Below are 60,948 nucleotides of genomic sequence, written 5' to 3'. Positions count from 1 at the left end.
ACATAGTAAGTTACATTGAGCTGTGCCCTCAGCCCTGGGATTGTGGAATGGGCTCTGATATATGGATTTCTCTCTCTCTCTCTCTCTCTCTCTCTCTCTCTCTCTCTCTCTCTCTCTCCCTCCCTCCCTCCCTCCCTCCCTTCTCTCCCTCCCTCCCTCCCTCCTTCCCTTTCTTCCTTTCTTCCTGCCTTTCCTTTTTTTTTTTTTTTTTTTTTTTTTTTTTTTTTTTTTTTTTTTTTTTTTTCCCAAGACAGGGTTTTACTGTGTAGCTTTGGAGCCTGTTCTGGAACTTGCTTTGTAGACCAGGCTACCCTTGAACTCACAGATATCCACCTGCCTCTGCCTCCTGAGTGCTGGAATTAAAGGCATGCGCCACCACCCCCCAGCTAATTTTCTTTTCTGTGTTATAATTTAATCCTGAACCTCTGCTAAAGTTATCTAACCCAAGAACCAGATATACCCTATCCATAATTTGTAGGAATTACATGCCTCAGATTTGCCAGTGGCCTCCTGACAGGCTGAGCCCATGGGAGGCACTGGGGGCACAGTGGAGAAGCCAGGTACTTCTCATTCACTGGGACCCCATTTGGGTGGCACCCTAGCAGTGGCTGTATTGCCTCTGGGATTCTTTCAACTTTGTTTTTCCAGCTCTGTCATGTGACCAGCCCTGGCACTGCCCTAATTGTCTTCTACACTGTGATAACGTCATGGCTGAACACACCTCAGGAAGGGAAGATTTATTTACCTTACAGGTTACAGTCCGTCGTTGAGGAAAGCCAAGGCAGGAACTCACACAGGTCAGGAGTCTGGAGGCAGGAGCTGACAGAGGCCATGGAGGAGAGCTGCTTACTGGCTTGCCCTCCATGCCTTGCTTTTCTTACAGACCCAGGTCCATCCTGCTGTCCAGGAGTGGCACTGCCCACACTGAGCTGGGCCCTCTCATGCCAACTGTTAATGAAGAAATGGTTCTTCAGGACAATCTGATGGAGTTATTTCCCTCTTCTTAAACGACCTTACTTTATGTCAAGTTGACAAAAGCAAGCAAACAAACAATAACAACAAATACCCAAAACCACAAAACCCCAAAACAACTGAGCAGCACAGGTACCGCAGTCCTGTGGTACTCTTCTGTGGGGATGCTGGCTGCGTCCCAGTTCTAACTGGACCCATAGTCTTTTGCCCCTTGGGAACCAACCCTTCGTAGTAAAGTCCCTTGGGAATGGACTCTGGTGGAGAAGGGGGCTTTAATGATTTAGGGACAAGCTGGAGTGGGAAGATTATATCCAGAGGGCTGGGCCACAAAGCACCAAGAAGAGGCTCATGGTGTGAGGAGACAGAGGTGGACCAAGGCAACTGGCCATTAAGACAAGCAGCAGCCACACCAGATCTGTGGAGCAGGAAGGCTTTCCTTGGGGTTCCTGGGGTGCAGGAGAGGAAGGAACCTTCTTGTGAAGATGTATTGCTGTGATCATTGTAATAAAAAGCTGACTGGCCAATAGCTAGGCAGGAGAGAACAGGTGGGACTTCCGGCAGAGAGACCTCTGGGAGAAGAAAGGTGGAATCGCCAGCCAACCTGGTTTTTATTGATAAGATTAATTAGACTTAATTAATTAGTAGATTAATTAATTTACTCTTCAATGGACAGTACAGAGATGAGGTAATGAGCCTTGTGAAAGAACATAGATTTAAAAATGTGGGTTAATTTAAGTTAAAAAAACTAGTTAGGAACAAGCTAAGCTAAGGCTGAGTTTTTATAATTTATAATAAATCTGTATGTCATTATTTACAGGCTGGCAATCCTGACAAGAAAGTATAACTACAGAACCTGATGAGGTCCCCTAGCTGTGATTGTCTAGGTCACACAGGAATGAAGGGGACATGTCCTAGTTAGCACCAGCTGTGGGCTTGCCATAGCCTAGATTCATCTGAGGGAGTCACAGTTGAAGGACTGTCCAGATCAGATTGGCCTGCAGCCATGTCTGTGAAAGATTGTTTCGGTTGATGATTGATATAGGAGAGCCCCAGCCCACTGTGGGTGGTACCATTCCTAGGCAGGTGGGCCTGGGCTGTATGTGAAAGCTAGCTGAGAATGAGCCAGCACTCAGCACTCAATCAGGACTTCAGTCATGGACTGTGACCTGGAAGTGTAAGCTGAAATAAATGCTTTCTTCCCCAGTTTTTTAAAAATTAAATTAAATTAATTAATTTATTTATTTATATTTTATGTATGAGTGCTCTGCATGTATCCCTACACACCAGAAGAGGGCATCAGATCCTGTTATAGATGGTTGTGAGCTACCATGTGGTTGCTAGGAATTGAACTCAGGTCCTCTGGAAGAGCAGCCAGTGTTCTTAACCACTGAGCTATCTCCCCAGGTTGTTTTTGGTCATGGTGTTCATCACAGTAATGGAAGGCAAACTAGAACAGAAAATAAGATGATTAAGAATTTGGGGACTGGCAAAATGATTCTGCAGGTAAAGGCACTTGCTGCCTAGCCAGACAGTCTGAGTTGGATTCCTGGGACTTACAGGGTGGAAGGAAAGAACCAACTCCTCCAAATTGTCTACTGAACTCATACTCAGGTGCCACACCATACACAGCCCCCACAAACAAACAAACAAATAATGTAATTTAAAAATAAACTGGAAACATTATTTTGTGTGTGTGAAAGAGATACAGAAAAAGACAGAGAAACACACACAGAGAGACACAGAGACAGACAGACAGACAGACACAGCAAAGACAGACACACTGACACAGACACACAGACACAGACAGACAGACACACACACACACACACACACACACACACACACACACACACAGAGCCCACAAGAGAAAGAGGGCACTCTATGTCTCTAGCTTTGGTTAAATGAATAACAATGTTTCCATCCAAGGTAAGACGTGGTGATTAATCTTGATTGTCCACTTGATTGGATTCAGACTCACTGTAATGGCTGGATAAGAATGGCCCCCATAGGCTCATCTATTTGAATGCTTAGTCACCAGGGAGTGGAACTCTTTGATAGGATTAGGTTTAGGAGGTGTGGCCTGGTTGGAGGAAGTGTGTGATTGGAGTGGGCTTTGAGCTTTCAAAAACCCATGCCAGGCCCAGACTCTGACTCACTCTCTCTCTCTCTCTCTCTCTCTCTCTCTCTCTCTCTCTCTCTCTCTCTCTCTCTCTGCTTGTGGATCAGGATGTAGCTCTCAGCTACTTTTCCAGTGCCATGCTCGCTATTATGATAATAATGAACTAACCCTCTGAAACTGTAAACCAGCCCCCAATTAAATGCTTTCTTTTGTGAAAGCTGCCTTGATCTTGGTGTCTATTCACAATAGTGATAGACAGTGATTGGTCTATAGCTCACCATGGAAACAAGACTCTGGACACATCTGTGAGGGAGTGTCTAGATTAATTGAGATGGAAAGATGCACCCTAAGTTTGGGCAGTATCATTTTGCAGTTTGGGGGTCCCACTGAGTGAAAAATGGAAAGTGAGTTGGCCCCATCTTTCATTGTTCTCTGCTTCCAGAATGCGGATACAATGTAACTAGTCACCCACACTCCTACCACTATGCCTTCCCTGCCACAATGGACTGACTACACTGTCAAACCCGAGGCACAGTAAGTCCTTCCTTCCTTAGGTAGCTTTTGTCAGGTCTGTGGTTTGAGCCACGGGTAAAGTAACCGATACACAAAACAAACACAGACTTTGCAATAACAATGGTGGAAACATCATGTCCTGGTAAAGATTCACTGAGCACTCTGAAATGAGAAACAGCACAGATAACCCACAGAGAGCACCAGCCTGGTAAAACTCATCCCACCATCAACAGAGATGAAGCCTTGAAGGGTATGAAAACGTGAATGGAACCATCTCTGGGTGGTAGAATTTAGAAGCCATTTTATTCTCTTCCTGTGGCACAACTGCATTTTTTAAGATTATTATTGGAGTATATTAGTTACTTTCCTGTTGCTGTGATAAACACCATGACCAGAAGCAACTTACTAAAGAAAGAGTTTATTTTTGTTCACAGTTTATGGTGGTTTGAAAAAAATGGTCCCCGAAGGGAGTTGCTCTAATAGGAGGTGCAGCCTTGTTAGAGTGAAGCTGTCATCCCCTCTTATAACAGGACTGACCCTAACAGGGCTAATTGGTTTTTGTTGTTGTTTTTCCCAGGGCCAGTTTGCTAAGATCTCTGCCCCATATTACCCCACCATCCTATGTTGTCTCATGTCTGGCTTCAACCAGACCCTCAGGAAGTACGTCCGGTCTGGTAGCCAATCAGGGTCCCACCTGGCCACAAGCAGGAACTGTTCTTGCTATTTTCAGTCAAACAGACCCCTGACACAGCAAACAGACCCCAGACACTATGACCTCCATTGCTGACCAGATGTCGTGAGTTAATCATAAGATGATATTCCTGTACCAATAATGGTCTATACCCAATCACTTCAAAGTACACTTAACCACAGATGGAATTCCCCTAGCTGTGCTTAAAAGGAGCCTGTGAGCTTCTCTTGGGGTCATCTTGGCTGACCCCTGCACACTGGAATTTTTACCCTTGAGAAATAAATGCTCTTGTTGATTGCATACGTGAATGGTAGTCTTTTGTGGGATGACTCTCGGAACCTAACAGGAGTAGGTGTGGTCTTGTTGGAGAAAGTGTGTCACTGTGAAGGTGGGCTTTGAGGTCTTGTATATCCTCAAGCTACACCCAGTGATACAGGTTACTTCCTGTTACCTGTGAGTCAAGTCTTGATCCACAAGGAGAGCGCGAGAGAGAGAGAGAGACAGAGACAGAGACAGAGACAGAGAAAGTGAGTCTGGGCCTGGCATGGGTTTTTGAAAGCCCAAAGCCTACCTCTCAGCTCCTTCTCCAATACCAAGTCTACCTGCATGCCACCATGTTTATAATAACTAAACCTCTGAAACTGTAAGCCACCCCAATTAAATGTGTCTCCTTTATAAGAGTTACTGTGGTCATGGTGTCTCTTCACAGCAATAAAACCCTAACTATGACACAGTTCCAGAGGTATAAGAGTCCATCACAGTGGGGAGGCACAGCACAAGCAGCAGGTACAACAGCAGGAGCAGGAAGCTGAGGACTCACATCTTGACTGTGAACATGAAGCAGAGAGGGCAAACTGGAAGTATGATTAGGCTATGAACTCTTTTTTTTGGGGGGGTGAGGGTTGAGACAGGGTTTCTCTGTGTAGCCCTGGCTGTCCTGGAACTCGCTCTGTAGACAAGGCTGGCCTCGAACTCACAAGATCTACCTGCATGTGCCACCACTGCCCAGCAGAGGTTAAGAACTTTTAGAGCCCACCCCCAGTGATGTACTTCCTCCAGTAAGGTCACACCGCTTAAACCCCCCTACCACCTAATAGTGCCGCCAATTGGGGAACAAGTGTTCAAATGAGTCTGTGGGGGGCATTTCTCACTCAGATCACTACAAGGGGCCATATTAACTTCTGCAAGGAAAAGACACGGTTGCTGGACAAACAGGTAGCGAAGATGGGCCTTTGCCGCGCTGAGCCTTCCTGGAAATGCTATTTCCTCTTCCTTAGCCAAATTCTCACCTCTTCAAAGCCACCTGGGATTGTTTCTCCTCCCAAAATGTGCACGTGATTGGCAATTCCAGCTCATCATAATCTCCAAAAAACCCGTTCAGAGAGATTGCTCAGTGGTTAAAAGCTTTGTTGCCTTTACAGAGGACCTGGGTTCAGTTCTCTGCACCCACATGATGGCTCATGGAACCATGACCACAGCAACACTTATAAAGGAGAACATTTAATTGGGGTGGCTTACAGTTTCAGAGGTTTAGTTATTATAATCATGGTGCAATATGGTGGCGTGCAGGTAGACATGGTGTTGGAGAAGGAACTGAGAGGTAGGCTTTGGGCTTTCAAAAACCCATGCCAGGCCCAGTCTCTCTCTCTCTGTCTCCCTGGAACTCATTCCAGGGGAATCTGATGCCCTCTTCTGGCCTCTGCTGGAACTGCAGGCACATGGTGCACATATATACATAGCAGGCAAACACCCACACACATAAAATAAATCTTTGAAAAATCCTCCCAGAACTGTAGTCTATCCATACTTGGCACTGTCCAGTGTAACTTGCCAATGTGATATAGTTATGATTGAAGAAAGATGCTTGGGTTGGGGTGGTGGAGAGATACAAGAACCATTTACAAACATTTGGAGGCTGCTGCATGCAGGAGAACCTACACTCTTTCTGCATAACGAGTTTTAGAGAGAAGTGAAGGTGTTGAGGGGAGACGTGCTCTCTCACTGATGGAGCTAGCTCTCCCTACCAAACCAGTGTAGGTTGTGCTGGCGAGTTTGGTAAACATCTCTCACTGTAGAGTGTAAAGTGAGGTTTGGCCTTGTATGAGGTCCCTAGATTCCTGGGTGTCTAGAAGCAGGTAGCTCTTTAATTCCTGGTGAGGAAGTGTCCCGAGAGCAACGAGCACCCTTTGGCTGAATTCCAGAGGGGCACGCATCTAACATCAGCTAGCAGGGCTGGCCATGCAGCATCAGATTCTCCTCGCTGATTTCAGCTCAGGCCATGAGGAAAAGGTCTTGTTTTGTGTCTGATGTCTCTGTCACTCCTTCCTTTAGCTTTCCTCTGGACTTCAGCACGAGATGTTACCATTGCCTAGAACATCCTTCCCATCCCCTTTCCCTTGTTCATTTTTTCAAATCTTCCTCCTGGAAAGCTACACTGTGTGAGCTTCCTGTCTGCTGTAAGTTTTTTTTTTTTTTTTTTTTTTTCGAGACAGGGTTTCTCTGTGTAGCTTTGCGCCTTTTCCTGGAACTCACTTGGTAGCCCAGGCTGGCCTCGAACTCACAGAGATCCGCCTGGCTCTGCCTCCCAAGTGCTGGGATTAAAGGTGTGTGCCACCACCGCCCGGCCTGCTGTAAATTAAGTGCCGTAGACTGAGCCCAGAGAGCATGCCACTGTTTTCTGCTCCCTTAGTGCTGACTTAGAGTCAAGACCTGAAACGTGCTGTCCTTCACTTTTGCATGTGGGCTGACACACAGAGCAGATACTGGGTTGTATTTGTTGGTTGACTGAGTGTGCCAGAGGAGCTGGCCCATGGCTAGTCCCCTTTGAAACGTGACCTCTAAGCTATAGAAGAAGCTGATTATAGAGATGGCAGGTCCTTATCATCCCAGTACTTGGGAGGCTGAGGCAACAGGAGAGCTTGAATTTGAAGCCAATTTGGACTATCTAGTAAGTTCCAAGACAGACGGGGCTATATAATAAAACTGTGTTTCAAAAACAAAACAACAAAGAGAAAACATGTAAAAAATATGTCATAAAAGTACAAATGCTCAGAAATATGAATTGTTTCTATCCCTTCTCTCAGCTCCCAGAGGCATCAGAACTTCCTCTTCTGAAACAAGACATGAGAAGGAGTAGGATGTTTGTGGTGGTCTCTGTGGGTAGCATTACTGAGCCTGGGGCACTCCCAGAGAGGAGGAATAGGCACAAAGCTTGGCACTCTTCCTGGGGCATCCAGAAGCCATCGATTCTGACTCATGGCCATCTGAGCACAAGTCTGGGCTGCATGCATCACGAGCATCCAAATAAACATCCCAGCTTAGAAGCCTGGGGCTAGTTCCTGCTTCTGCCTCTAGGTGACCACTGCAGGCCTCCGTGTCTACATTTGTGGGGAAGGCTTGGTCCAGAAGCCTTTGGGGCTTGAATAGCATCGTTTCAATGTTGTGTTGGGGTCAGAAACCACTTGAGGACCTGGAATCCTTTTCTTGACTGCTGTCACTCATTCTTTCTGTCTGTCTGTCTGTCTGTCTCTGTCTCTCTGTCTCTGTCTCTGTCTCTGTCTCTCTCTCTCTCTCTCTCTCTCTCTCACACACACACACACACACACACACACACGATTTTTAAAAAGTTAAAACATAAGCCGGGCCATGGGGACCAAGCCAGTGAGCAGCACCCCTCCATGGCCTCTGCATCAGCTCCTGCCTCCGGGTCCTGCCCTGTTTGGGTTCCTGTCCTGACTTCCCTCAGTGATGGACTGTGACCTGGAAGTGTAAGTCAAATAAACCCTTTTCTCCCAAGTTGCTTTGGTCATGGTGTTTCATCACAGCAACAGTAATACTAACCAGGTTACCCAGTTACAAAATGAGGAACCAAGAGCATGGTGATATACATTCACTCCGGAGGTCAAGTTGGTAGGTTTCTGAGACCAAGTTCAGGGGATCATTCACACCAAGTGCTGCTGATCAGGCCTCCAGTGGGCTTATTACTTAGCACCCAGCTTCTTCAATTCTTCCCACTTATGACCCTTTTCCTCCTGAGAAATCTTTACATAACCCTGAGTATATACATACATAAAATAACAAATTAAATGTTTACTGATAGACAATCATAGAGACATTTTTTTTTTTTTTTTTTTTTTAAAGATTTATTTATTATGTATACAGTGTTCTGTCTACACATATCCCTGCAGGCCAGAAGAGGGCACCAGATCTCATTACAGATGGTTGTGAGCCACCATGTGGTTGCTGGGAATTGAACTCATGACCTCTGGAAGAACAGCCAGTGCTCTTAACCGCTGAGCCATCTCTCCAGCCCAATAGAGACATTTTTAAAGCAATTCTTTGTATGTAGACCTTTACCATTCATTAGTATACAAAGGCAAATTTGCATACTAATGAGGTGAATGTGCTTGCTTATTTTTATAGAAATAATTAAATCTTGGCTGAGTGTTTGCTACTGCAGGGCCCAGGGCACCTTTAAGGTTTGCCAGGGTTGCTTATAATTTTATAGTCATCAATGCTGAGAACGTAGCCTTTCATAAACACATACGACAAAATGGCAGACCATTTTTTAGGGCCATTTGAGGAAGTTTTGGAAATTGTGTCCTAATCCCAAGACAAAAGCTCTTTAACAATTTTTTTTTATGATTTTTTTTTTAAATGAAGCTCAAGCCAGCAATTCAAACACTAATCTTTAAAACCAAGCAGTCTGGGGCTGGAGAGATGGCTCAGTGCTGAAGAGCGCTTGTTGCTCTTGGGGAGGACCTGAGTTCAGTTCCCAACACTCATGTTGGGCAGCTCACAACTGCCTAGAACTCTGACTCCAGGGGATCCAATGTACTTTTCTGCCTCTGTGGGCACCTGCACTTATATGCATATATCCACCCCTACAAATTACATATAAGTAAAATCAAATCAAATTAATCTTAATATCAAGTATTTCAACACAATACAACCCAGAGATGTGCTGATTTCATACCCACTGAGGAATGATGATAGAAAAATACTGAAAGTCTTTGTTTCTCATAATTAAGCCAGGGCTGGAGAGATGGCTCAGTGGTTAAGAGCACTGGCTGCTCTTACAGAAGACCCAGGTTCAGTTCCCAGCACCCACATGAAGGCTCACAACCATCTTTAACTCCAGTCACAGGTAGTCAGGTGCCTTCCTGGCCTCTGTGGGCTCTGCATGCATGTGGTACAAAGACATACGTCAGGCACTTCTACACGTAAAATAAAAATATGTAAGATATCATAATTAAGCCATTATGTTTCTACAAGAGTAGAAACTAGTGCCCAGTAAGAACCCTGTTCTCTGGGACCAGCGAGAGGGCTGTGCAGGTGAAGGCACTAGACACCAAGCTTGACAGCCTAAGTTCGAGTCCTGGACCCATGTGGTGGAAGGAGAGAACTGACTCCCTCCAATTGTCCTTTGACCCCCACACTTCTGTCACAGCTACACAAATAAATAAAATTAAAAAATAAAACCCACACTCTGTAACTTATATCTGACCTGATGTGTTTCAGGTAGTGACCACTGGCATCGTGTGGCATGACATCATGTGTGGTGCCAGGTGCCAAGGCAGTGACACACGCAGCGCAGGTGAACATTGCTGTAAACACCCCACAGTTTAAGATGCTGAAATATCGAAGAGGGGGAACTTGGCCTAAGGTTCAGAGGTGGGAATGTGGGACCCCAGAGCCCTGTGGGAATTTGGCTTCCCAGAGGAACTGAGGCTGGAATATTATCAGATAATACTCAGGGAGGCCACCCCCATCTGCTGACGATTTTATGCACCAGGACAGGGGCTGGCCCATGCTTCTCTCCTCTAGAGTTCACGTAAAGCAGTGAGGGGGAAACACTTAGACACTCCTGACTCTGCACTTTATGCAAACTGCTCTTCACACTTGGAGTGCCTGTCAACTCATGCTCAGGAGCCTGCTTCCTGGGCTGGACCGGGTCCCAAAGTGTCTTTGTGCAGTGACTCATAGGGCTGACTCACTCAGATATACACGGAACTGTGGGTCTGTGTTCTTTAAAGCAGATGAGATCACTTTGTACACTCGGAAATGAACCCAGGGAGGATGGCAGCGGGGTCATCGATGGAGCCACAGGTCAGACAGGCAATGCGATGTTACAGGTCACTGTCTGGGAACTAAGGTCCTGACTTGTCTGGTGCCACCCCAACCTGTGCTGTGATCACTGAGCCCCCGTCCCAACCCCCAATGCCCAGAGTACGTGTGTGTGACAAAGGTCGCTCACCTATATGAAGCAGGACTTGGGGATCTCTGTCTGTCTCACATGTAAGTCAGCCCCAGAGAACTGGCCTCCCACTCAGTCACCTATTCACTTACTTTGGCATGTGTGTGTGGTGTGTGTGCCTGTATGCCCATTTACATGCATTCACTTGTATGTGTGTATGAGTGAAGGTCTGAAGTTGACGTCAGGTGCCATCCTCGATCTGTTTATTGAAGCAGGGTCTCTCATTCAGCACAGAGCTCACTGACTCAGTTAGTGTCGCTGGCCAGCTTGCCCAGGGAATCCTCCATCTCCACCTCCTGAGTGCAGAGGGGCCTCCACGTCTGCCGGGCTTCTAATGTGGGTGCTGGGACCCACACTCTGGTCCTCATGCTACTGTGGCCAGTGCCTTACCCACTGAGCCCTCTCTCCATTCCCTCAGTTTGCAAGAATCCTTTGCATGTATGTTCACTAGTCTGGAAGTCAGACTGGAGTCATGTTGTTTTGTTGTCAACAAAATGAATGAGCAAGTCAACAACCTGGAAGAAAAAGTCAGCAAGAAAATTGAAATCTGGGGTGAAAATAGAAATGAGTCAAATAATAATAAACCAGTGGGAAGCACTGAGACATTGGGTGAAGCAGAAGGGAAATGTCAGGGTTGGTGGTGTTGACTTTCCTGGGAGCTGGATGGGCTACGTCTGCATATAATATATCCTCTTCCGTTGTTTTTACCAGGAAACACTTGAATCACTCACCTGACACTTGACCTAGTTCAGTAGATCATCTGCTGTGGAGCGAGGAGCTCCTGGGGGGAGCCCAGCTGTCTTGCATTTCCTCAGGCTTGTGTTTCTGCGTTGGGAGTTTTGCGTCGGATGCTTTGGATAGCCCAGTTTGGGGGAGGATCTCACTGAGCTGTCTCTTTTCGGAGGCTCAATCCCCAGCATCTCTTGGCAAGGGGAAAACAAACTGTCGGAAGAACAGCAGCATTGCCAAGCCGTGTGAAACATAGAAACAGGCTTAAAGCTGGTGACAGCCCACCAGTGACGTCGCCAGTGCCTGTGGGAAACTGTAGAGTGCTGCAGAGTCAAAGGTCCACGGGGGTTAGCACAGGTGAGATCAACGTGGAGGCAGGGACTGGAGAGAAAGAGAAGACAAAGGGTTAAATGAACCTGAGGAGGAAGGAGAAGGCGTTTGCAGGAAAGAGCAGAGGGTGTGAGGTTGGAAACAGAGGTTGGAAACAGTAGGAGAAAAGGGAGGAGACAAGAAGATCGTTCAGTAAATGAGGATGTTCAAAATAAAATTAGGTAAGCACAAGAAGGGGCATAAAAATAATAGCTAAAACACTAAAAAGAGCAACAGGGGCTGGAGAGACGGCTCAGTGGTTCAGAATGCTTACTGCTCTTGTGGAGGGCCTGAGTTCGGTTCCCAGCACCCACTCAGTGGCTCACATCTTCCTGCGACTCTAGTTCTAGGGGGTCTGACGCCTTTTCTGATCTCCCTGGGCTGATACACACACGGTGCAGAGATACACATTCAGATACATACACATATTTGTTTGTTTGTTTTGAGACCGAGTCTTTCTGTGTAGTCCTGGCTGTCCCAGAACTCACTCTGTAGACCAGGCTGGCCTCAAATTCACAGAGATCCACCTGCCTCTGCCTCCCTGGTTTTGGGATTAGAGGTCTGCACCATCACGTCTGGCCTTTTTTGTTTGTTTGTTTGTTTGTTTTTTGCTTTTTGAGACAGGGTTTGTCTGTGTAGTTTTGGTGCCTGTCCTGGATCTTGCTCTGTAGACCAGACTGGCCTCAAATTCACAGAGATCCCCTGGCTCTGCCTCCCACTGCTGCGATTAAAGGCATGTGCCACCACCGCCTGGCTGGCTTTCTTTTTTTAATTATTTAAATTTTAAAAAGATTAAGAAGGTAAAATAAAATAAACATGGGGGAAAAGGGAGGAACTAAGGGGAAAATATTGCTGCCAATGGGGGGAAAAAGTGAATAAACAAAATTAGATGCACACATGAAGGGGAATATCAATAAACAACGTTTCATTTTTATATATGCTAAAGTCAAAGTCCTACTGAACTTCAGGGGGCAAAAAAGAATTACAAGGGGGAAATCAAGAATTAAAAGATGATGTGCTGGATCAGTGTCTTAGTCAGGGTTCCTCTTGCTGTGATGAAACACCATGAGCAAAAGCAAGTTGGGTTGGCTTACTTATCTGGAGCCATAGTCTATTAAGGGAAACCAAGACAGGAACTCAAACCCTGTGGGAACCTGGAGGCAGGAGCTGATGCAGAGGCCATAGAGGGGTGCTTCTTACTGGCTTGCTCCTCATGACTTGCCCACTCTGCTTTCTTACAGAACCCAGGACTGCCAGTCAGGGATGGCTGCATCTATAATGGACTGCGCTCTCCCCCATCGATCACTAATTTAAAAAAATGCCCTACACCTGGACCTTATGGCCACATTTTCTCAGTTGAGGTTTCTTTCTTTCAGATGACTCTAACTTGTGTCAAGATGACATAAAACTAGCCAGCATAGTCAGTTTCTCTCTGGGCTTTCATGATCAAAAGTGCCAGGGAGGGTCAGCTGAATTTTTGGGCTCTTTCTCTTTTTGTTGTTATTTGAAATGTGTGGGAGGCCAGCTCCCACCTTTTAAAAAAGTTCCTATGAGGAGGAGAGAGGGATAAGAAACTCTTAGATAGAAAGGTAACAAGAGGAGAAAGACAGAAACACAGGATAGCTTCAGGAGGGCCTGGATCAAAACCCACTGGCCCCTTCTGTTTATTCAAAAGGGCTTTTTATAACAATGTCAAGGGATGGGGCAAAAGACTCCCCCCCTTGTAAGATCAATGCACACTGCACAGCCAAGTGTAGACCCTTCCAAACACCTGGTAACCATGCCCGTGGTCCAATCATCCCCTTATGCAGCCCTGCAGGGTAAAGTAAGCTCACATTCTGAGACCCTGAGTAAATTCTCACTAGGAAACATCTGTGGATCTCTACAGAAATGTCTTTCTTTTCTTTCTTTTTCTTTCTCTCTCTCTCTCTCTCTCTCTCTCTCTCTCTCTCTCTCTCTTTAAACATAGAATAACTTTTATTTATTCTTTGGCAATTTCACACATGTAAACAATGTGTCTTGATCATATGCATCCCCTCCACATTCACCTTGTTCCCCAGGTCCTCCCAACTGTTCCTCTACCTCCTTCATGTCATCTCCTTTTTCTTCTTTTTTTAAAAAAGTAATTTATTTAATTTTATTTTATGTGCACTTGTGTAAGGGTGTCAGAGCCCCTGGAACTGGAGTTATAGACAGGTGTGAGCTGCCATGTGGGTGCTGGGAATTGAACCTGGGTCCTCTGGAAGGGCAGCCAGTGCTCTTATCCACTGAGCCATCTCTCCATCCTGTCATGTCCTAATTTTTCTGCTAATAACTCAGTTGTAGCTCGCTGCCTGCTGGGGTGGTGACCGGTCTTACCGCCTTCATCGTGTGCAGGCAACCGTAGCTTTTTTGGGTGACTTTGTGAGCACAATGGCCATGTCGGGTCCTAAAGACAGCATCGTGCAACGCTCCTCCCCACCCTCCGGCTCCTAACGTTCTTTCTGCCTCTCTTTGTAGATGTTCCCTGAGCCGGGGTGGAGAGGTGGGGGGTGGGGAGGTGGGGGGTGGCGGGTTTGGGTTTTGACACAGGTGTCTCATTTAGGACTTAGTGCTCAAGAGACGCGTAGTCTCAGCACATTGAACAGTTCAGTGGACTCTTACTTTTCTTGTGGTTTATATTGTTGCCGAGTCTGACCTGGACTGAGGTCCACTGGTGCCGACCTCATATCTGTGCATCCACGGGTCCGTGTTTTTGCTGTCTCCCAAGTGTGTTGGGAGTGTGAGAAGCTGAGGTTGGCCTGGGCAAAGGACCTGTCTTTGTATTTTCAAAGCTTCCTTTAAACCCACCACTGTAGAGGAATGCTGCCATGGAAATCATGTACATCCCCAGAACTTCAGAGTTCTTGGGCTAGAGAAGGGAGAGACAAATTAACGTGCCCAGGGCCCAGAATCTGATGCATCCACTGGTCTCAATATCAGAGCTATCAAACTCGTGGTAATTCTCAGTTGATATGATTTGTTCCCAGCGGTAGGGTGAGGTTCTCTGTAGGTTTCCTAGCCTGAGCCCCATCAGCATCCAGTCCTCCTTCCTTGCACAGCTCGCTCTCTCCCCCAGGAGCCATGGCGGGTCAGGTTGATGCTCCTGGATCTGTGGGTTATCTTAAATAATAAGGATTCTTTTCAGAGTCGGCAGAGAGAAGAGCTGAGATGGATTTCAGGTGTAATGCCTCGGGTAATCTGGGATAGGAGATTCAACAGCAACTCATAGAGCGCAGGGCATCCCATAATTTTATAGACTTGAGATGGGCGGGGTCTCTGAGTTTAGCAGTTTGAAGGTACTGGATAGGATATAAGGTAGAAACTCAGGAGTTAATCCCGTCATTCTAGCCCACCTTTGGGATGCTTCAGATTAGGAGTTGAGCAGTTTAGGGAAGGTACCAGTTAGGACATAGGCTGTCCCTCTCCCGGGGTGGGGATGCTCTGTTCTCTAGCATGTTCTCTATAATCCCTGATCTCAGGTGCCTGGAGTAGATCTGTTTTTGTTTTGTTGTTTGTTTTAATAATAGATTCTCTCTGAGGATGGTGTGGCCAATGGGATTTCCTTCTACTGCTGATTCATAGGCCACACCAATCACTGTCTCATTTGACACTGCTAAACCGGTAGCTGGATTTGTGGCTTGTGAGGGTTGTGGGCATGCCCAGCTCTCAGGTAGCTTGCTTTAGAAGTGGCTTGTTCCCCCTCTCCTGGCCAGAGACGGCATGGCTGAGGCTATGTTCAGCTCACTTCTCCCTGTCACCCTGCTGTTTTGCCAACTCTTTCCCATATCACTTCCGGTGACTTTCAGAAGCTCTTCCTCTATTTCTTTGTTTGGGATAATTTCTTTTTCCCTTTGTCAGCCATATTACCTAGGGTCTCATTATTTCTTTCATTTATTTATTCAGTGTCAAGTGTCCACCCTGGGCCTTGATGTAGTGTCCATTTCATCCCTTCTTTGTGACAACAGGGTCGAAAGGGGGTGGTTGAGAATCCTCGGGCAGTCCTGCCATCCCACCACTGTCCAGAAGGTGGCAGCACACAGGCCCAGGTGCTCAGAATGGAATCTAGCAGTTAGGGTCGAAGTGGTTTGAGGGTCATCAGAAGAGGAGGATCTGCCCTGCTTTCTGGAATGATCTCATTGCACAACAGTTGAGCGGGCCACAGATGCCCACATCTGCCCACAAGCTGCGCTGTTCACTGCTTGTGCCTGTGAATTGGAAAGCCATTGGTTAAAAGTGACAGCTGGCACTTCCCTAAAACTGGGACGCAAGGAGGTTAAGAGTACCAACTGCTCCTCCAGAGGACCCAGGTTCAACTCCCAGCACCCACACGGCAGCTCCAGTTCCAGGGGATGTGATACCCTCTGCTGGTCTCTGTGGCTTCTCACTCCAATGACCCCATTCTTGCTGTTGCCTAAGCATCCCACCACTCAGAGCAGGAATCATATACTCTAGGAAGCACATACTCATTATAGAGGAGGGAGGGGTCATAGCACCTGCTCCTGGCCTCACTGGTCAGCTATGCCCATGTCTGGGGTCTGATCGGCAGCAGCCTACGGTGACACCTGCAGGTGCAATGCCACGAAATCACTGTGTCCCCAGGAGTGTCACTGGAGGCTGGGCACCCTCCCTAGCAGAGAGCTGCTGCAGTTAGGTTAAGGTTGTGAGGCTGGCCCACTGGCACTGTTCCATGTCTTTCTGTGAACCGCGGTCTCCACTGGGTGAGCTCCCAGGGCAGTGAGCAAACTCCAGCCCCATTGTAGCGCAGGTGGCCCTGAGGACCCAGCGCCACGGCTGGTACTCACCCTGCTCACGCCATGTGTGTGGATCCCAACGTGCATGAGAGGCTGGACCTGGTGGTACAGGCTTGTCACTTCAACTACTTGGGAAGCTGAGGCAGGAAGATACAAGAACAAGACCAGCCTAGGTAGTAGGGTGAACTCAAGACCAGCACAGCCAACTGAGAGAGACCCTGTCTCAAAAACAAGAAGGGGCCAGAGGCACTCGCTATGCAAACCTGCAGACCTCAGTTCAATCCCTGAGGCCCACATGATGGAGTCCGCCATACCCCACAGCCGGGGATACAGCTCCGTGGTACAATACCTACCTAGCACCTGTCAGACCTGTGGGGCAGCTACCCACCAACCCCACAGTTCCCTAGAGTTTTCTTGAGTGGGAGCAGCAGGAAATATTAGATAGAGAATTTAGATTGTGGAGATAAACAGAAAATACAGGATAGCCTCGAGAGGGCCTGGAACCTACTCCAACGGGCCTTGACTGTCTCTGCCCTAGGGTATTTATAGAAATGCCAAGGGGTGGAGCAAAAGACCTCCCCCCAGCACCGCCAAGTGCAGACCATCTTAGACACCTGCACTCAGGCCCATGGTCCAATCATCTTCTCTATGCAGACCTGCTGGGTAAAGCCACTAGGAACCTGAAAATGGGCTCCCACAAAGACCCTAGGTTCAAAACCAAACACAACCTCCATGTAGCATGAATGTCGCTCAGTGGCTGAGTCCTTCAGCTCCTGTCCTTGGCAGAGGATCACATCTGGTGGGCCAGGAACCCACATCAGACGCTCCCCAGAGGCGTGAAGGCCTCATCTCCAGCTTCAGGGACTTGTTTAATTTTGTACCTCGACTGACTGACTGCCCTTCACCCCATCTCAGTTCCCCACTTCCTTATGGTGTCATCTGGAGTCTGTATCCCCCAGACCTCTTTCTCCGGGTCTCCTTTCGAGGATTCTCCCTGTATTCCAAATAGCTGAGTGTATATTAGTTTCCACCAATTACAGCATTTTCTCTAAAAATAGATCTCTTTATTTAAGGTTCTGGGTATTATACCAACAGATATATTAAAGTATTATTTAAATAGGATATAAAACACAGTGCAAAATTCGATAAAAATACAAATACGTAAGAAAGGTGTATAGCCTTCGAGGGCCGAAGCCACACACCAAGGCAGTCACTTTGACCTCGATGTCCTTGCGGTCCCCAGTCACCGTGTCCAGGGCTATCACGCAAGTTAAGTGCTGAGCACACATTATGAACGTTTGTGTTGATCCTCACGCCCTTTCTGGGGCTTTCCACAGGCTTTTTGTCAATGACCTAAGAGCTGAAAGGAGCTGGAATTTAGAATGACTAAAAGGCTCAGGCTAGACCAGAAAGTAAGCTTTGGGAACTGTTCATTTAAACAATAAAATGGAAGCAGAGTTGGTTGGGCTCTGGTTTCAGAGAGCCCCTGACTAGAAGGTGTGACGGTGACAAGGAAGGAATGGGGTGACCTAGAGGGGAGACAGGTTGGAAGGTAGGTGTTCTTGTCACTTTGACTTAGGGGGTCTCTGGTGAGAGATGCCTGGGGTCTCCCCAGAGTCTGAACAGACAGAGGGTTTTAGTGCATAGACAGTTAAGTGACATGGGTGGCCCCATGCCACACATACCTGAAAACCCCCGAATCCTCACCATACCCGTGTGACAGCTGCACAAGAGGGAACTGAGGCACAGAGATTGAGGGTGGCTTGCTCAGATGACTCTGGTAAATGGCAGAGCCAGGATTTGAACTGAGATCTGGTTCATTCAATGCTATACATGACTATGGACAAGGGTGTGTCCATCTTTGGGGTCCACAGACACCTGGCTTCACCTGTTCCATTTTGTCCAAGGATGATTTTCCATAAGGTCTGTCATCCCTGGACAATGGGCAGGCTGGAACTCGACTAATCTCTGACCACAGCTCCAAACCTCTCACAGGTTACCTGCAGCAGCTGGGTCACAGGAAATGGCGACATCTTACAGCTCAATCCAAATGACAAAGAGCCTGTGAGTAATCCACAAATAGTGGCCAGGACCTTGATTACCTCAGGAAGGGACAAGTGCCTCTTGAGACCTGGAGGTGTCTCTGGTCCCTGGGAAGTGCAGTAGAGGTAGCAATACCAGACTGGATGGGCCACCAGGGCCAGCTCACCTGGCCATATAACCTCCCAGCATCCCATCCCTGACCTCTGTCCTCTGCAGGCTTGAAGTATCGCAGCAGCTGGCGATGCTGCCCTTGGGTTCTGATTCCCACTCTTCCTCCTCTTCCTCCTCTTCTTCCTCCCCCTCCTCTTCCTCCCCCTTCTCTTCCTCAGGGTGGCTGTCCCAGGAGAAAGTCAGTGTCTGAAGAGAAACTGGGGGTTCCCCAGGAACCAGATCTCTCTTTGGGGATAAGGAATCCCAAATTCTCCACCTGGAGAGGTCATCTTTCAGCAGCTCTTCCAAGGTGCCCAAGTCCTCAGAAAATTCCAGGCATGGAAACGCCTCCTGGTGCTCATCCCCACCAGGCTCTTGGTCTGGCTCCTTCTTGTCCAAACAGCTGGAAGATCCAGTTTCATCCTTAAGTGAGGAGTCCACTGTGCTGGGCCAGCTCCTGTCTGAAGAGTCCCAGGTGGATAAGTTTTCACTCGCCCCTGAATCTACCCCAGACTCATCTGTCTCCGAGTGCCCCATAACCTGGAGCTTCTCCTTCATGAAGAGGGGCGGTTCCAGGTAGGGCTGGATGCTGTCACTGTCATCTGTGTCCTCTTCTTCATCCTCGGTGCTGTCCTTTTCTGGTCCTTCCCATAGTGTGCCTGGGCCTCTGACTTGAGGGACTGGTCTGATCCTTATGGTCAGTTCTTTCTGGGGACAGAGGATCAGGTCATCTGGGAACTCAGGTCCACTGGGCTGAAAGGTTGCCATCGGAGATCTGTATTCAGAGAAGTCCTGATGTAGGGAGGGAAGGGGAGAGAAAGTGATTTGGGTTTCTTGAAACAGGACTGGCTGAATCTGGGGCCCCCGGCAATAGTCCAGATGGGTTCAAGTGGAAGTTGGTTTCTTTGGGAGGCGTTTCCAGAAAACACCAGGACCAAGCACAGTTGGGGAAGGAGTGTTGCTGTGAGGGGGGCAGTTCTCTAGCAAAAACCTTAATTGTTCTGAGGAGCCATTGCACAGACGCACCTCAGAGCTACCCCACCGATGGGGAAGGCACCTGGGCTATTAAGGGAGATACAAATGGTGTGGGGAATGCCATTAAGTGTGAGAAATCCTGCTGGTGTGGGAGATCTGCTGACTGCCATGAATAGGCAGCCTCAGGGCTGGGCCAATGCACTGCTCACTACTCTCTGCTATGACACAGGGACACAGGGCATTCTGTCTTCAAAGCCTGTCACTCCCTGAGTATTTAGAGAGTCCTACCTGGTTCAGCTCTCCTCTGACTTCTCTAGGCCTCTCCCTTCCCCCAGCTAGCTCCTGGATTCTGACAGAGTATCTTGCACCCCAATATTGGCCTGGTGATGCTCGGCCTAGGTCAAGTTGTAAACTAAGCATTTAGAGTCTCAAACGATGCCCCCATCTGTACTACCTCCCACCCTACACACTTCTGACCCTCTCTCCTGGGTCTCAGGGCTGGGTGCTTCTCTTTGCACCCAATAAATCCTTAGCAGAGGTGGAGTGATTCCCCAGAAAGGGGCTTAAGTATCTCTTCCTGGTGGGCAGATTTGCTGTTGGATTTGGGGTTAAATGAACTCACTGACAGAGGTGGGAATTTAGATACTGAGACAAGATGGCCAACGTTACACTCTGGGCCAGTTCGATATTCTGTGTGAAGCATTCGAAACTCAGCCCCACTTTCTGTTTCTCAACACCTCACTTCTGCATACCCCTCCATGCCCTCTATACACCCCAGATGTGCCATACCATTGCTTGAGGCCTCTTCACCCACTGAAACCAGGGGTCCCCTTCCAGTTTCTTCCAGATCACAGCTGCTACAGCAGTGGCTAGCAGTAGAGGCAAGAGTAAGGGCAGCGCCAGGACAGCCCAGCTGATCCCTAGGGAGGAGAGAACACAGAAACTGCAGACAGATCAATGGTCCAGTCCCTCCGTGTGCCAGGTGCTTCCAGTGACCATCCTCCTCATGCCTCAGGAGGATAAGCCCTTTCTGGTGGAAGCCAAGGCTCAGAGAGGTTATGTAAACTACCCAAAGACATACAGTCAGTGTGGCAGAGCTGGGATTTCCATAAGTGAACACATCTCTCAGTTTCTACTTTCAACAATCCTATCACGAGACTTTTGAAGTTCTAGAGGGAAGTCCCTACTCTAGTGCCATTTTGCACTCACCTGGGGCCTCAAGGGAGATGCAGCTGGGCTCAGAGAAGTGGCTATACTTGTGGGCAATGAGGGTGTAGATGGTTCTGGCACTGAGGCAGTGACGTCCGCTAGCACCTTGCTGGAGAGGGATCTGCATGGGTTGGCCACGTGGAGTGGCAGGAAACAGGGTCTGTTTGGAGAAGCAAGCAGCAATGAGCATGTGCCCAGCTGATGGGTACATGTAGTGGGGTGGCCAGGTGAGATAGGGCAGGACCCAGGAGCTTTCATTTCCTTTCTTAAAGTGCAAGCATGGGGTTGGAGAGATGGCTCAGCAGTTAAGAGCATTGGCTGTTCTTCCAGCGGTCCCGAGTTCAATTCCCAGCACACACATGGGGGCTCACTACTGTCTATAACTGTAGTCTCATGAGATCAGGTACCCTCTTCTGGTGTGCAAATGAGCATTCCATTTGGACAGAACACCCACACACATAAATAAAAAAAAAAGAAAGTGCAAGCACCAAGGGTAATTTCTATTTTCTGGTTTCTTCTCAGCTGAATTTCCTTGTATAGACCATTGGGGTTCAAAATCAGCCTGCTACTCGGGGCCACTCCTATGTAGCTCACCATGGTCTGCAGGGACCCACATTTCCACTGGGGATAAGGGCTATTCAATCACTGTAGGTTCAGAAGCTGCCCCAGTTGCCCAGTGCAGTTCAAGGCAGGGGCGGGTGGCTTGTGAGAAGGGAGATATGCCCTGAATACAAAATGCCTATCAGTTTCCAGAGACAGAGGAGAAAAAGAAGGCAAAACAGCAATATTAATTCCGTGTTGACATGGCAACATGCTATGGGATAAAAGGCAGGCAGATCTGTTGCAGAATATTAGTTAAAGATGAGTTACACTCGTTTATGTTGAGGAACATTTGTTTAATGATGCAAAGATGTGTTGCATTCTTTTATGTTGCATTTGTTTAACTCTGTGAAGCTGTGTTACTGTGCCTGTCTAAAACACCTGATTGGTCAAATAAAGAGCTGAATGGCCAATAGCTAGGCAGGAGAAAGGATAGGCGGGGCTGGCAGGCAAAGAGAATAAATAGGAGGAGAAATCTGGGAGAAAAAAGATTGAGGTACAAAAGAAAGGAGGACTCCAGGGGCCAGCCACCCAGCTATACAACAAGCCACAGAGTAAGAAGAAAGGTATATAGGAATACAAAAAGGTAAAAGCCCAGAGGGATAAGGTAGATGGGATAGTTTAAGTTAAGAAAAGCTGGCTAGAAACAAGCCAATCTAAGGCCAGGCATTCATAAAAAAGAGTTAAGTCTCCACATATTTATTTGGAGCTGGGTGGCGGGCACCCCAAAAGAGCCAAAGAGTTAAAACAACCAACTACACGGATCTTTGTGAGTTTGAGGCCAGCCTGATCTACATAGTTGAGTTCCAGGATAGCCAGGGTTATGCAGAGACCCTGTCTGGAAACACAAAAGTCAAGCCAGGCATGGTTGTGCATGCCTGTACTATCAACACTTAGGAGGTGGAGGCAGGAGGGCCAGGGGTTCAAGGTCATCCTTGGCTACATAGCAAGTTCAAGGCCAGCCTGGACTATAGGAAATCCTATCTCAACCACCTCCCCTCTCTCAAACCTACCTACCTGTTTCCTTTAACTTAATGAGGAACATTTTAAATGACTTGGGGCCAGTCACTCGCTGTCAAGCTTAATGACCTGAGCTCAATCCCTAAGAACCAGGAAGTGGAAAGAGAGAACCAACTTCACAAAGCTAACCTCTGACCTCCAGACACATGCTGTGGCATACACGCCTGCTCTGCCCCCACAGAGTCACTCACACAAAATAACTATATGCAATAAAAAAATTTTAAATGACATACATGGCTCATAGTATATTCCTGTTGGGCAATGCTAGGTAGGATGTTGTTTTAATTGACTTACAAAAATTATACATATTTAATCCAAGCATGGTGGCATGTACCTGTAATCCCAGTATTCATTCAGGAGGTTGAGGCAGGAGGATGGAATTTGGGCTAACCTGGACTATGTAATGAGATCCAGATTTGAACAAATTGTATATGTTGATGGGGTATGGGGTGATGTTTTACTATCCATGAGATTCTGGAAGGCAGAAACCACCTTATGTTCGCATCCCTAGGATCACAGATGTGAATGTTAGAAGAGTGAATAAGAGCCAGGGTCATTGAGCCATGGCTTTGCCAATTCTACCCCACTGCCTAATTTCACAAGTAAAAACCCAGCAACACACACTTACTTCCTGCTGTGGGATGGTTTGTATGTCAAGCGTGTTGCTGATTAGTCAATAAATAAAACACTGATTGGCCAGTGGCCAGGCAGGAAGTATAGACGGGACAAGGAGGAGAATAAAGCTGGGAAGTGGAAGGCTGAGTCAGAGAGACACTGCCAGCCGCCACGATGACAAACAGCATGTGAAGATGCTGGTAAGCCACGAGCCATGTGGCAAGGTATAGATTAATGGAAATGGATTAATTTAAGATATAAGAACAATTAGCAAGAAGCCTGGTACGGCCATACAGTTTGTAAGCAATATAAGTCTCTGTGTTTACTTAGTTGGGTCTGAGTGGCTGTGGGACTGGCAGGTGAGAGAGATTTGTCCTGACTGTGGGCCAGGCAGGAAAACTCTAGCTACAACTTCCATATTGTCTACAAGTGGCGACGTTTGAATTACAGCTGTGGAGCCCAGACTCTGAGGCCACAGTGGCAAACATTGACTCTCTGGTCCTGTATAGAAAAAGGTTTTCTAATCTGTTGTAAATGAACGTTCAGGCCTCTTCCCGGTATGTGCTGGAAACAGGTCTGAAGCTGGATGTGCAAAGAACAATTCATGGCCATCTCTGGGGGCCTCTGCTTTGCCTGCAGCTCACCTGGATTTTTCTGGGCTTCCTATAACAAATCCGGTGACTTGGAGAATCAATCTCCTTCAGTCAAACTTTTATGGGTGTGGGGGAGGGAGAGCTGGGGAGAGACTCAGTCAATAAGGTGCTTTCTGCGCAAGCATGAGGACCTGAGTTTGATCCCCGGCACCCATATAAAACTCTGGACATGTCTGTAATCCCAGAGCTATTGAGGCAGAGACAGGATCATCTCTGGACTTGCTGGCCAGTTAGCCTAGCTTAATCTGGAGTGCCTGGTTCACCGAGAGACCCTGTCTCAAAAAATAAGGTGGGGCATTAATGCTAGCATTCAGATCTTTGTGAGTCTGGTCTACATAACAAGTTCCAGGCCAGCCAAGGCTACATGGTGAACCCCTGTCTGAAAAAAAAAAGAGTGGAAAGTGACTGATGGAGATACCTTGGGGCTGCCATATGAACACACACTTGTGGATATGCACTAGCACACTCAAGTGTACATTCTTGGGCTTGTGCCCCACCCCGCTCGGAGGCAAGGCCCACAACTTCCAAGATGAGGTTGAAAACTATGGTGCAGTTGAGGCCTGTCCCATGAAGGGCAAAGTGCCCTGTGCTTGATCTCCTGGGTAGAACGTTCCTGTCACACAGGCCATGGGTGTTGCACACCGTCAAGGGCTGACTGGAGTCAGGGAGCCTTGGGAGGCTTCCTGGAGGAAAGTGTAGGAAGCAGTGTGAGACGTGAGGTGGGGACCCCACTCAGGACAGCACAGGCTCCCCTACCTTGCGTCCCACGCCCTCCTTCCAGAATTCCACCTCGTACTTCAGGTCCAGCGAAGGCATGCAGGGTGGCAGCTGGTAGGTGGCGTTGACCCTTAGGATCTTCTCCATCTGGGTGAGCACAAGGGTGGGTGGGGCTGGCTCCACTGTCAGAAACAGAATAGAACCCGTCAAAACCCTCTGGGGGCCCAGTCTCCATCCTCCTGTCTGTCCTGCCCAGACAGCAGTCACATTAGCATTTTTTCAAATATCTACTGTGCTTCAAGCTCCTCACAGCCCTATAACTTGTCAGAATACACTACTATTAGTGGGTGGGTACTGGATGGGCGTCGGGATCCTTCTGACTTTAGATAAGTCTGGGTAAGGAGGGGTGATCACGGGGGTGGGGTGGGGATGGGGGCCGTGAACACCAAACAGTAACCTCACAAAACTTAGCTCTGTCTCTTGCTGTCCCAGAAAGATGAAAGGTGGGGGGCGGGAAGGTGGATTAGTTAAAGATGTCCAGGGAAAGCAAGCCAGCGCAATGTGCCTAGACATAACACTAGATGTCCCATGGGGCTGCTCTTCAAGCAGCCACAGGAAATCTGTAATTCCTGAGACTCTTCTATCCACAGAAACATTGCCATCTGGTCTTTAATGTATGAAACCAAAGAAAGCCGTTGACTTCATGTCTGCTCACAAGATGGAGTCTGGCAAACCCCATGGCTGTGGGTACTTGGGGCCCACAGTGGAGAAGGAAGCCTGTCTTGGAAGCGGAAGCTGGAGGTCAAAGGTCTTCTCTGGGAGTCAGGGAGAATTGCCCCAGACTGTCAACCTGAATGGCATTTGTTTACCTGGCTGGATTTTACAGCTGCTTTGGACCAATGCCCCCATTTCCCTGTCTCCTCCATTTTTTATTAGTGTTACCTTCCTCTCCCACATTTTATATAGGGAACAGAGATTGTATACCTTGGCCTTGCCAACTCGGAGGTGGAGAGGAACCATGCCCATAAGTCGTACTGAGTGGATTGCATCCAAGCCATCATCTGACGCTCTGGTTCAGACACTACCCGGGAGACCTTGGAATTTTAGTTAATGTTGTAATAAGAGGCAACTTTGGGGACCTTGATATGGCGTGAATGAATTCTGCATTTGCAAATGATGTGAATTTGGGGGCCAAGAGGAAAGCTCATGGCAGGCAGGTCCACCCTGATCCCCGGATGCAGCCAGTCTGCGGTGTCATTATTGAGTGGCAAAAGGAATTTCAGTCAAGGTTCAGAGCCTTAAAATGGTGAGTTTATCCTCGGGCCATGCAGATAGGCCCAGAGCCTTCCTGCTGTTGGCAACAGAAAAGCCAGAGAAGAGGGGGCGGGTATGGCAGATATGACTGGCACACAATTGTGCCACCTCCAGCTAGAAGAGGGTGTGGTGGGAGCGTGAGGAGAAAGGCAGGCATTTAGTAGCTTCCTCCTAGCTGGTGAGCAGTGAGGGACCGGGACCTCAGCCTGGCAACCAGAATGAGCTCAGAAGCTCTGCCTTGGGCGTCTATGGTGAGACCCGGGCAGAGCTCCCTGGACCTCTGACCCAGAGAAGCCAGTCTGGCCTACATGGCAAGTTCCGGGTCAGTCACTATCTGGAAAACAAAGGTAGGATTGTGCCTGATGAATTGTGTCACTAGAGGTCACCCTATGATGCCTACATGCATACATGCCTACATGCACACATGCCTACATGCACACATGCCTACATGCATACACACATGAACACATATTCAGACATATTAATACATACACAAGCACATACAAGATGTTGTGCTGGACAGTGTTCTTAGAAGGGATAACTGCTCACTCAGTATTTTCATTAAAAGGACCTACCTTCAATATTTATCTTGTATGTATGTATGTATGTATGTATGTGTGTATGTGCACGCCTGTGTGTGTGTATGTAGCGAAGGAGGCCAGAAGATGGCGTCAAGTCCCCTAGAACTGGAGTTACAGTCTGTTGTGAGCCACCTGTGGTACTGGGAACCAAACTCTGGTCCTCTGCAAGAACAGCAAATGCTTCTTCAGCTTCGGGACTCACCGTCAAAAAGGTACTCGAGGTACCCGGACTCCGCCTGTGGGGACCTGCCCCATGCAGAAGCCGCCTGCACTCGACCTCTGAACTTGTTGTACAGATCCTGTCTCTTGAGGCACATCAGGGGGCACACCAGAGCCCCGATGCCTGCACACTGCTCCACTTTCCGCCAACGTTGCAAGCTGGAGTAGCTGAGGGGAGACAGAAGAGGGTGGGCCATGGACTCACCAAACATACATCCCACCCTTCAGCCAGATGCCGCTGTTACATCCGCCTGTCCATCTGCTCAGCCGGGCAGCCACTGGCAGACGAGTGTGGATGGGAATCCTGTCTCTGCCATGGACATCTCTGGGTCCTTCCACAGGGCACTGGCCCTCGGTCCCAGTCTACAAACCGGCAGTGATTCCTCACAAGGCTATGGTGGAGCCCCTATCACTAATGTTAGTGGGTACTTTCTGTGTGGTGATTTGCTCAGGCATCTGTAGACCACCAGCTACAGGCCAGGGGCCACGCTGGGCTGAGTGACTGTCAGAGGCAAACACATAAGGCTTCGTATGACAGCAACATCCTCAGAACACAGGGGTCAAAAAGTGACTTATGCCCAGGCATTATTCCAGGTACCAGTGACTCAATAAGGCCTGGCAGATGAGGTCCCGCTTCCCCAAAGTTCACAGCTGATGGAAAGGAACAGCAGAAAATCACCACACCCGCAAGGTAAATCCAGGTACAGTAGTAACAGCAGTAGGTACAGTGATAACATGTTAAAAACACAGCGACTGACACCAAAGGGCAGCTCAGAAGAGACCAGGGAGACGGTGCTCCCCAGTGAGGAGGAAGAGGAGACCAGGTGATGGAGAGAGAGCAAGAGACAGAAAAAAGGCCTGAGACGGTGTGCTGGGTAGTTCTTGTCAACTCAGTACAAGGCAGGATCATCCAGGAAGAGGGAACTTGACTGAGAAAATGCCTCCATCAGATTGGCCTGTAGGCAAGTCTGTGGGGCATTTTTTTGACCAATGATTGATGTAGGAGGGCAAAGCCCACTGTGGGCGGTACCACTCCTGAGCAAGTGGTCCTGGGCTGTATAAGGAAGCAGACCGAGCCAGGCGGTGGTGGCGCAAGCCTTTAATCCCAGCACTCGGGAGACAGAGGCAGGTGGATCTCTGTGAGTTCAACAAGGTCAGCCTGGGCTACAGATTGAGTTCCAGGAAAGGTGCAAAGCTACACAGAGAAACACTGTCTCAAAAAACAAAACAAAATAAAACAAACAAACAAAAAAACCCACCCCACACTCCCCCCCAAAAAAAGAACAAGAAAGAAAGCAGATGGAGCAAACCATGAAGGGCAAGCCAGTAAGCAGCACTCCTCCATGGTCTCGGCTTCTGTTCCTGCCTCCAGGTTTCTGTCCTGCTTTGAGTTCCTGTCCTGACTGACTTCCCTCCGTGACCAACTGTGACCTGGACAGGCAAGCCAAATCAACCCTTTCCTTCTGAAGTGGCTTTCGGTCACGGTGTTTACCGCAGCAATGGAAAGTGAACTAGAACACATGGGGAGGAGTTAGGTACAACCAGAGAGACGCAAGGGCAGAGCACTAAAGTCCAGTGGGTAAGGGATGGTGAGGCCCAGGTAGATGGGGGACGAGGGGGACAGGGAGGTGGCAGGTCAGGGGCAGTCCAGGTCTGGGTTAGAAATGTGAATTTATCCCAAGCATGATGGGGTCTGCTGTGGTTTGCCCATGTTCCTCCAAATGAATGTTGGAGTTTAAACCCCAAAGTGATGCCTTCTGGGTATTAAATCATGAGGACAATATGGCTAGTAAGGATGGCCTTCTAAACATGGCTTCAGAGAGCTGCTGGACACTCTGCCTCTTTCCCACGTGAGGACACAGGGTTGGCATCTCTGCCATGTAAGGATGCAGTGAGCAGGCCTGATCTTAGAAGTGTCCCTCTCCAGGGACCAGGTCTGCTAGTGACTTGCCCTTGGGCTCCTTAGCTTCCAGAAATATGGAGTTAGATAGTTACTGTCTCTAACTTACACAGACCAAGGTACTTTGCTAGGACACCGTGAACAGGCTGAGGCACACTGAAGTGATCTAACCTATTTTTAAAAGGTTGGGTATGGTGATATTTTATTTGTATTAAAATGTTATTTGTATGTTAATAAATAAAGTTGCCTGGGGGTCAGAGCTATTAGCAAGCCATAGGAAAGCAGGGCAGTGGTGGCGTACGCTTGTAATCCCAGCACTTGGTAGGCAGAGCTAGGTAAGTCTCTGTGTGTTCAGGGATACAGCCAGCATTGGATACACATGCCTTTAATCTCAATACCAATCATAGAAAACCTGGAGGCCTTTACAGACAGGCCGTGATGAGCGGTCATGTGGTTGGGTTTACAACCAATGAGAAGGCAGAACAGGAACTCTATATAAAGACTTTAACACAGGGGTAGCTCTGGTTCGGAGAGGTAGGACCACCGCAGGAGGAAGGGTAAGGTTTTAGCTCTTAGCTCTGACCTCTTGGCTTTCTTCTTTGCATTGGTTCTGTGTTTCTTATTTAATAAGACGGTTGGTTACATCTACAGTCACCCTTGGAGCTGGCAGGACAGTCCCACAGGTAAAGGTGCTTGCCAGGTAACACTGACCACATGAGTTTGATCCCCAGAACTCATGTAAAGATGGAAGGGAGTAGAGGCTGGGTATGGTGGTTCATGCCTTGGATCCCAGCATGCACACAGACCGATCTCTGTGAGTTTGAGGCCAACCTGGTCTACATAGAGAGTGTCAAGCCAGCCAGGGTTAAATAGTGAAGCCTTGTCTCAAAAATAAATAAATTAATGAATAAATTAAACAAAACAATGTGCACACACACACACACAATGGAAAGAAAACTGACTCTACAAAAGTTGTCCTCTGACCTCCACACATGCACTGTGACATGCACACGCGTGTGCACGCACATAATAACAATACATTAAAATGCCTTTTCAAAGGTGACCCTGAAAGCCGAGTCGGAGGCAGCAGCAGTGCCAGAAAGAGCAGGGGTGGAGAAAGTGAGCAGGGGTGGAGAAAGAGAGAGCGGGGGTGGAGAAAGAGAGAGCAGGGGTGGAGAAAGAGAGAGCAGGGGTGGAGAGAGAGAGCAGGGGTGGAGAAAGTGAGCAGGGGTGGAGAAAGGGAGCAGGGGTGGAGAAAGGGAGCAGGGGTGGAGAAAGAGAGAGCGGGGGTGGAGAAAGAGAGAGCAGGGGTGGAGAGAGAGAGAGCAGGGGTGGAGAAAGGAAGCAGGGGTGGAGAAAGAGAGAGCGGGGGTGGAGAAAGAGAGAGCGGGGGTGGAGAAAGAGAGAGCAGGGGTGGAGAAAGAGAGCAGGGGTGGAGAGAGAGAGCAGGGGTGGAGAAAGTGAGCAGGGGTGGAGAAAGTGAGCAGGGGTGGAGAAAGTGAGAGCAGGGGTGGAGAAAGAGAGCAGGGGTGGAGAGAGAGATCAGGGGTGGAGAAAGTGAGCAGGGGTGGAGAAAGTGAGCAGGGGTGGAGAAAGTGAGCAGGGGTGGAGAAAGAGAGAGCAGGGGTGGAGAGAGAGAGAGCGGGGGTGGAGAAAGAGAGAGCGGGGGTGGAGAAAGTGAGCAGGGGTGGAGAAAGGGAGCAGGGGTGGAGAAAGAGAGAGCGGGGGTGGAGAAAGAGAGAGCAGGGGTGGAGAAAGAGAGCAGGGGTGGAGAGAGAGAGCAGGGGTGGAGAAAGTGAGCAGGGGTGGAGAAAGTGAGCAGGGGTGGAGAAAGAGAGAGCAGGGGTGGAGAAAGAGAGAGCGGGGGTGGAGAGAGAGAGAGCGGGGGTGGAGAAAGAGAGAGCAGGGGTGGAGAAAGAGAGCAGGGGTGGAGAGAGAGAGCAGGGGTGGAGAAAGTGAGCAGGGGTGGAGAAAGTGAGCAGGGGTGGAGAAAGAGAGGGCGGGGGTGGAGAAAGAGAGAGCAGGGGTGGAGAGAGAGAGAGCGGGGGTGGAGAAAGAGAGAGCAGGGGTGGAGAAAGAGAGCAGGGGTGGAGAGAGAGAGCAGGGGTGGAGAAAGTGAGCAGGGGTGGAGAAAGTGAGCAGGGGTGGAGAAAGAGAGAGCGGGGGTGGAGAAAGAGAGAGCGGGGGTGGAGAAAGTGAGCAGGGGTGGAGAGAGAGAGCAGGGGTGGAGAAAGGGAGCAGGGGTGGAGAAAGAGAGAGCAGGGGTGGAGAGAGAGAGAGCAGGGGTGGAGAAAGAGAGAGCAGGGGTGGAGAGAGAGAGCAGGGGTGGAGAAAGTGAGCAGGGGTGGAGAAAGTGAGCAGGGGTGGAGAAAGAGAGAGCAGGGGTGGAGAAAGAGAGAGCGGGGGTGGAGAGAGAGAGAGCAGGGGTGGAGAAAGGGAGCAGGGGTGGAGAAAGAGAGAGCAGGGGTGGAGAAAGAGAGTAGGGGTGGAGAAAGAGAGAGCGGGGGTGGAGAAAGAGAGAGCAGGGGTGGAGAGAGAGAGCAGGGGTGGAGAAAGTGAGCAGGGGTGGAGAAAGTGAGCAGGGGTGGAGAAAGAGAGAGCAGGGGTGGAGAAAGAGAGCAGGGGTGAGAAAGAGAGAGCAGGGGTGGAGAAAGAGAGAGCGGGGGTGGAGAAAGAGAGAGCAGGGGTGGAGAAAGACAGAGCAGGGGTGGAGAAAGAGAGAGCAGGGGTGGAGAAAGAGAGAGCGGGCAGATCCAGGATATACTCTGGAAGTGAAGCCGGTCAGGTGGGCTCAGAGCCTGGGTGTGGAGTGTGAGGACAGGAAGTCAGGATGTTCCTGGGTTTGATGAATGAGTCATGAGAAAATGGAGCCGTCCAGTAAGGATGCTCTGGAGAACAGCACCACCAACTGGGAACAGATGTTCAACACCTGGGCCTATGGGGATATCTCTCAAACTGCCGCAGAGAGTAATTCCGGTGAGGTCCCAGACAGAAAGGACACCCGCTGTGTTACTGTCACCAAGGGGAAGGCAGTCTTTGTTATAACATATATATTATATTATAATATATATAGTAGCTAAGCATTTGGCTGAATTGTGTTCTCGTGTTTTGTTGACAATAAACATTAAGAGACCTGAACGTGAATATTTAGCTGAAGAAATTCCTAAGCAAAGTGTTGTGAGTGTGGCCCGACTTTTAGCTTACTGTAAAATGTGAGTGGCTGTTAAAGAAAGAAGGAACCAGAGCTTGAAGACTTGGAAAAGTCTCAAGTCTCAGCATACCCATACAGCAAAATAAATAAATGAAGAGTTGGACGTGGCGGTGAATGCCTGTAATCCCAGCACTTGGGAAGTAGAGGAAGGAGGATCAGGAGTTCAAGGTCAGCCTCTACTACTTAATGAGTTCAAGGCTAGCCTGGGCTACATGAAATCCTGTTTCAGAACAAGTATTCTGGAAAGAACATCAACATTGTGGTTGGAAGATCCTTTGATAATGAATTCATGGGGCTGGAGAGATGTCTCCGTGGTTATGAGCACTTGCTACTCTTGCAGAGGACCATGTCGGTTCCCAGCACCGACATGGTGGCTCATAACCATCTGTAACCCCAGTTCCAGAGGCTCCAAAGCCGTTTTCTGGCCTCTAAGGACACAGCGCTAACATATATGCAGTCAAAATTCCCACACACACGGAAATAAAGAAAGCTTTAAAAAAAAAAAAAAAAAGAATTCATGGGTGTAATTAATGGATGCAATCAGCTCCCTCATCGGAAGCCAGAAGTGGGTGTGGAATTGCTCCAGCTAAGCCACTGCCAGCCTTGACCGAAGGGGACAAGACTAGAGAAAATGAAGTAAGTTGACCAGAGGGGACAAAAGAGTTATTCAATAGTTAGCATTATCTTTTGGGACAAGGGATGATGGAGCATGAAGAGGATTGAGAGATCAGCAGGGGTGAAGGCGAGGCTGTCTTCCCAACTGCTGGGATGCAGTTCTCTCGGGGATAGAGCTGCTTTATAGGGAAAAGGGGGAGAGTCCTCCTACGTTGATTCAGACTTCTCAACTGCCAGCCCAGTGGGCCCAAGGCCAGAACACTGAGATAAAAAGGGTCATTTCTGGGGCCTTCAATGGAGCCAGGCATGGTGGAGTACATCTATAGTCCCAGCACTTGGGAGGCAGAGACAGGAGGATCATGAGTACTAGGCCAGCCTGGGCTACATCGTGAATTCTAAGTCAGTTTAGGCTACATAGGGAGATCCTGTCTGAAAAATATCAGCAAAGCTGGGCAGGGTGGCAGATGCCTGTAATTCCAGTATTTGAGAGGTAGAAGAAGCTTGAGGCCACCCAGCACTACCTCGTGAAATCTTGTCTCAAGACTCAGACAAGTGAGGGAGCTGGAGAGATGGCTCAGCAGTAATGAGCACTTGCAGAGGACCTGAGTTCAGTTACCAACACCCACATGAGACAGCTCACAGTAACTCCATCTCCAAGGTATCCAGCGCCCTCTTCTGGCTTCTGTGAGTACCTGCACCTACATGTGTACACACACACACACACACACACACACACACACACACACACACTACAAATTTTTTTTGAGATAGGGTCTCAATCTGTAGTCCTGGGTGTCCTGAGGCTAACTGTGTAGACCAGGCTGGCCTCAAACTCACAGTGATTCACCTGTCTCTGCCTCAAGTGCAGAATTAAAGGCATATGTCACCATGCCCAGCAATAAATCTTTTTAAAACAATCAAACAAAGAAAAAACCTCACTGAAGGTTGCCTCGCCAGGCATGACTGGCGTCCGTCACCCTTTTGATTTTCCCTCTGAGAATGGACATGCCTGTCTCATACCTGTTCCACCATTTCAATTTAGAAGCATGTGATGTCCTCTGGTTTCTGAGGTCCACGGATGAAGGTAGTTCTGCCTCAGCGTGAGTCATGTTCTAAGTCACACCCACACATGATTTAGATAATATTTAGAGGGAACTTTGGACTGACAGTGCATGCTGGAGTGAGGTAAGACCTTTGGGGCTGTTGAGACACATGTGAATGCATCTTGTAGATGAGGAGAACATGAGTTTTGGGGAGCACTGACAAGATGCTCATATGCAACAGCCATAGCGAACTGATACACACCCCAAACTGGGAGCAACCCCAAAACCCATTGAGGGGAAAATGGAGAAACAAGTACAGGTATAGTCGAGACTGGAATACTACTCAGGAGTGAAAAAGAAATGGAGGGTGCATGGAACCATGTGGGTGAATCCCAGAAAGGTGTTAAGTAAAGCCAGGCAGGCACAAAAGGGGGCACACTACACAAACCCATTTTCTGTTTGAGGAACAGGATGTTATACTGTAGTTCAGTCTGGGATGGAATTCACCTCACACTCAGAGCAATTCTCCTGCTTCAGCCTCCTTAGTTCTGAGATAACAGGCATGGAACACTATATCATATCCATTGATATGAATTTTGGGAACATACAAGGTTAATCCATAATGTCAGAGGCAGATGGGCAGCTGCTTTCCAGACCTGGGGGTGGAGACCGAAATGCTAAGTGGTCTTTGAGAACCTCAGCTGATAGTGGAGATGTTTCACACCTTCATCGTGGGAGTGGTTACGTGCATACATCCATGGGGAGGATTTTGTTCTATTAGTATGCAAATTTTAACTAAAAGGTGCTGATTTAAACAGAAAACTTGAACTCAACCAGAAAACAATAAAACTGACACCAACAGTTACAATGTTAGGAAAACTAGGTACAACCAAGATGGCGTAGCCATAAGGTGCTTGCTGTACATGCCTGGTGACTCAAGTTCAGTCCCCAAAACCCACGTGGAAGGAGGGAACCAACCCCACAAAATTGTCCTCTGACCTCCATGCACACCCCCCCACACATCAGGTACACCCTCAATACACACATACACACTAATGAATAAACATTTAAAATGGTGAATAACCTAGAACACGAACACACATGGAATCCAAAACAATCAATAATGGAACCTATATCCTTTGGAGAACAGCATAAACAAACAAAATACATATGCATAAATAAAAAAATAGAATGTTCTAGAAAAAGACACCTAAGGGAGCAAAAGACCATGGAAATGAAAGGAGTCACTGAAGAAGAAAAATCAAGAGAACAGAATATGAACGACTAAGAAAAATCTCCTGAAATTTAAAAAAAAAAAACCAGCTTGGAACCAGATATTACTAGAAACTTTGATTGCCTAAAGATGTCAGCCCAGAACCAGTGATAGACATCAGTACAATTCTACAAAATTAGCAGATTCTAGAGCAGTGGTTCTCAACCTGTGAGTTGAGTTGGGACCCCCTTGGGTCTAAGACCATCGGAAACCACAGATATTTACATTACTATTCATTAACAGTAGCAAAATCACAGTTATGAAGTAGCAACAAAAATAATTTTATGGTTGGGGGGTCACCACAACATGAGGAACTATATTAAAGGGTCACAGCATTAGGAGGTTTGAGAACCACTGTTCTAGAACAAAGAGAACATGTACAGGAAGCTATCCTACAGACTTTGAGATAAAGAAAATTGAGTAATGAGTGATTATAAGGCTATCCTCTCTCATGGCCACGACAACTAAGGCTGTAGTATAAAAGAAACACAGTCAACACGAGAAGTTAAGCAGAAATCCCAAAGAACCAAATTTAGGTGGAAAGTGTCAGAATGAATGAATGCATCAGTCATTCTCTCTGAGCAATTACACACAGGTGTGATCAATACCACTGTTCACTGCAAAGACCTAAAGCAATAGCTTGGTGGAGCCCAGTGCAGTTACAACACAGAATCTGGTCTTTAAAACCTTCCTCTGGGTTGGGTGTGTCACTCAGTGGTCATGTGCTTGACCAACATGCATGAGGCTCCTGGGTTTGAGTCCCAACACTGAAAGAAGGAAGGGAGGGAGGGAAGAGGGAGGAAAGAACACGGATTTCAGTTGGCTGTGGTGGTTCATGACTGAAAGAGAGATAGCACACCAGCCTGCCTTTTCAGATTCCTCCAGACTAATAGTGACAGCCTGGGCTTCCAAGATGATAAGGACCTGTCACCCTGTCCACCTTAATGACCAGGCTCTACAGGGAGCAGGACCAGACCCTTGGCCACTTGTTTGGCTACAACAACCTTTTGGTGGTTTGAATGAAAAATGTCCTTCATAGGCCCAGGCACTTGAGCACTTGGCCCCCGGTCGGTGGCACTGTTTGGGGACATGGTGCAGCCTTGCTGGTGTAAGTACATCACTGGGGGAGGGCTTTGAAAACATATAGCCTCTCTCCACTTCTGTTTGCTCTCTTGGCTTTGTTCTTGCAGTTGAAGATTGTCAGTGGCCAGGTCAGGGGAGCAGCAGGTGGCAATTAAAGTCAGCCCACCAGGAGGCAAATCCCTGATGGGTGAATCTCCAATAGGCAAGGCCTGTAGACCACAGACCCCAGAGTGTCTTTTGCTTCTGCTGTGCCTTCACATGTTTGCCGCTGCCGTCTTCCTCTGGTATCTGGCATGGTGTGAATGGGTGTGGGGAGATCCTCACTGCCTGTAATGTAGTGTGTTTATCTTATGGATACATCCCATTCTACTGGGCATTTTTACCTGTGAATTGTTATGAAGATGATTTCGTCCTAAGCAGTACTGTCTAATTGATAATAATAATGTTAGTTTAAATAGAGTTTTGATGATTGAAAATAAATATAAGGAAATGTCATACAGCTAGGGCCTATGAGTTTCACCTAAAGAGCTGCACAGATCGAAGTTCAGGCTAAGGATTAAGGAAAACAATTGAGTCCCAGGAGCCAGGCTGGCTGGAATTGTTTTAATCTTGATGTTAAAAGATGCAGTCACAGTTTTTTGTGTGCATCATAGCCAAAACAAAGCTTTGGAATGATCTCGGGTTAGATTAAGGTATTTTGATAATAGCTTTGAGGTTGGGAACAAAAAACAAAGCAGCCCAATTATTACTAGCTAATGTCCTTTCCTTTCGAGGATTGGTTGGTGATGAAAGATGATAATTAATTCCTTGTATCTATTTCTGCCCTCAATCTCCTGATATAAAAATCTATTGATGAGTGAGTATACACCCTGAAAATTTAAAGTAGATATGACTGATTGTTTTTCATGTATAAAAGTTTAGGTTTATGATTCCTTATAAGATTACCTTTTAAGATAACTAATAAAATGATTGGTCCTTTCTTTTGTAACTGCAAAACGCAGCCTGCCAGTAAAATAACCGGCTGGGAAAAATAGCTTGCATGCTCACACTCTGTTAATCTATAACAAGATGCTTGGGTATGAATATATGTGGGTTCTTGGGGATAATTTGTTTTTTACCTGTAATACGTAAAATGTTAAATCATGTAAGGGATATGGAAAACATGTTTCTTACTTGTATTCATTGTAATCATTCACTTGAAAAATAGAATGCAACCACATTATAATTTCTATATTGCCCGAAAGATTTTGTTGGGGGTATATAAGCTGTAGAGAAAAAATAAAGAATCAGAATATAGAAAAAGAACAAAGGAGGAACCCATCAAGAGAGAGTGAGTGTCTTTTCCCTTACCCCCTCAAATAAAAACGTCATCTAGTACGCCAACTCCGTGGATTCCCCTTGAGCCCTGAGCTGCTGGAGGCTGCTCCCCCAGGCAGAAAAAGAAGATGGAATCTTTCAGCTTTCTGCTCTTGCTTCTATACCTCCTCCACCATCACGGACTTGTGCTCTGGAACCCTGAGCTGAAATAAACTCTGTCTTCCATACATTGTCTTGGTTGTGGTGTTTTATCACAGCAACAGAAAAGTGACCAACACAAACCCCAAGTACTTCTGTCCCCTGGTGTCTTGGCCCTCACAGCTCCACTCAAGCTCTACTCCAGCTTTACATAAAGCCCCACCCCATCTCCAGCAAGCCTATCATCTGCCGTTCTCCATTGACTATCTCTCCTACCACCTCTAACCTCTAGCAAGAACCCCTCTCCAAGAACCTGCCACAGGCCATCTCCCAGAGACCCAGAGAACTTCTGGGTGCTGACACATGGAATGCAGAGAGCCCAGGGCAGCCCCCTCCATCCCTCACACACCCCTCCATCTCCCCACCCACCAGCATGCGGGTGCCCCATACCCTTGGTAGGTCACGAAATAGGTCACGTTCGGGGGGCTACCAAGCCCTGGAAGCCATGTCAGGTACACAGTGAAGTTCTGGGAGAACAGTGTCACGTTTCTGGGTGGGGCTAGACGGGACCTTCCTGTGGAAGAGAAAGAGGTCATGAATCCTGGAGCTCTTGGCTAAGCTTGGTACAGGTTCCCATTGCTGAAGAGTGAGATGTGTGATAGGTGTTCAGTGAGGACCAGCATCTGCCAGCTGCTGAATTTCAGCCCTTGCCCTCTCCAATCCTTAGTGTCCCCTCTGTGGCGAGAGAGCTGGCTGTGTACTCTGGCACCCGAGGGTGGGTTCCACCTGGATGCCACGGGGCAAGAGCCAATGAATGGCCTCATACCCCTCCTAAACTCCACATGATTCTTGGGGCAAGAATTGTTTTTGTTGTTATCTTTGTTTGTTTGTTTGCTTTTGGTTTTTCAAGACAGAGTTTCTCTGTGTAGTTTTGGTGCCTGTCCTGGATCTCGCTCTGTAGACCAGGCTGGCCTTAAACTTACAGAGTTCCGCCTGGCTCTGCCTCCCGAGTGCTGGGATTAAAGGTGTGTTATGTTTTTAAACTGTTGATTTATTACGTGTGTGTGTATGTGTGTGTATGTGTGTGACATACATGTGTGACATGTATGTGTGAGTATGGGTATGTGCATGCCATGGCACACATGTAGAGGTCAGAGGACAAATCTGGGGAGTTGATTCTCTCCTCCCATCATGAGTCTTGAGGACTAAACTCAGGTCATCAGGCTTGGATGCTATTACCCACCAAGTCATCTCTATTACATTGACCCTGTGACCCCAGTGCCTGTCTGGAATGGCTCCTGAGACACAGTGTACATATGATACATGTGTGTTGATGAATAGATACTACTATAATCTTAGAAGGCCCCTCGTGGGTCTCCCTGCTGATGGAGCAGGACGGATACAGTGAAGCTTGCTGCCTAGGTGGTAGGAACAGAGCTGTCATCCCAAGGGACCCAGCCAGAGTTGACCCTACTCAAACCTTTCCACCTACCAGCACACTCCCCATGGCTTGCTTATTTAAATGGAGCATTCGGGCATTTGCCCATGAGCGCCAGGTGGTCCCCAGACCATTCCCCTATTCAGACCATAAGTCGCTTCCCCCTTTCTGCTTGACCTGTTGTATTCCTGCTTCTCCTGACCCAGAAAGAGGGGACAACCCTCCTGCCTTATCGAACCCTCCTGGTCAGGATCCTTGGTCTTATTCCCACCTGCAGTGATGTACTGAATTCACACTTTTCACTGAAGAATTAGTCTGGGCTCTTCCTAGGGCACCACAGAGAACACAGGGCCAGCGCTCAGTGCCAAGGCGATGGTCAGGTGGGTCTAAAGTGGGCACCAGTCACACGAGAGCCACAGGAGGTTTTCTTCTATGAGGGGCACCTGGTTGTTGCCTAGACAACTGGGTCCTAGGCACCTTGCCAGGTACAAGAAGTGTCCTGTGTGTTCTGGCTTCAACTTGAAATGCCTCCAACAGGCTCACAGTTAGAACGTTTGGTCCCCAGCTCTTAGCACCATTTTGAAAGCCGTGGAGCCTGTCTGTCAGAGGTGGAGCCTGGTGGTAGAACAGGTGACCGGGGATGGGGGTGGAGGGTGGGAAAGGGGGAGGGGGAGGGGGCCGTTGAGCACTATGCCCAGCCCTTGTTCCAGTTCATTCTCTGAACGACCTCACCACAGGCTCTGGCTGCCCCAGATTAGAGCCACTCTGCCATGCCTTCCTCGCCACGATGGCGGTAGACCCTCTGAACCCCTGTACCCCTGAACCCCGACACATCCTTCCCCCTTTAAGATGCTTCTTCCAGGTGCTTGTCCCAACAGTGTGAAGGGGACAAATTCACTGAGAAAGCCACAATAAAAACGCCATAGCCGGGGGCTGGAGAGATGGCTCAGAGGTTAAGAGCACTGCTTGCTCTTCCAAAGGTCCTGAGTTCAATTCCCAGCAACCACATGGTGGCTCACAACCATCCGTAATGAGATCTGGTGCCCTCTTCTGGCCTGCAGCCATATATGCAGGCAGAACATTGTATACATACTAAATAAATAAATCTTTAAAAACAAAAAACAAAAAACGCCATAGCCAGCTCCCTTGCAGCCTCTGTGAGGATGGGGGTTCTCAGAACAATCTGTGCCCTCTTCAGTCCACCCTCTGCACAAATGCAAGGGTTAGAATGGAAGTTACACCCTGTCTGCCTCCTGCTTAACCCTTTCAAGGCTTCCATCTACCCGACTCCAAGGAAACTCCAAAGCCTTTACGGGAACCTCCAAGGGGCCCCCAGTATGACCCGTACCCCTCCTTGTCCCCCCTCTCTCCTGTCCTGCTGCCTGGTGACTTCCAGGAGCACGCTGGCCTTTGCACATGGTGCTCCCAACATCTAGACACCCACTAGCTTCTGTCACATTCCTTTGATGACAGTTCCCTGTGACATGCTCCCTGGCCACCTTTTATGGCCTCTATCTACCTCCTCTTTCACAGATAACTAGTTATACTAATTACCCTCAGATGATTGCTCCATGCCTGGACTTCCTGTCCTTCCCCTGCCTAGAATAAAGTCCATACTCCTCATCCAAGTGTCCAAGGACTTGTCTGGGTGGCCTGGTGATCTGGGTGAAGTCTCTGGCAGCTCCCCACAGGCTCACAAAGCTGCAGTTCCCATCGTTTAGATGTCTTTGAACTTTGGTGTCTTGGGTTACCTGGAGTTCACCATCTAATCTCTGGAAAATTCTATTCAAATGTCACTTCCTCCAGGTAGGACTGCTTTGCCATCTCTAAGAAGAGACGGTGACAGTGACCACAGAGGAAGAACAGTCTCTTTTGTGCTGAAGTGTCACTTCCAGTTAGCTGAGCTGAGCGCTTTGGGAGTGATCCAGGAGCGTTATAGCCCAGGTCGGGGAACCAAGGCCCTCTCGGATACTTAAATCTAGATCAAGCCAACTCTCCGGTCTGTGCTCTGGACTTACCTCCTCTTCCAGTATATCCTGGGCTCAGTCTTGTTCTTCCTAATGTTCTCTTTTTAGATTTTGTGTGTGTGTGTGTGTGTGTGTGTGTGTGTGTGTGCAGGGGTGCACGTGTCTCACTCTGTAGCCTAGGCTAGATCAAATCTATGGTGATCCTCTTGACTCAGCACCTAGAGTGTTAGGATTACAGGAACAAGCAACCACACCTGTTTACTACTTTTAACCCGCATTTCCCACGTTCCTCAGTGTGCCAGGAAACAGAAGGAAATTGCTTCATCTCCTGCCCCGGGGGAGCTCATGGTCCCAGGGAGAATTCTGTCATGTGCATCACTACGGAGACCCATACATTTTTAGGCACCAGGCAAGAGAATCCCGGCTCTACATGATGTCTCTTAGCTCAGCCCCAAGCCTGGGCTGCCTCCTCACCTCAGGTATTTCAGACTCAGATGTGGGAGTCTATTTCTATCCTGTCCAATGCCCTGAGGCTGCATCTCTGAGCCTCTGTCACTGTCGTTAATCCTGCCTGGCAGGCACCTAGCAAGAGGCCAGTCTGTGCATAAGCCCCTTAGTTTCAAGCCATTCATGACCGGCTCCAAAGTTTGAGCTTGGCCACACAGGAAAAGTCACAGCTTTCAAACCACCACTCCGGGCAAGTGCCACTCACACCCTTCATGGAGGAGGCACTGGGCTCAGAGACAAAGTTTGTGTTGGGGATAGAACATACCCCACCCCCAAGACCCTCATTAACTTAAAAACCCCGCTGCAGAGCTGTGAGGGTGCTCTGGGTAGCACTGATCACGAGCACACCAAGGCTCAGGCTAGCTTCTTTTGTCCTGTGTCCCCCTCTGGGGTACTTCTATGGCAACCTCTAAAGTGCTCTGAGACTCAGTTTCCCTCACCTGAAAATTATGCCTATCTGCCTCACAGGACAACTGGGCTGCAAACCATAATAAGAACACAGTGCCCAGCACAAAGAAGCAACAAAAATAACGCGGACTTTTATGATTGTTTACTTAGTTAAGAACCTTTCCAGCCCTTTCTATGTTGAGTCTAAGACTCCGAGGTACGCCTATTGCTATCAAGAGAGGCTCTTCTCCCTCCGGCAGGTATCTGTGGAAAGTTGGGGTTCTGTGCCTGGGTCCTGGCCTCGGGTATTTTGTGCCCTGGTGTCTTATTTACCAGCTGAGAGACCGAGAGAGAAAACGCCCTGTTAAGAGTCTCATAGGAGGGACCAGATCATCCAGAACTGGGTCCCCGGGGGCCCGGGTGGGGCGTCTGATCCGCAGCCAGAGGATGAGGAGGGCAGAAGAGGCCTGTCCTATTTATAAGGGTCAATCAGGAACGCACTCCAGGGTTCGGTAAACATACAGTAAACGCTCAGATGTCTTCTGCCTCGGTCTCCGGAAACCCAGCTCCTTTCCTCCCGGAAAGGCCGTCCAAGCTCAGGATTGCTTCATCCTGGGACCAAGCAAACCCGCGGCAGGAGCATAGGGTCCCTGAGGTCCCCGGGTGGGTGGCCCAGCACCCATATCCGTCTCGGGATCTCGGGTGAGTGGCCCACCCACGCCGCCCCCCGAGTCCCCCGCTTACCTGGGACGCTCTGCAGCAGGCACAGGAGCAGGGGCGCCCACCAGCCAGCCTGCCACATCTCGGGCCCGGTGGTCCCCGCTGCCCGCCGCCCGCGGCCCGCCGCCCGGCGCCAGGCCCATGGGCCGCAGGTGACCAAGGCGGCGGCCCAGGGAGGCGGAGCCTCGGGCGGTGCCAATGGTGGGGATTCACCTAGGGCCGTCCCGCCTGCTGTCCCCGCAGTGGGTGGGGACGGGGATATCAGTAACATTTTCTGTAAATCAGGTAAGAAATCCAGTTCTGGAGTTCCGATGAGGACTAAGCAATCAGCACCCAGAACAGAGTTCGCCGTCACCGGCACGTCTCCTGTTCTGCAGGCGGAGCCCGGGAAGGCACATAGCGCATCCTGCGTTTCCTACCGGAGTTTCTGCAGGAATTCGAGGCCTGTTTGTTATTGCCCGCCTACTTCGCTCTAGGGACTTTGAGGAGGCTGTCCTTCCAAATCGGGACAGAAGCCACAATGCTGGCCATTCAGTCACTAACCAGAAAGGAAGTCGCTAAAAGCTTTGTTTTCTATCCTAGAACAGGGGACACGCCATTCCATGACACAAAATGTTCTAACTAGCCAAGCGGAGGCTGGTTTTGCAAACAGAGAATGGCGGGAAACCGTGGAGGCACGGGAGGGAAAGCCTGTAGCTCTTTCAAAGTTACTCTCCCTGTAGGCGGAGTGGGGCAGGGACAGGACAACAACATCGGGGGTCCTTTTGTGTGTAAGGATTAAGGGTGTGCAAACTTCATTTCCTACCTTTTGCTTGGGGCGGTGGGGGGAGTGGGAATGGGGAGTCGGGGTGGGGGGTGGGGTGGATGCCACCAAGATCCACTGATACTTGTACAGAGTTGTTGGAGAATAAATACAAGAAAGAAAAGCAACAAAAGCCAAGCCTTGGGGTAAGCAAGCCATTAATTAGCTCAAGTTTCTCTTGATCTCCGGAAGGTCAATAAACAGCTTAGTTTCTTTTTGGGGGACCAGAATTTAACATGGGTGGATCTACCTTGATTTTTTTGAATATGCTCTGTTCAGGCCCAGTCAACAAGGGGCTCCTGGTGGGACTCAACCTTGGCTCTGTAAGAAATCAACCAGTATGGTCCATTTTCAGCATGAGGTGTGTTTAGAGCTCATCAGGGATAAGCAGGGGGCACCAGGTCCCTCGCTCCTTTGCCTGGCAGCTTATCTAGGCATCCTTACTGGGTTCTAGGGTTGGAAAGTTGCAGGTAGTCGGCTCACATGACTGAGCTCACATACCAGAGAAGGAGGGGGTTGTGTCCTGAACCATTAAGGTGAGGAATGTGGGAAGGGGGCAGTACTAGCCAATGGGTATGTTGTGGACTATTATTTTAAAGTGTGTTGCATTTTTTTCCCTACTGCTTTTGTTAATGATGCAAAGTTGTGTTTGATTAAATAAAATTAACCTGTGAGCAGGAGGCTGAGTCAGCAAGTAGCTGACAGGAAGTGGTAGGGAGGAGCCACGTGTAGCCAGGGTTCTTAAGTGGGGGCTGAGCAGAAGGATGGTTGGCTTTTTTGGAAGACACCAGCAAAGGGAGAAGATTAGCTACTTGCTGTTCAGCTTCTCTGAGCAGAATTCCACCTCATTCCCTCACTACCTTTGAGAGAGTCGGTGTCTGAGGAACAGAATTCCCTCAGGCTGCAGCTCCTGCAGCTGAACGGCTGCTGGTAATGGAGGAGGTGCAGTCTCTGATCAGGACAGCAGTTGCTAAAGGACAGCCATTGTAAATAATAAAAAACATTTAACAACACAGGTAGATTATAACTCCCTGAAGGAGGCAGAAAAATACGCTGAGGGGCATAAAATCCAGTTTTGTGCCAAATTTGATGCACCAACCATTTTTGCCTTTTCTCTGGGCCAATGCCGGCTCTACAAGTTCATGAAACAAATGTATTCGCTGCTGAGTCTCCAGGGCTCTTATTGTGAAGTGAAGACCACTGCTTCTCTGAGCTTCATGTTGAGTTGAGGCTAGCCTGGTCTACTATTTGAATCAAAACAAAACAACCAAAAGCTAGATAAAGCTATGTCTTCGTAGACACCATAGGGAGGAATACCTAGACATCTACCACTATGGCAATGGCTATTATTTTGGGGATTCTTTCTTTAAATTTTTAAAAGCTAATTGATTTGTGTGTATATGCTCTGCCTGCATACCATGTGCATGCAGTGTCTACAGAATCCAGAAGAGGGCATCAGGTCCCCTGGAACTGGAGTTACAGATGGTTGTGAGCTGCCATGTAGGTGCTGGGAATTGAACCTGGGTCCTCTGAAAAAGCAGCTGTTGTGCCCAGGTCGAAAGACCCCAAAGCAAGACCACCACAGAGCCGCTATCTGATGCAAGCACACAGGGGTTTATTAATAGCAAAGCAAACCCAGGCTTTGTCCGCGTCCAACACAGCGAGTGGAGGAGGACGGCCCCAAGCACTCACTTCGAGGGGTTTATATAGGAAAGGTATCTCGGGATTGGACGAGGGGGCTCAGGGTGAGGTAGTTCTTTGAAGTTATTGGCTGAACTATAAGCACGAGGTTACTGATGGCTGATGCAGGATGCAGGGTATCTACAGAGACATAAATTTTTTACTCCCTATGTCCTATTTTTGCTGAGCCCAGGATACATACTTTCAGATTTATTGTTCCAGTCCTATTTTCCCATAAGTTCAATTTCTGGTCAGTTGAGTCCATTACTCCCCATATTCTGTTTTGCCAAATCCAGGATATATAGACTTGTTGTTTCAGCCTTATCTTCCCATGAGTTCAACTTCTGGTCGGTTCTAAAACTGCTGGTCAGCAAGAGGAGGAGCATGGGGAGCATCTCTCAAGAGGGCTACTGATTTTTCCCTTTCAGAGCCAATGCCCTTAACCCCTGAGTCATCTCTCCAGCCCCAAGAGGATTTGTTTTTCTTCTTTGTTTGGCAGTACTGAGGGTTAAATCCAAGGCCCAGGCATGCTAGGCAAGTACTCCGTGACCTCTTTTTACCTTTTGAGTCTATGTCTCACTAAGGAGCCCAGGTTGACCTTGAACTCACCAGCTTTGTCCTTGAGATCACCTTGCCTCACCCTCCCAAGCAGCTTCAATCACTGGTCTGTGTCCCCACCCGATGAGTGTTTTCTTTTAACAGCCTCTTCTCTCTGGTCATGCTTTTAAATTTTAATTAAAAAAAAAATCAAATCAGTAAAGAAAGTGACAGCTCCTACTTTCCAACAAGATAAGTCACTTTTATTCTAAAATTAATCATAGCTGTGTTAATCCAACACCCCTGAGGTGGAGGGGTTTCTGAAATAAAGGAGTTTGTTTACTGAGTCCAACTGGGCGTTGGGTAGAAAATGCACAAGTACTTCATTGGAACCCACAAAGCTACAGACAAGAGGGGTAGGAAGCTTCGGGATGGACAGTCCACAGAGGAGGGCTGCTGCTGTGTCTGTGGGGTTAAGTCTAGAAAATTCCCGAGGAAACACGTTTTAGTTCTCTTCAGAGGTGGAACAGGACATCTTTGTTAAGTTCTGCCTGAAGATGTTCCCATTCACTCCATCTCATGACCCTTGTCATAATGGAGGATTCAGAATTTTCTCTTCCTTTCCCTCCCCCTTACCCATCCCTCCCTCTTTCTTTCCTTCCTTCCCCCCCTTACCCATCCCTCCCCATTTCTTCCTTTCCTTTCATTTCTCTCTCCCCTCCACAGATAAGGAAACTGCCATCTACGTGCCCAGTGAGCTGATGCAGCTGGAAGGCACAAGATTCAGACTCAGCTCCATTGGGAAGCTGGCCTGACTCCGTGGTCACACTGTCCCTGTGGCACTACTCTGTTCCCTGCCCGGGTATTGGTGACAGCTGGTCAGGCGAGATGGGACCTAGGAAAGAGGAGCCTGTAAAGCAGAGGAACTCCTGAGCCTCAGTCCTAACAAAGAGCTGGCTCTCTCTCCGTCTGGGTCCCACCTGACTCTCAGCTCAGGTCTCACCAGCTTCTGGGAGAGATGTATCTTCACAGAATTCCCTAGACCCACAGAATTTCCTTGCCCTGAGTTTGGCAGGGGCAGCAGACACTTGGAAGGTCCAAACTGTTGTGGAATTTGTGCCTTCAACTCCAGCAGCCCTTCTTTACAGGGCCTCGTGGACAGATGAGGCCTTGGTGGGGAGAGGTCGTTGGTTTACCCCTCAGGAGATTTGACATCACTTCTGTTGGTTTTAAATGCGGCGCTTTTACTCTGCGAAGAAAGGTCACTCAAGGCACGACAAAACCCAGTATCAGAGCTTCATTTCTTTTGCGGGGGGGCACAAAAGAGAGTGACCAGGCCTGTGAAAGACATATGCAGGGAGAGAGAGAGTGGGAGAAGAGAGAGCAGAAGAGAGGGGAGGAGCCTGTGACCGGCTTTTTAAGGATTCCCCTGCACATGCGCATGTGGGCTTACAGAGCTATGCCACGCATGCGCAGATTGCGTGACCACGCTGTGCGTATTTGCATAATCACGCAGAGCACTGATGGCATAAAGACCCCTTGCTTAACTACTGAACTGCGCATGTGCAGACATGCTGCTGGTGGAGTGGCAGACTCCTGAAGTGGCAGCCCTTTCAGACCCGGAAGCCCACTGAGCAGGACACTGGGGCAGTGCGGACACGGGCGTCTTCACTCACTACTTCGAGTGCCCTGCCTGGGCTTCTGGCTCTTTCCCCGCAAATCTGCCTTGTGTGTTCTCCCATGGGCCCCTGCCCTCAAACTCATCATTTCAATGAGGAAACTGTGTCCAGATAGCTTGGCCTTTCAAAGGACATTTTGTGACCACAGTTTGGATAAGTTAGAGTTCTCAAAAATTTTTTAGCTGAGAGTGACCTTGAACTTCCAATCCTCCTGGAGTGGAATGGAATATGGAAATGCTGGGATTACAAGCATGCGCCACCATACCATATTTATGCACTCTACCAACTGAGCCACATTCCCAGCCCCTCTACTGATATCACTTTGTTGATAAGCATTGGTGACACTTTTTTATTGGCCCTTGTTGCCCTGAGGCACCGCAGAATGCCGCAGGACAGAGGTTCTACCATTTGCTCCTGTAAACCCACACAGAGAGCACTGTTAATATTTTCCTTTAGCCAGTGAAACTCATGGCTTGTATATAACACAGCTAATTATAGTGGCAGAGCTGAATTCAGACCCTGTCTGTCCTCAAAGCCTGTGGTTTTTAGACTTCTGCTATTCATTCTCTAGATGGTTAAAGGCGAGAGAGAAGGAAACCCCCAGGTCCCAACATCTTCCTGATTTGCAGAGATCACAGCCCCTGTAACCAGTGGCCCCATGGGTACCAACCAATACCAGCCCTCTGATAGGGTCGGGCTATTAAGAGGAAGCAACTGTGTTGAGAAGCCACAGTGTCTGGGGCAGGGGGACTGGCAGGCCTGTGTGACTGGGGCAGCCAGACTCGGGGTCTGAACGGCCACAGTGGCTTCCTTGCTGTACTAGGTCAGTGAGCACAAGCTGCTTCTGGGCTGTGTGAGCTGCCCACACACTTCACTGGGTCACAGGAGCACCTTCATCTGTGGCACCATCCCCGAGCTTGTCCTTTGAGAGCAGACCATATCCCGAGCCTCGAGGCCTATGAGGCGTATGTGGAAAGTCTCCAGTCCACAAAGATTCAAGGTCACTTCCCAGTAGCCAAAGGCTTCAGTCTACCCGACATGTTCCCCCCTCTGGGTGTCTGTGTTCTAGCCACAGTCACAAAGGCCCTTCTCTGTCACTTCTTTGGGCTTATCTATTACTAGTCTCTGTGCCCAGCATCCCCTCCCTGGCTTCCCTTCCCCTCACAGCCAACGCCTACTCTTTCTTCAGGTCTCAGATTCTGCGGCATGTCCTCGAGGAGCCTTCCCTGACCTTGGCTTTGGTTTGCTCGCTGTTGTCCTGTGCTCTGTTCAGTGAGAGCAGAATCCCACAATCCAGGTATGTTACTTTTCTAATCCCCATGACAGAAAACTTGTAAAAGCATCTTAAGGAGGTGCCAGTGGCCACGTCAGAGGACAGCAAGTGGCAATTGAAGTTTGGGAAGTTGGTCCACCAGGAAGCAAAGCACTGATGGGTGAATCTCGGATAGGCAAGGCCCGAGGGCTTCAGTTCTAGAACATCTCTTGCTACTGCTGTGTCTTTCCGTGTTTGCCGCTGCCGTTTTTCTCTGGTCTCTGGCACGGTGTGAATGGGTGTGGGGGATCCCCACTGCCTTTAATTATTTCATGGAAATATCTCATTCTACTGGGCATTTTTACCTGTGGATTATTATGAAGATGATTTCCTCTTAAGCTGTATTGTTTAACTGAAGCAATGATTTTATACAATAGTAGTGTTAATTTAAATATAGTGTTAATTTAAATATAAAGTTAAATTAAATATTTAAAAATAAATATTAAATAATTTAAAATTTGATGATTAAGGGTTTTTAACAAATGTGTAAAGGATTATGATAGAGGTTAGTTTAGTGGGAAAATTAATGTAGATAAAGGTAGGATACAGCATTGCCCTGCCTCTGATAAAGCAAATAAGAACAAGAATGTGTCATGCAGCTAGGACTTATGAGTTTCTCTTGAGGAGCTTGGGTGAATGAGTAAGGAAAACAACTGAGTCCCAGAAGCTAGGCTAGCTCAAATTCTTTTCCTCTTAATGTTGGGAGACATATTCACAGGTTTTGGTGTGCATCATAGCTAAAACAAAGCTTTAACTAATGACAAGGGTCGGTTAAGACGTTTTTTATTAATGACTTTGAGGTAGAATAATGTGAAGTTTAAACTTTGGAGAACAATTGAAAGTTTAGAAAGACACATTTTTTATTTTTTATTTTTTTTTGCTTTTCAAACAGGGTTTCTCTGTGTAGTTTTGGTGCCTGTCCTGGATCTCGCTCTGTAGACCAGGCTGGCCTCGAACTCACAGAGATCCGCCTGGCTCTGCCTCCCGTGTGCTGGGATTAAAGGTGTGCGCCACCGCCGCCCGGCTAGAAAGACATATTCTTCATAGTTGAGCGAGGGACTCGTTGAGGTCAGGGAACAAAAACAATGCAGCCTGGCTATTGCTGCCTGGCATCCCTTTCTTGCTAGGACAGGTTGGTGATCAAGGGTGATGATTAATTCCTTGTATCCATTTCTGCCCTCGGCTTCCTCATATGACTTAATAAAAATACTGCTGATGAGTGTGTATGCACTCTGAGGATTTAAAGTAGAAATGACTGTTTTTCATATGTAAAAGTTTAGATTTGTGATTCTTTTAAGATCTCTTTATAAGATTTCCTTTTGAAACAAATAGTAAAATGATTGGTCCTTTCTTTCTAACTACAAAAATGCAGCCTGCCAATAAAGAACTGGCTGAGAAAAATACCTTGCTTGCTTACACTTTGTTAATCTATAACAAGTTGCTTGGACATGAATGCATGTGGGTTTTTGGGGATAATTTGTTTTTCACCTGTAGTATGTAAAATGTTTAATCACATAAGGGAAATGGGAAAGGTGTTATTTTTCACTTGAACTCATTGTGATCATTCACTTAAAAAATAGAATGTAACCACATTGTAACTTATATTTTTGAAAGAATTTACTTGGGTATATAAGCTGTAAGAGAAGAAAATAAAGTTGTTAGAAGAAAGACACCAGGAAAGATGTAGAAAGAAGACATGAGGAAAGAGTGAGATGCCAGGGTGGAAGGATGGAACCGAAAAGAACTGAGAAGAAAAAACACCAGAAAGAATAATAAAATGAAGAACTAAGCTTTTGTCCCTCAGAAAAGAAGTCTGTGTTTTTCTCTACGATTCTGCATCTTGTTGCTCGTCTCTCTGACCTGCAGAAGGCTGGACCTTCTGGGATGGGGAAGCGTTTGTCTGGGCTCCGGGTTTCTGGGACACCTCAGTCCAGCTTAGGGGGAGGTGTGACAGAGGTTCCATCTGTGTTATCAGGAGTGTGACGAGGTCTGTTCACGACAGTGAGAGTGTGTGCTGGGGACAAGGGACTGTTCACATGGTGGCATCCCAGGAAGCAGAGAATGGATCAGAACCAGGGGTGGGCATCACTTTCAAAGGCCCATCCCCATGAGCTATTTCTTCCAGCCAGGCCTCACCTCCCGAAGGCTCCACAGCCTCCAGAACAGCACCGCAAACTGGGGGCTGAGCATTCAAAACGTGAACCTGGAGCCTGGGACTGGAGCTCAGGCAGTAGAGCTCTTGCCTAGCATGCATGAAATGCTGGGTTCGATTCTCCAGCATCCCAAGAGACAAGCACAGGGACTCATGCCTGTAACCCCAGATTCAGAAGGATCAGGAGTTTAAAGTTATCTGTAGCTACATAGTGAGTTAGAGGCCAGCCTGGGCTACATGGAACCATGTCTCGACAATAACTACTACCATCCAGACTCACCCACACCAAACTAAAAGAGTGTGAAGCTGAGGGCACAGGGACATTTCAGATCCAAACTGTAATACTTGGTAACTCTAAGTAACAGAGATTTGTCCCTCGGTTCTGGAGGCTGGGAAGTCCAAGATCTGTATGCCAGCGACTTGCATTAAGGCACACTCTGTTCTCACATGGAGGAAGAGCAGGGACAAGCCTTCTTCATGAAAGCCGTTTTATGATGATATGAAACCCATTCGTGAAGGCTGAGCCCACACAACCCAAACACCACCTCCCATTTGTCCCCCAAAGCTGTTGCATTCAGGGTTATGTGGATTTGGGGGATACATTTTAAGAGTCTCTTTGATGGCACTTAGTCGTAATTTGTAGAAATTCCTTTTGTGTGTGCTGCCTTGATGCAGTTTCAACCAAAGGTCCGGCACATAGCAGCAGTCCAACGGGCAGTGAATAAGCAAACTTTCGATGTCCGGGGCTCGTCCAGAACATTCCATACACTGCAAACGACTCAGCCCTCCTCCTGGCTCCTCGCTGGCTCACTCAAAGCCACCCAATATTTACTGAGCTGAACTTGGCATGTGACTCACTCTTAATAGACCTCCGTATCTGAAAGCATGACTTCATGGTTCTGCTCCCTTCCATAGCTGGCATTTTACAGGCTCTCATCTGAGATCAGGTGGATGAGGAGTTATACAGGAGAGACCCAGGGAACTGCAGCTGGGTCAGAGGGTGGGTAAATATCTGTGAAGTTGCAGCTTGGTTGCCCCTGCTATAGCAGAAACTACAGCAAGGGGCGGTGCCCAGCTGCCACCCATGCGCACGAATGCTGAGTCAGTGTCTCAGTTTCTTTCTGTTTCGGTGATACAGGCCCCCTGACAAAAAGCAGCTTACATGAGAAAGGGTTGCTTTGGCTCACAGTCCCAGATGAGCCCCTATGGCGGGCAAGGCCGCCGGAGCTTACAGCCTCGCGGCACATGCACCCGCACTCAGGAAGCAGAGAGGGACAGAAGCACCCATGCTAGAGCTCCGATCTCTGTCTCCACTGCGAACAGTCCAGGATTCCCTGTCCAGAGGCCAGCCCACACACAATAAAGGTGGGCCTTCCCACGTCAATTACTGTAGTCAAAATAATCCTCTCTAGGAATGCCCAGAGCCACTAAAATCTCCCAGGTGATTTTAGATTCAGTCAAGTAGATAGTTTGTCCCAGCCATCACAGTCTGTGTCCCCAAAAGACCTTGGCTTCAGGGTACTAGCCCTTCCATTGGTGCCTGCCCCCTCCCACCTGTGCACTTTTCTAGGGGATCTTGGGAAGACACACCCTTACAGGAAGATCTGGCCCACTATGATTTGGGAGGGAAAGGAGGCCACTTTACCCTGTGAAATACCTCCCACCTCATCATCAGTCATAAAAACTTCTTTACTTCAACTGTCTCTTCTCTTGGCCAGTCTGGTCAATCAGTGAGCTCCAGGATCAGTGAGAGACTCTGTCTCAAAAATAAAGTGGAGAACTGTTTGGGATGACATTGGACCTCCACATGTGGCTTCCATATGTACTGTCACCAGCACATATGCCGGTACACACATGAGCACATATACCACACACACACACATACACACACACACACACACACACACACACACACACACACACACACACAGATGGCTTTGGGTTTTGGAGAACAAGTTTAGGGGTCAGCTTGTGAGGTACGTGAAGAAGTGTGGACCCCAAACTAGCCTAGGCAAAACATAAATTTTACGGTCCACCACATTGGGAATTTCCAAGTTGAATGTGGCTGAGGTGAGGGTGAGTTTGTTCTAGCAGAGAAAATTGCTGATGGCTGACTTTGATGACGTGCCTCTGACCTACTCTTGTGGACAGAAGGATGGGCTGCCCTCACTGATCAGTCTGGGTAGCAGCCATCGCAGGAAGGAGGGTGCTGTGTGGACAGACAGCCGCTATCTTAGAGGAGACCTCAGAGACCATCCACACCAGCCTCCCCCAAAACCTCCTCTGGTGACCTGATCCACTACATTTGGGGATCGCCAAGTCTCTCAGGAATTTTCCTTAGGAACTGCCCTTGGCAACTTGAGGGTAGACCAATCCACACTTTGAGAACGCTTAGTATTTGATTCTGAATACTGCATTCCTGTTCTCATGTACCATGAGTGATGGTGCTGTGGTGTGTGTGTGTGTGTGTGTGTGTGTGTGTGTGTGTGTGTGTGTGTTCCCAGGTGGCAGGAATTTTGTTCCAAGAGTAACAATCATCTAGAGAAATTCAAGTCTAGGCAAGTAAAGGAAAAACATAAAGCATAGGTGTCTGTTTAGGCTGTGAAGGAGCAGACAGGAAGAGGTTGGGTGTCCTACAGACCCAGTGAGCCTAACACCCGCCTCTGCTTTCCGGGTAGCTCCTGAGTAACCACCACTTTCCCGACATTCTCTGTTCACTGTGCACAGCCAGGCTGAAGGTAAATCTGCACATTGAGGCTTTGCCAAGGGGCAGTTGGGGCTCAGAGGGATGTGAGACGTGTCCACTCCTCTGAAAACTGAAGAGAATTACCACCTAACCTGGCCATTGTGTTCTTAGTTGTGATCTGTTCCAGAGATTTGAAAGCACGTGTGTGAATATCCATAGCCTCATTATCCACATAGCTGGCAAGGGAAACAACCAAACTCCCACTCACTAATGAGCAGGTAAGCAGGTTGTGGTATATCCAGTCAATGGAATCCTATTCGGCAATAAACAGAAGGAAGTCCTGACATAAGCCACAGCGTGGGCGAGCTGCGAGAACACTGTGCCAAGGGAAAAGAGCCAGTACAGAAGGCTGTGCGGTGCATGCTTCTGGTTCCATGTATGACTTGTGGTGAATGGGCAGGTCTATGGGGATACTAAAAATGTCATCATCAGTTGTTAGGGGCTGGGGCAGGGCAGGGAACCTGTCTGTGGCTGTTCCTGGGTACACAGTTTCTTTCCTGACTGAGGAAAATTGAATTGTTGAATTCACTACCTATTGAATTAGATGGTAGTGATGGGTTGATATACACAACCATGTGAATGTATTGAAACTATACATGTTAAAAGGGTAACATAGCCGGGCAGTGGTGGTGCACGCCTTTAATCCCAGCACTCGGGAGGCAGGGCCGGGTGGATCTCTGTGAGTTCGAGGCCAGCCTGGGCTACAGAGTGAGATCCAGGACAGGCACCAAAACTACACAGAGAAACCCTGTCTCGACAAACCAAAAAAAAAAAAAAAAGGTAACTTATTGGGCAGAGATGGCTCCGTGGTTAAGAGCACTGGCTGTTCTTGCAGAGGACCCAGGTTCAGTTCCCATCACTCACATAACAGCTCACGACCAACTGTAACTCCAGTTCCAGGGGACTTAACACCCTCTTCTGGCTCCTTGGGCACCAGGCACATATATGATACATATAGACACATGCAGGCAAAACACTCATACACATAAAAATAAATAAAATCTTAAGGGTGACTTATTTGGTGTATGAATTCTCTCAGTTAGCTGGGTCCTGTGGGCAGACAGTTTGAGCATGAGGGAACTGGGACCCGAAACTTCAGGCACATGGCTGCTTGAGAAAGAGCCTGAGATTTCTTACCTTGTCTTGGGTCTGACCTTGTGCCAATATCTGGCCTCAGTCTGCTGTTCAGTGGGGTGGGATGGGACATCCTAGGCCCTGGGGTATGGAGGACTCTGTGATACTGGTAGGTAGAGGGTGGGAGAGGAGGGGGCGGCCATTCTCATTGGAAACCCCCTTACCCTCTTTCCTGTAAGAACAGCCAGGCTCTTCCAAACTTTATCTGTCCCTTCCAGGATCTTGACAGAGCTCCCAGATGCACAGGTCCCAGAATGGGCACGCAGGGGCAGATACCCACATGCCAAGACCCAGCTCAAGGCTCAAAGGCCTGCCAGAACCTTCTGGAAAAGCAGAGTCTGTTCCAGAACCTGTTTCCCGCGGGCTGATGTTTTGGACCTATTATGCACCTCAGCCCCCCTGAGGACCTCCTCTCTGCTCCCCTTTAATTTTTTATTCCTCTACCTCTTAGTCCTACCTTCTCAAAGTGAAGTTTAAATTACACAGTCCTTGTACCAATACAATTTCTTGGAGACTCATTAAAATACCTCTGATTCACCATTTTCCTCCCCTCACGGCAAGAGGGCTCTATTCTGCCCAGTGTCTTTCCTGGTTCCCATAACTGAACCATTCCCATGGATGAATAGTTGAATACGTCTAGTTTTTTCACCCCGGCCACCACCCCAGCGGTCTTTCTGCTCAGCCCTTGTGTACTTGGGCACATGTTTCTCCAGGGCTGATAATGCCCAGATATTGATCTGCTAGGTTACAGGGTGTGAACATTTAAAATTCCAACTAACACAGCCAACTGCTCTCCACCGGGGCTTAACCAGCTTAATTCCCACCAGCAGAGCACACGAGACCCTTCCCCCCAACTTCCAGGCCGAGTTTGGAACTCATCAGATTAAAATGTCTTGTCAATAGGTTTTGTTAATTATGTTTCCATTGCTGTTCTGTGGAGGCTCTAGGTTGCTGGTGTCAGAGGAGAACTCAGAAATTGGGGTTTGATGACTGGAACACTAAACCCAACTGTATTATCATCTGCTGTGTGACCTGGGGAACATCCCGTGACCTCTCTGGTCCTGGGCATGTTCTTGTATATAATCTCTCAGTGTCCTACGTATTAGTCTAAGAAACTTGGTCATGAACATTCTTTTGGCTTCTGTTCAGTTCCCTTGTCTGTTTCTCCTGCCCCCCTTATGGCTGCAGAATGCCTGGGTAAAGTGGGGCTCTCAGAAGCTCCCCTCTTGCAGCGCGCGCGCGCGTGTGCACACACACACACACACACACACACACACACACACACGTTCTGCAAGTGGACACATTCACAACTGAACATCCCTCTGGAGGGGACACTCTGGCTCACAGCATTGCAACAGATACCATGCAGGCCGGGCACCAGATGGAGGGACTCTTTCTTTTGAGGCACGGCCTCACCCTGTAGCCCAGGTTGGCCTGGTACTTGATAAATACAGGCTTTCTTTGAATGAGTGACAATCTGCCTCAGCCTCCCCGGTGCTGGGATTATAGGTGTATGTCACCGTGGCTGGCTGGGGGGGGGGGGGGCTTTGTGATTGCCTTTTTGCCTGTACAAAGCTTTACCTTAGAAAGAGGAAAGTGGGGCCAGAGAGACGGCTCAGCTGTTAAGAAGGCGTGCTTTCTTCCAGGAGATCTGAGTTCAGTTCTCTCTGTCTGTGTTAGCAGGTCATGGCTGCCTGAACTCCAGCTTGATGGGCATCTACACACACACACACACACACACACACACACACACACACACGCACACACACACATACACGCACACACACACACGCACACACACATACACGCACACACACACACACTCCCTGCCCCCATCGCACACACAAAGATACTAAAAAATAAAGATAAAACAACAACAAAAACGTACTGGAGCATGTTGGCACAGCCTGCCACCCCTAGCCCTTGCAAGGCTGAGCAAATGAAATAAACTCAATTTTCAGAGATGTCTTGCTACCATTTGTAGGTGTGTTTTTCAAAGATATGTAACATGGATAGTACATACATTTCATGTGAAATTTTCACTGAGCACATAGCATCAGGATACCACTCAAACCTTTAAAAAAAATCACTTCACAATTCTAAAGATTGCTTTCGAAGTCAGCCTCAGTTTGGGTTCCCAGTAGAAGGGGTAAGGGTCTGTACGCTGGGCAGCCTGCCCCTCACATGCGGAGGTGCATGCTTTCTTCACTGAGAGATGGACGAGTCCAGCTAGGCGGGTGCAACCTGGAAAGTGTGATTAATTTGGGTTCCCAGTCTCCAAATCCCACTCTGCCCATCTTAGATAATCACATGTACTTCCTAATATAACCACCAGGAGGCACCATACACCAAAGGAAAGTGACCCATGCTGCAAGCCTATTGGATCATGAGGTAAGGTTTTGGGGATAGAAATAAGACCAATGGAGTGTCTTCCTGCTTCCTGACATCCTTCCTACCTGACCTTAAACTTGTGGATGTTTGAGGCTCTGGGGACCAGAGGGACACACTAGGGAGGGTGAGGACTGAAGTAAGAGTTGGCCCGGCAGATTCCTTCACTTATATATTATATATATTATATATTCCTTCACTTATATTCTTTGTGCCAACAAGACTGTTATTCTGGGCTTCAATTTTTATCCATCAGCTAGGAGTGACAATTCCCTTATCTCCCTTCCCTTATTTGTGTCCCCCCCAACTCCCCATGTTTATTTTATGCAAAAGTACCCTGACACCATCAGGAGGTCTCATGAGACTAGCCTTTAAGGATCAGGCCATACATAGCGAAGCTGGGGAGGCAGAACTGGCTGTAACTGGCTCCAGATGATAGCAACATGGAGGTGGGATGAAGCGGTTGTATCCAGATCTTACTTCAAAAGTGGAGCCAGTGAGAGTAACTAAGAGTTCAGGTTTGGAGGTGGTGGCACACGCCTTTAATCCCAGCACTCGGGAGGCAGAGCCAGGCGGATCTCTGTGAGTTCGAGGCCAGCCTGGTCTACAGAGTGAGATCCAGGACAGCCAGGGCTGCCACACAGAACATGCAGACGGAACCAAGGCCTTATGTCTTCAGTGGACAGAGACCTTCTACTGAGTGGGGAAGACGGGTTTGGGGGTGCAGATCAAGAGTTCATATTTAAAGGTGATAAACGTGAGGTGCTTTGGAGGTTGTTCAGCAGATGAAGAAAGAGAAGAGGTGAGGGGACTGAGCCCGGTCCCTTTCTCAGGATCTCATAAGGCAACAAGGATCAGCAGGTTGGACCAGGGGAGATGTTAAGGCAAATCTGACATTCGCGGCTGATCCGTTCCAGCACTCCTGGAAGACATCGCCAAATACATCACCACACTCCAGATCGTCCTCAACTCAGAGCCCTCGGCATCTGCTACAAGATTTGAGGCAGGGATAAAGCTTTCTGTCAGAAGTCTGAGAACATGCTTTAAAATGGGCTTTTGAGTCAGAGAGATGTCGGCTGGAGGCTAATATTGCTACTAAATAACTTGAGAACTCAGAAAGAATTGTCTGTGCTCCCTCCACCTGACTGACTTTCTTCTGAACTCATGGTCCATCTTATAGGCCATTATGAAGCCTAAACGTGATCATTCAAGAAAAATGCTAAGCACAGTGCTGAGGTCACTGCGAGCGCCTAATCAACAGAGAAGCTGCCGTAGCAACAGTCATTGAACTGTTACGCCAGTCAGAACGTTCTAGAATCTGTGCCCATTGCTTGCTGTTTCTGACCTTCCCAACATAGTGTAACTCCTGGAGTGTCCAGAAGGAGGCGATCTTGACATTTACTCCTTTGCCCACAGAGCTCCAGGAAGTGGTGGTGATTTTCCCTGGAGAAGGGTCTTCAGTTGATGGTTCTGGCTAAGGCTTCAATCCTTCTGGGTTCAATGAGGAGAACTTCTGGCTCCCCTCAAAATGGGCCTGGTCCTCTCTTCCTAGACACTATTCTGGCCTCTCTTTAATAGAGTCAGGCTAAGGCGTCCAATTATCCCAAGGTGTCCATCCCACCCGGCCCTCCTGTCCAGCCTCCCAACCTCGGTGAGCTGACATGTCACTTGTGGGCCACCTTCCTGGACAGGCTGGATTCTCCTCCCCACTGACTCCCCACCTTTCCTGGGTCCTCCTGTGTGTGTCCAAGCTTGGGATACAGGCAAGCTGGGTGGAATCTAGCAGTTGGGGCCCTGAGCGCTCCGACTTCCATCACCTAGACACTGACATTCACCGTTCACCCTCTGCTTGTCGGGGTCTGGACCAGTGCTGAACTAGATGCTCACAGAGGGAGGCAGGGTGCTGTGTCTTGGATCTCTTTGATCTAGCCTGACACAGAGCACACTCAGCTGCCTGCCTTGTGGGGACCCATGAAACCACAGCCTCAACAAAACGCAAGCCTATTATTTATTTACTTATTTTTGAAACAGGGTCTGGGTATGCAGCCCATGCTAGCCTTGAACTCTCCAACCTTCTGGTTTAGCCTCCCAAGTGCTGGAACCACAGGTATCCACCACCACGCTAATAGCACATGTGATTGTGTGTGTGTGTGTGTGTGTGTGTGTGTGTGTGTGTGTGTGTGTCTGCTTGGGTTGGGCCTCTGTGCACATGGAAGCCAGAAGAAAACGTCAGGTACCCTGCTTCCTCTCCACCGTGTGCCTTTGAGACAATGACTCTTACTGAGGCACTGCTAGGCAGTGAGCGCCAGTCAGCCCCCTGTCTCCACCTCCCATAGTGCTGGGGAGCTAATGGCACATGTGTGGCTGCGGCAGGCTTTTTGATGTGAGCATTGGGATCTAGACCCAGGTTCTCATGTTTGCACACCAAGTGCTGTTACCCATGGAGCCATCTCGCCAGCCCCAGCCACGAGTTTCTCAAGGGGTGACTTGGACCTGTCATTCTCCACCAATCGCCATTCTCTATGGGCTCCCCACCGTTCGCTGATCTTCAACATTACTTTCTTGGCCAAATATCATCTTTCCTGCCTCCAGCATCAGCCTGGCGCGTACACACACACACACACACACACACACCCCTGATGTTTGGGATGTAACCTCATGGGAAAGCCCTGGCAGAGAGCCAGTCACCTGGGGACATAGCTCTGATTCCTCCTTCTGTCCCCATCCCCTCCCAACACCCCACCCTCTAGACCCTCTCTTGGCCTTGACTGAAGTTCTACACTCCCCACCCGGCTTGGACAGAATTCCAGAAGGTTTGGCTTCCTTGTGGCCTCCTATGGGTGGGAGCTGCACTGTTTGGCACATGCTCCTGACAGAGTAATGCCACCGGCAGGTCATCGGCTACCAGTGCGAACCGAGAAGAAGAAACAGAAAAGCAGTCCCAAACCACAGAGACACACCCGATGGCTGCAGAGAAGCAGCCTGGCGTCAGCCCACGCGATGGCCTGAGGATGTCACCTGAGTCAGCCAAGGTGGGGAGCGGCTGCTATTGAACGTTGATACGAATGTCTCTTTCCCCTGAGAGCAACACAGTTAGGTACAGGGTGATCAGAGGAGGAAGCCAAGGTGTGTCTCTGTCACCCACCACCTGGAAACCATCATTGGGGACACCTTGTGGGGCACGTGGACCAGCCGTATAGGCCTTTGAAAATATGTGCATATACAAAATGAGCTTTCCTGTGAGCATTATTTTCATAACCTGTCACACCCTTTTTTTGTAGTGTTGAGGCTCAAACCTCAGCCCTCCAGCATGCTAGGTAAATAAATACTCAGCCACTGAGCCACATGCCAGCCCCTGCAGCCTGCCTCTGAAATTTTAAATTACCTCAAAGTATCACTATGTAGTTCAGGATAGACTCAAACTTAGGGATCCTCCTGCCTCAAACTCCCATCTGTTGAGATTACAAGTGTGAGCCATGACACTTAGCAACCACCTCCCCCCCCCCCCCCACACACACCCCAGGGTCTCACGTAGGCTGTGCTGGCCTCAAACTCACTAGGTAGCCAAGGAGGACCTTGAACTCCCGATCCTCTGTTTGCATCTCCCAAATGCTGGGATTATACTCTCGAATCACCACAGCTGGATTCTATGGTGCTGTGAACAGAACCCAGGGCTTGGTGCATGTTAGGCAAGCACTTTTCCAACTGACTGAACTGTGCCCCGTTTCAAAGGAAACAAAACAAACCCAAACCAAAAAAAAAAAAAAAAAAAAAAAATGAAACAGCAAGAGCAGAAGTCCAAGAAAACCCCCACGTTCTTACAACATGAGGTACTTTCCAATCCTGTTTTCTCCAGGTGATTAAAAAAACATTCTGGCCAGGCAGTGGTGGCGCACGCCTTTAATCCCAGCACTTGGGAGGCAAAGGCAGGCCGATCTCTATGAGTTCGAGGCCAGCGTGGTCTACAGAGCGAGTTCCAGGACAACCAAAGCTACAGAGAGAAACTCCATTTTGAAAAACAAAACAAAACTAAATTAAAACAAAACAAAAACATGCTGTGGGCTGGAGAGATGGCTCAGTGGTTAAGAGCACCGGCTGCTTTTGCAAAGGACCTGAGTTCGGTTCTCAGCATCTGCATGACATCTCACAACTGCCTGTAACTCTATTTTCAGGGGTGCTGATGCCATCTTCTGGTCTACGTGGGCACCAGGCATACACACAGTGCAGACACATACATCCAGGCACCCCTGCATCCACCTAAAATAAAACAAATCTTTAAAATAAAACAATTCTGGCAGCGGGGTGGCTCAGTTGGAAAGCCATTGCCCAGCAAGTGTAAGGATGGATTTCCCAGGACCCACATAGAAATCCAAGCATGGTATGTGTGGGTGGGCACAAGGAA

At 48.5% G+C, this 60,948-nt stretch overlaps 1 protein-coding gene and 1 long non-coding RNA gene across 3 annotated transcripts in view; one reads left to right on the top strand and one right to left on the bottom strand.

Moving 5' to 3' along the window:
• Window positions 1–17,813: 17,813 nt before the first annotated feature.
• Ifnlr1 (interferon lambda receptor 1) lies at window positions 17,814–42,296 on the bottom strand. The gene is made up of 7 exons (XM_059255185.1): window positions 42,141–42,296; window positions 37,548–37,671; window positions 26,501–26,685; window positions 24,443–24,585; window positions 20,799–20,958; window positions 20,379–20,509; window positions 17,814–19,406 (listed from the first exon to the last, which is right to left on the bottom strand). The coding sequence occupies exons 1-7, from the start codon at window positions 42,196–42,198 to the stop codon at window positions 18,627–18,629; spliced, it is 1,581 nt and encodes a 526-aa protein (XP_059111168.1). The 5' UTR covers window positions 42,199–42,296; the 3' UTR covers window positions 17,814–18,626.
• Window positions 42,297–57,878: 15,582 nt separating this feature from the next.
• Window positions 57,879–60,948, top strand: part of LOC131904182 (uncharacterized) — a 10,049-nt gene continuing 6,979 nt past the window's right edge. The window contains exons 1-4 of one of the 2 annotated variants that reach the window (XR_009377692.1): window positions 57,879–57,979; window positions 58,578–58,653; window positions 59,297–59,359; window positions 59,440–59,578. This is a non-coding gene — a long non-coding RNA (uncharacterized LOC131904182). The remainder of the gene's footprint in view (window positions 57,980–58,577; window positions 58,654–59,296; window positions 59,360–59,439; window positions 59,579–60,948) is intronic. The other variant, XR_009377693.1, reaches the window with a different exon arrangement.

This window comes from Peromyscus eremicus, chromosome 2 (assembly GCF_949786415.1).
Source record: "Peromyscus eremicus chromosome 2, PerEre_H2_v1, whole genome shotgun sequence".
Taxonomy (NCBI): domain Eukaryota; kingdom Metazoa; phylum Chordata; class Mammalia; order Rodentia; family Cricetidae; genus Peromyscus; species Peromyscus eremicus.
The sequence above is the reverse complement of the archived record's forward strand: the minus strand, read 5'-3'. Positions and strand labels throughout refer to the sequence as shown.

Coding starts and splice junctions, on each gene's coding strand:
- Ifnlr1 (XM_059255185.1), bottom strand. CDS start 42,198: ATGTGGCAGGCTGGCTGGTGGGCGCCCCTGCTCCTGTGCCTGCTGCAG. Junction 37,672..42,140: donor CCTGCTGCAGAGCGTCCCAG/GTAAGCGGGGGA, acceptor TCTCTTCCACAG/GAAGGTCCCGTCTAGCCCCA. Junction 19,407..20,378: donor TGAAGAGGCCTCAAGCAATG/GTATGGCACATC, acceptor TCCCTACATCAG/GACTTCTCTGAATACAGATC.